We start from the raw sequence: 72089 nt of genomic DNA on the forward strand, positions 1-72089 counted from the left end.
CCTACTTATACCACAGATTGAGGCGGTTTGGAATATGTCAGGATCTGTCTCTGCTGTGACACTGCTCGTATCTGACAATCTGTTGAAAGACTATGAAGATGCTCTGAGGCCAATTGTAATTACCCCCAAACTCCTCAGAGAAAAACATAGGACCAGGGTGGACTGCATAGGCAGTACTACCACTGCCAGGGGGTGCTGGTTGCCAAGGAGGCTGCTGCCCCACTGCCTGTCTGTCCTGGCACTTTACCCTCAATATCCTTAGGCACTTGCTCTTGTGTTCTCTCTTGCTAGCTATTTCTTGCTCTTGCTTTCTTTCTCCGTCACTTCTCTTCCCTCTCTCACTCTCTCTTCTTCTTTCTCTTTCTTTCCCTCACGCCTCCTTTGCATGCTTGTGCCATTGCCTGTACTGTTTGGTTCTTTTATTGATTTCTATGGCACCAATCTCCATGGAATCTAACCACTCAGACAAACACATTAGGTTAAATATAGGCCTGTGTAGGAAGAGAAGAGACACATTTCTCTTGCTTCCTTTCCTTTAGGAAGATCTATGCTTGATTAAGTGACATTATTCCAAGGTAAAGAGCAGACATCCACGGGTGTTAAAAAGAGGAGAAAAATAGATTTGTACTTAGAAAATGTTACCTAGCTGCAATGTGGAAACCAAATGGGAGGTCACGATGGGAAACATGGAGACAAGTTAACAGGCTGTTTCAGTTGTCCAAGTTAGTGAAAATGGTGACCTGAAAAGGGGTAGTGGCAGTGACAATGGAGAAAATGAGTCTGGACATAGATTCAGTCACACTTAGAGACTGATTAATAGATGTAAATGATTGAGATAAAGGAAGAGATGATGACCACTACGAAGTTTCTTGGTGAGATGGCTGGCATTGCTATTAGGAACACAAAAGAACAATAGGTCTCAGACAGAAGATACTGAATTCCATTTCATTTGGGGGCAGGTTTGCAGCATGTCTGGCTACTTCTAAGTGGAGATGCCCAAGTAGTCGGATGTGTGAGTTGGAGGCCCAGCAGAAATGTCTGAGCTGCAATACACGTTCTTCGCTTACCAGCATAAATGTGACAATTGAAGCCATGAGAAAGGATGGTACAGCTCAGGAGAGTATAACGAGATCAGAGCTCTGAAAAGACTGAGCCAGATTGCCAGGGAATTAAGAGGAAAGTGATGAGAGGGTGGTGACATGGAAACCTATACAGGGAAAAAGCCTTTTTAGGAGGATGCAGGGGTCTCCAGTGTCAACTCAGTGACTGATAAATCAAATATGAATAAAAAAGAATGGAGGGAGGTGAGAAGGCAGCAAGTAGATGGAAAATGAAGAAATCACTGAGAGTTGAGAGGAGGCAGCAGATAACCAGGAAATCCAAATATCCTCTCAAAATATTCATGGTGACTCAGGACAAAAGTCTTCCCATGGGGCCTATTCCACAGATCCACATACTGTAGAGGCCCGCCAGTGTGGTGGGGTCAACAGCCTCAGCTCCACCAGCAGCCCTCCCAGTCAACTCTCTAGCACAGCAGGGGCCAGCCCTTCTGGTCAAGTCCCAAACACAGTACAGGGCTGACTCTCCTAGTCAAGCCCCTAGTACAGCAGGGACAGAGCACACAGCAGCCAGAGGTGGATCCTGGGCCTTGCTGGCCCAAAGAAGGATCACGAGAAATTCATACTTGACGGGCAAACCACGATCCCCTAATCCAAATACAGCAGCCAGCCCAATAATGTGATCAGACAGCCTTTGGTCCTGATGAGTCACAAGGCTTCAAATAGTGCAATTAAATGCAGGCAAGAAAGGGTGCAACCATCACTGCCTCCAAGGTCATCCTTCATAGGCTGCACTGACCTGGAAGACTGCTGGATTAGACCAGAAAGAACACCTAACTTACTTGTGCTGTGTTTCTCCTTGTTGCACCCATTGGGAACTTGAACCTCATATACTGTGCCCTCCTCCCTTTTCCCCTGCCCCCTGTGATTGGCACATCTACAAGGGCTGTTCTAAGTCAATGGAAAGGGAAAAAGTGGGAATCAGGGAAGGGCTGGGGGGACCCATCAAGGATTCAGGATAGAGAGTCAAACAGTGCCACTTGGCCACTTGGGGTAAAGCCAGTGCCACCAATAACAGTTTACATGCCCATTAATTTGGGATTTCAAAACACAAATATGAACTCCTGCCCACTCACATCCAAGTTGGTGTCTTAGTCACATAAAATGTTTCATTTCAAAACAGCTTTTCTTTTTTTTTCTTATTTTCATTTGTTTATACAAATATTTGATTTGTAAGAAAAAAATGTGTGGGTGGGATTTTAGCAGTTTAATGAATTTTTTAATCGAGAAAAGGTAGTTTAGTAGTTGACTTAAAAAATGTTTTGGGGGGCTGGGCACGGTGGCTCACGCCTGTAATCCCAGCACTTTGGGAGGCCGAGGTGGGTGGATCATGAGGTCAAGAGATGGAGATCATCCTGGTCAACATGGTGAAACCCCGTCTCTACTAAAAATACAAAAAATTAGCTGGGCATGGTGGTGCGTGCCTGTAATCCCAGCTACTCAAGAGGCTGAGGCAGGAGAATTGCCTGAACCCAGGAGGCGGAGGTTGTGGTGAGCACAGATCGCACCATTGCACTCCAGCCTGGGTAACAAGAGCGAAACTCCGTCTCAAAAAAAAAAATGTTTTTGGGAAATTCACGAGAACTATTAACTAACAGGATTTGAGTGACCTTAGCTTTAGTATTCCTACTGCCTCCCAGAAAAGGGGCAGGGCTCTGTAGCCCCAAGACAAATTCTCACACCAGGCCTAGATGTCCCTACTCCAGCTAAGTTCCAGAGTATCTTGGCCTTGCCTAGAGACCAGGCTAGTTCTATAGGCTCAGAGTGCCTGCAGAGATATTTTGGGAGATACAGAAAATGAACAGACTTCCTCCTCCCATACTACTCAGGGTGGTTCTCTACCAGCCAAGTTTACTGATTCTAGAAGAGAGCAGGGAGTGTCAGGGAGTGAGAATATACTCCTGGACCTAAAAGTAAAGTATGTGAGACTTGTTAAGTATTTTACTGTCAGCACAAGGAAGACCAGAAGATAGCCCGGTTCCAGGACTCTCAGCCATCTGCCTGGTATGGTTAGAGGGTGGTTAGATCTTCTGACTCCAGCAAGGCTTGAACTCTTAAGGGTCTGTGGTGCTCCATCTCCATTGATGGCCCCAGCTCAGTAACTATACCTGGTACATTGTCTCTGTGAAATCAGCACTTTGGGAGCAGAACATTCTGAATAAAACTGAGAAGATTAAAGCTTTGCACTGCCAATTGATGACAAACTGGTTCTCCAGAGGCCTAGACTACCCTTCATCCTTTTGTCAGAGTGATGCCCTGGAATTGAGGCTGTTTCTCTTCTTACCTGACTCCTGTAGATTTGCTTTGGTTCCTTCAGGTGTAAGAGGTTAGGAGGACAGCTGCCCAGAGTAGCTCTGGGTGTACAACCCAGCTTCTCTCAGGCTTTCTGATTCCTTCCCTTGCACTGTGCCTCATCACTCAGCTAGCCAGATGGCCTCCCCACTCATAATTGGCAAATACATTCTGGAGTGGTTGTGTGGTTTTGCAATTAGGGCAGCATTTAGGCTGTACAAGGTGGCAAGCTAGGTTTCACAGCTCACTCCACCTTTGATTCACCTGGCTCTCAGCATTGCTTTGGGAATGGCAGCTCAGCCAAAACCAGCAAGCCATGTTCTATAACATCTTCTCCTTAGGAGTAAAGGCCAGCTACCAGCTGAGTCAGTGACTAATCGATAGGACAGCCTTATAACTATGTGAAGCCAGGAACTGTTGGTGAGCAGAGCTGGAACAGAGCTTCAGTCAGTAAGAAGGGGAATGACCCTTCTTTATCTGCCTTCATGGTACTATCCCTTTTCCCCAGCTCCTCTCTGGCCCCACAAGCCAGGCCTCAGACCTTCCAGCTAACTGCTTCCCATGAGCCACTATTTCAATGTCAGCCAATAAGCAAAGGAGCTGGTGGTTCAGACTTGGTGACCAGTCCTCAGGATTGGTCAAGGAACAAAGTTGGCTGCTATCTTTACAGTTCTAGTGACCCAACCAAGTGTCCACATCTTAAATGCATAATGTCCATCCCTCATGTGACAGTGGTTTCCGACCCAAGATGAGACTGTTATTTCAATTGGAGAAGTATGCAAAAGTAGACCAGGTGGAAAGGCCAGCAGTGCTGAAGGTTTAGCAGTTGAGACCACTTGTTTTTGCCTTCCTCCTACCCCACTGGAGGGAGCCAAAGGGAAGGCTGGCTGGTGGGTGTCTGCAGATTGACAATGGGGCAGGGACTGGTGCACCCACTCCCCTTTGGCCAAATATGGGGTTTTGCCCACTGTAAGCCTGTCAACACCCACCAGCAATAATGCCCTCAACTTCCAAGATGGAGAGGTGACGGGCAAAAATTTTTAAAAAGAAAGAAGGAAAAGAGGAAACTATTGTTTTGGGAGGAGGTGGGAGGGGAGACGATAAAATAGTTTTGGTGTGTGTGTGTGTGTGTGTGTGTGTTTTGGTAGTAACTTTTTTCTTTTATAGTTTTATTTCTTTCTTCTTTTTTTTTTTCTTTTTCTTTTTTTTTAGTAGTAAGTTGCAGACTTTAGCTTGGAAAACCCCAAGGGGATTGGGGGCAGAAACCTAAGGCTACCACCCCTTTATCTGCCTTCATGGTACTATCCCTTTTCCCCTGCTCCTCTCTGGCCCCACAAGCCAGGCCTCAGACCTTCCAGCTAACTGCTTCCCATGAGCCACTATTTCAATGTCAGCCAATAAGCAAAGGAGCTGGTGGCTCAGACTTGGTGACTAGTCCTTCTCAGCCAACTCAATCAGGGTGATCTCCACCTACAGGTAGGAGAAAAAACTTTATCTGCTACCATAAGACCCTTCCAGAATCCACCTGCCATATCCTGCTCTGCCCCATCTAAGGATACCCTGCTCAGGAATGGGCTGGCAGGGCTATGCTCAGCTTTTCTGGTAAGCAGAGACTCAAGAAACCTCTGGGGTCCTGTTTCCTGGTTGCGTTATCCCAGAAGTGTACAAGGACCCCTTGGGGGTGTCTGAACAGAAGGGTATGGGAGGGAGGCTAGCAGTGCTGATGACTCACAACACACCCTTGCAGTCTTGCTCTCCTGCTGCAGTAGGCAGCTGCCCACACCATCTCACCCTGCACCATGAGCTCCTGAGTCAGCATATTAAGCATTTTATAAATTATATTTTAAATACATGTTTTAAACTTGAAAATGAGAGGATTATTTATTTATTTAGGAATAAATAAATTGGAAGACATTTTACAGTGAGTAGGAATAAGTAAGAAAAAGAATGTGGAAACAACAAAGGAGGATAATTCTTTCAAGAAGTTTAGCCAGATGCAGTGGGTGCACCTGTAGTCCCAGGTACTAGAGAGGTTGAAGAGAAAGAATTGCTGGAGCCCAGGAGTTCTGGGCTGTAGTATGCTATACCAATCGGGTGTTTGGCATCAATATAGTGACCTCTCCAGAGTGGAGAACCACCAGGTTGCCTGAGGAGAGGTGAACCGGCTCAGGTCAGAAATGAAGATAGTCAAAACTCTCTTGCTGATTAGTAGTAATAATGGGCCTGTGAATAGCCACTGCATTCCAGCCTCAGCAACATAGCAACATCCCATCTCTAAAAACTAGAAAAAGACAAAGACAAAGAAGAGGAGGAGGAAGAGGAGCAGAGGGATGACTAAGACTAAGGAATTCAATATTTGATGGAGGGTTGGAGCATCTCCTCATCTCCTCTTGAGATAAGAGCAGTTGAGCATGTTTAAATGTCAGTGGAAAGGAGGCATTAGAGAGCAAAATATGGAAGATACAAGGGAAAGGAGGTAGGTACCTGAAAGATCCATGTCCTCAAGAAAGTAAGAAGACAAAATGTAGGGCACTAGCACACTGTGCAGAATTAATGTTAGGTAGGGCAAGAGACTCATTTTCTCCTAAATGGAAGGAAATGTGGAAAGTGTGGGTGTGGATGCAGATGAATTTGCAGGTTTAGTCCAGAAGTTGAGAAAGATACATTCTGATGGGTTCCTATATTTTTCAGAATCAAATGAGATTGTCTGCTGTGAACAAGTGTAAAGTAGCAGAATTTGAGCTGTGAGACGTAAAGAAGATCTGAAATAGTTCCTTCAGTGAATGGAGGAGTAGTTGATTAGGGATTGATAGAAATTTTGACTGTGGCACAAATGGCTCTGATCAAGTAGGTCCTTGTGATTTTTGAGTGGAGCCCATCTAGGGAATTGTGTGATTTTTCTCCATCAGCCTACTGTAGATTCATAGACCTTGGTTTGTGGATTCATTGAGGGTTTGGTTTTTCCTAGATGAGTCAATGGAAAGAAAACAGGCAAAGGAGTTGGTAAGACAATAGTTGATGTGACAGAGCATGAAATCTGTCATGGAAAGAAAAGAGAGTAAAGAGAACCCTGCTGAGTGGAAGGGAAGCAATGAAGAGAAGGTGAAAGAAGAGCATCAGTGATGTCAGACAGAAGCTGTGATGAGAGAGCTGGGTGGAAAGCTAAACAGAGAAGGAGCTGTGGAAACAAACAATCCTACTGAGGAACTTAGCTGATTCCTTTGCTGAATTGTGCCTCTTTTCTTACTCAGTTTGGCTCATGCTATCTAATAATTATAGTTAGAGAATTTTATATGATCATAAGTGGAACTTTTTTTCACAATTTCATTTAAATGTTCAGAGAATGGTAAATGTAAATAGAGTGAGAAAAATAAACGCAGTGGCTAAGGGCTCAGGTTCTGGGGTTGGGCTACTAAACTAAAATCTTATCTCTCTTCTACTTATGCGTTGTATGGCTTTGAGTAAGTCATTTAACCTCTCTGAACCCTGTTTTTCCATGTATAAAATCATCATAAAATGGTATCTACTAAAAAATATTTGAATAAGTCAATACCCATATAGTATTTAGAATAGGCTGGGCACAGAAGTTTATACCTGTAATCCCAGCACTTTGAGAGGTCAAGGTGGGAGGATTGCTTGAGACCAGAGCATTGAGACCAGCCTGGGCAACATAGTGAGATCCCATCTCTACCAAAATAAAAATTAGTTTCTGGTACATAGTAATATTTAATAATTGTTAGCTTATTGTTACCATTATTGTGAATAATAGAACTCATATCATGGTAGGGCCAAGAAGAATCCTAATTATTTCATTTTATGAAAGCAGAACCTGATTGAAAAGTGTTGACATTCTCAAACTAGGCAGTATCTACTGCTTTCCCTTCCCTTCCCTCCCCTCCCCCTGCCTTCTCTCCCCTTTCCTTCCCTTAGGTCTAAGTAAATCCAGGTGTCTAGATTTCCTTTTCTGTGTCATGGTGTTTGGATCTCATCTACTTATAAGGAGCCAGCCCTGCCCATTGTAACGTGTAACATGGAAACAAAGCCCAGCAGAGACCTCCTTGGATTTCTCATGTGCTTTCACCATAGACAGTCATGCACAAGCAACAGCCCAAAGAGACCCAGAGAGCTGAGGCAAGGTCACCAACTCCCTCTTCACATACCTTGTGCCATCTTGTTTTCATAACAAAGAAAATTTCACTTTCACAGGCTTCAGTGCATTTTCTGTTGTCTATGAAATGCAGGCAGCAGCCATCCCCATCCAATTTACTGTCCTGTCCAGATGGTGGAAGAAAAGCCGTAATTGAAGTCATTGATAGTGTTTTAACATCAGGGCTGCACTGTCACTTTTCAGCCTTTGATCATTTACAAAGTCTTCCAGCCTAAATTGAATGCACACTGACCTGTTCTGCTCTGAAGTAATGGAGCTAACGCTAAGAAAAATTGATGATTACTTTCTCAATTCATATGCCTCCAAAGATTGTGTGTCTAAATTTTTCTGACTGATGGCCTCTAGGTCTGTTGAGATCAACCACTTAGGCAATTCTAGCTGAGATGTATATCACTTCTTACACTTTCCTAAGTTGATTATTGAAGAACTTAACCTGAAGCCTTTGAGATCATATTGGGTAAATTATGCTGAGAAGATTTGCAAATTGATTTTGGGTTCAGGTGGCCCAGTTTAGTTCAAATCCATGTGTGCTTCCAGTCAGAATCTTGAGTTGTATTTTTTTCAGCTGTGGCACCAGCCTTTTTACACAATAGGCAGGATTTTTGTTTTGTGGGTTTTTTTCCCTTTCTAAGTGAAATTAGAAATAAAGGCAATGTAAATTATTTACAGTTGCAATATTTGCTATCATGGTATGCATTTAGGTTTACAGCAGTAGTTCTTTTTTTTTTTTTTAATTGAGACAGAGTTTCACTCTTGTTACCCAGGCTGGAGTGCAATGGCATGATCTCGGCTCACCGCAACCTCCGCCTCCTGGGTTCAGGCAATTCTCCTGCTTCAGCCTCCTGAGTAGCTGGGATTACAGGCATGCGCCATCGTGCCCAGATAATTTTTTGTATTTTTAGTAGAGATGGGGTTTCACCATGTTGACCAGGATGGTCTCGATCTCTTGACCTCATGATCCACCTACCTCGGCCTCTTAAAGTGCTGGGATTACAGGCTTGAGCCACCACGCCCGGCCTACAGCAGTAGTTCTTAATCTTCTGATACACAGTGAAGATTAAGAACTGCTGTAAACCTAAATGCATAGCATTACCTGGTAAGCTTTTTAAAAACAGGGATCTCTGGGTGTTGTTTTTTAAGAATTTACTAGGTGGTTCAAATGTATAGGCAAGTTTGAGAATCAATGCTCTGGATCTGTGCTTCTCCCCTATCAAAAGAATGATGTGGCTTTCTCCCAGATATAAAGCCAGAGGGCTGCAGACTTAGGGAGCTTTATGATACATGTGAATTTCATTACCAACTGATCATTCTTATTTCTCAAAGTGTGATCTGCAGACTAGCACCACTGACCTATGAGCTTGTTAGAAATGCAGACTTTCAGGAAAATATTAGCAATAAGCCCAAGTAGATTCCCAATGGGTTGAAAGATGGAAGAAAATGTCAAATAATTTATTCATGGTTTAGAAATATATTCATTACTTTGCTTCATTTAACATTTCATCAATGATTTGGATGAAGATAGGACATATGTAACAAATTTGAAGATGTCTTCTAACTGGGGAATATAGAAAACATCAGATGAAAGATTCAGTATTCAAAAGAATGACATTCTTATTCTAATATAAAATATTAAATAGATTTAAATGAAAGGCCAGCATCTGAGTTAAGAACACCAACTGTCTGTATAATTGTAGGAGAAAGCTGACTGAATAATATCACTTACCTATAAGATTTCTTTTAATTTAAAAAGCCTGCGTAAATAAGCAGTCATGTGAAAACGCTGCCCCTCCCCAAACTAATGTGCTTTTTGTTGGAATTAGAATCAAAAGGTCCAGAAAAAGAGTGGAGGAGGTAATTGTCACCGTATTCTGTACTGAACAGACTGTAAAGATAAACTGAATTATGTGCATGAGACATGACCACAGTGGTGGATATTTAAGCTGGAGAATGAGGCTCTGTTCCAGAAAGGAGGTAGAGAAATAAATTCTGATGTATGTTTCAAATATCTAAAACTCTCCTAAAAACAGAGATGTGACCTTCATCCAGATCTAGGGCCAGAGGGCTGAAGGCACAGGGAGCAGAAGTCAGATTACATAAAGAATCAACATCTTAACAATCTGTGCCATTTGAAGATCAAATAAATATACTTGTGGGATGGTGAATTTTTTTTATCCCTAAAGGCATTCAAACAAAGGCTGAATGGTCACTTACCGGATCCACTGCTAAGGAGATCATGTACCATGGGAAAGGGTCGGACACAGTCACTGTCACAATAACTTCCACTTGCTCAGTTCTCTGAAGTCTTAAGATTTGTCCATGGCTTGGTTGTGGAGAACTGTGTTCTTACGTCAACTTGGAGCTGAGATCCCACCACACCTAGATTCTCAGGGTTATGGTATCTCCTGTTAATCCTGCTTTCTTCTCCATGTCCCTAACAACTCTAAATGTTGATGAATTTTTTACCTTCTGTCTCCCAGAGCCAAGCAGAAATGCTAATAGAAGCCTAAGCTGTGGAGGTTTGAGAAGGCCTTTGAAGCTAACGAGTTCCCAATTTTCATCAATTGCTTAAATCTTCTCAATAAACATTAAGACCTCTTCTGGTGTTTTATACCAGTCACTCCTTTAAAAAAATAAAATAGTTAAAATTTGAGTTAGGTCTTTTTTAGTCTTTAAATTTTTTGTTTATAAAAGTTTAAATAAAATTTTCTTAAAAGCTATAAAAATGAAGACAAAAATCTCTAGAAATGCTACCACCCAGAAATAATCACTATCAACACTTTGGTGAGCATTCTTCCAGACCTCTCTGTGCATACCACCATATGCCTTTCTAGATCCGTAGAAAGATAATTTTACATAGTCAGCTTTGCATTCTCCATGTTCCTTAGCCATCTGCTTTTTATATGCAACATCATGTTGTTGAACTACTTCCATGTTAGTGGATGCTTTTTAATGCTTTGTATGGATTTGCATATAACAGTTGTAAAGCCATTTAAATAGAATATAGTAAAAATTTTAAGATGCTGCTCTGGTCTGAACGTTTGTGCCGCCAGAATTTATATGTTGAATCCTAATCACCTATGTGATGAATTTAGGAGGTGGGGACTTTGGGAGGTAACTGAGTCATGAAGAGGAGCTGTCATGAATTAGATTACTATCCTTAAAAAAGAGGCACCAGAGAGCTGCCCTGCCACTTTTACTTTGTGAGGACAAGGCAAGAAGCTATTGTTCTGTGATCCAAAAAGTAGGCCCCATCAGGCACAACATCTTCCAGATCTTAAACTTACAGCCTTCAGACTGGAAAAATAAATTTCTATCATGTGTAAGATACCAAGTTTGCAGTATTTTGTTAAAGCTGCCTAAACAAACTGAGATAGATCTGTGGTCATAATTATCCCTAAATGACTAAACACAGTGAATATTTTTATTTTTATTTTTCAGACAATACAGATTTACTTAGCAATAAAAGTTGTATTAGAAGTAGTAATGATAATGGTATTAAGGATAAGAACAGTTGTATGACAAAGTTTATAAACTTCATTGATTTATAATTTCACATTTAGAGCTAGGTAGTCAGAAATGTGACTTTATCTTTCCATAACTGAATTCAACATAGCTCTAAATTTATTTTATTCATTTAAGAGTAGACAGCTCTTAATCTTGCATTTCAGCATGACTTAGTCACTTCAGGTAGCAAACAGTCTTTAGAGGGCAGTCAATTCAGAGGTCAAACTGCCTTAGGGCTGTTTTCCTCAGAAAGCTCTTGCTTTGCCTCCTATTCCTCTTTGGGGTGGTATTAGATTTAAGGAGGCAGCTGGGGAAACATTCTGGTGTGATCCCCCATTTCTCATTGGCTCTGATGACAGGTGGCTGGTCCTACTGGGTCTTTAGATGGCATAGTCTTTCTCTGCATCAGCTTCAGCTGGAGTCTTCAAGTTGGTACAACTTGTGTCCTTTCTCTTGGCACAGTCAGGGCTCCCAACCCTGATGTGGAACTTCCTTCATCCTTCACTGGCACTGCTCAGAAGCAACTGTCATCCTTGCTTCTTTATCTAACTCAGGTATCTTCATGAGGAGAAGGGGCTTGTTGGATTGAAGAAATATCCATAAAAGGCCTAAGGGCAATTACCAATTCCCTGCATATAAGATCTAATCCACAATTATGTTAATCTGACAACTTTTAAATTCAGTTTATCCTGGACTTTTCTTTCACATTTTTCTTTTCTAAAATTGATACATAGTAACTGTACATATTTGGGGGCATATGTGATATTTTGATACATGCATGCAGTGTGTAATAATCAAAGTCTAAACATATTTTTTCTTTATGTTGTGAACATTCAAATTCTTCTAGTTATTTTGAAATACATGATAAATTGTCTATTATAGTTTCCCTATGTACTATCAAACACCAGACCTTATCCTTCTATCTAACTATATTGTTGTACTCATTAATGAAACTCTCTTCATACCCCATCCTGCTTACCCTTCTCTGTCTCTGGCAACCGCTCCAGCTGAAGCTGATGGACAGAATACATCACCTAAAGACCCAGTAGGACCAGCCTCCAGTCATCAGAGCCAATAAGAACTTCCTATCTCCATGAAATTCACTTTTTGTTTAGCTCTCACATATGAATAAGAACATATGATATTTGTCTTTCTATGCCTGGCTTATTTCACTTACTGTAATAACTTTTGCTGCAAATGACAGGATTTCTGTTCTTTTCATGACTGAATAATATTCCATTGTGTATATATATACATTGTATACATATATATATTGGGTATATATATATATATATATATATATTGTATATTCAAATATATATACATTGTATACATATATTCTGAGTTCTGGTGACTGCCCTCTTGCCTGGCCCCTTCATTCCCAAGGGCACTCACCATGCTGCCATTGTGAGCAAATTAATGAGGCACATATTTTGTCCACTCATATGTCATTAGTTCTTTCAGTGAACTCTCCTCGATTATCTTATTCAAGGGTGCTATCTGTTTCATATCAGGACTGTACCAACATAGATAACCTAGTTCAAGCTTGGGTCAGATGTCCATTCACATACAAGTCGGTATCCTCAGTGTGATGGCTACTTAAAGCAGAGTCACTTTTGCAGGAGGGGAAGGTTTCTCAGAGGAAAGCAGCCATGGGTGGTCACTGAGGTTTTAGACCCCTCCTGCTTAAAGCTGAGTCTCAAAATATCTTCTGCTAATAATTAAAGAAGCTATGTATTACCACAATGAGAGGCAGTTTATTGCAGAGGAAAAGAGAATTTGTATAAGAACCTACAATGCTTGATTTATAGTCCTAGCTTTGCTACCAATCAGCTATATAAGCTCAGACACATCTCTTTTCCTTTTTGGGTCTCAATTTGTTCTGCATATTAGTATTTCTATATCAGATTTTTTCCAAGATCTCTTTTCTTTCTATGATTCTCCCTCCATATATATTATATACATACATATATTTCACATTCATTATGTAATATCGTACATATTTCCACTTGATTTTTGTTAGAATAATTGGAATATTGTACACAAAAATTAGGCAATAAATTTCAGGATTTCTTAAACATTTTTACTTATTATAAACTAATCATTAATGGTTTTGTTATTTTTATTATGTATATCAAAATGATTGAAATAAAAGCAAGAACTTAAAAACTCACAATAATCTAGACTCTATTAGAAAAAAACAAACTACTCTAAGGAAATTCTAGAAATGCCATTGAAAGGTATTACATCTTCTTTTGTAACCAAAACAAAATTTAAGTTACAATTATATATACCAGAATATAGAACATGTCTGGCTTCATAAATTAAATAAAAATTATACCCAATATTTAAATCATATCTGTTTCTAAATAATTAACATGGCTCCATATTTTTAAATGCTTTTTTTTTGTTTTTCTATTAGAAATAGAAATTAATCAATGGAGGACTCAAGATGACGCTGTGAGAACAACCCAGGATTGAAGCTCTCGCTGGATGCGTGGAGAGGGTGAGTCGGGGATGCATTTCCAGACGGATATTAGTTGCCCACAGAACGGGGAAATTCCCAGGTATAAAAGAGATGCGGGACACCAGGCAGAGGCCTAGCCCGGTGTAGCTGGCAGCCGGTGCAGCTGCGGCCCACGCTGGAGCACAGAGGCGCTCCACAGCACTCCATACAAAAGCGCACTGTTACAGGTACCCTGTTGAACTGGCAAACAGACCTGAGAGGGCTGAACTTGAGACTGAACGAGACTTGGACAGTGAGTCAGCCCAGGAAATCCCAGGGAAACAGCATTTGGGGTAACGCAGTGCGACAAACAAAACGGCGATTCCAAATGCTCTCGGTGAGGAGGTTTTCTTAAAGAGCAGCTCCGTGGGGGAGGGGCATCTGCCATAACCGAGGCAATCAGCCCCTACTGAGGTACACACCCAATGCTGATGCAGCCTGCCATTGCCAAGGCAACCCGGTACAACAGAGAGACTCCGCCGCAGGGCGTAGCCCGTGGCAGCAGGGCGGAGACTGCAACAGAAGGGCAGAGCCTGCAGCAACAGGGCAAACCTCACACCAGCAGGGTGGAGCCTCAGCAGGCAAAAAGTGACTAGACTGCCTCCCAGCTGGGCAGGACAGCGAGGTGGACACTCACAAGGAAAACCCCAACCCCCCCCCCAGACAGAGCATCTGAGCAAAAAAGGGTTTTTTTTATGAGTTCAGCTGCAGCAGAAATAAACGTAGCAGCCTAACAGCCCTGAATGAACAACAGAGCTCACAGCTCAGCACTTCAGCTCCTATAAACTACAGACTGTCTCCTCAAGCAGCTCCCTGACCCCTCTATATCCAAAAGACTGACATTTGGCAGGCATCACTCTGGGACAAAGATAGCAGAAAAAGAAACTCGTAGCATCCCTCGCTGTTCCGCAGCTGCTATAGGTGCACCCCAGACAAGCAGGGCCTGGAGTGGACCTCAGCAGTTGTACAGCGAAGGGGCTAGACTGGTAGAAGGAAAACCAAGTAACAGAAATAATTCATCATAAACAATTTGGGTGTCCACTCAGAGACCCAATCGAAAAGTCAGCAACTACACAGATGACAGGTGGATAAATCCACACAACATGCCAGAATCTCTGGGACACATTTAAAGCAGTCTCTAGAGGAAAGTATATAGCAATAAGTGCCCATATGAGAAGAATGGAGAGATCCAAAATTGACACCCTATCGTCAAAATTGAAAGAGCTAGAGGAACAAGATGAAAAAAATGCAAAACCCAGCAGAAGACAAGAAATAACTAAGATCAGAGCTGAGCTGAAGGAGATTGAGACACGAAAAATCCTCCAAAAAATTAATAAATCCAAGAGCTGGCTTTTTGAAAAGATCAACAAAATAGACAAACCACTAGCCAGATTGATTAAAAAGAAAAGAGAGAACAACCAAACAGATGCAATAAAAAATGATATAGGGAAAATCACCACAGAATCCACAGAAATTCAAACCATCATCAGAGAATATTACAAACAACTCTATGCACATAAACTAGTAAACCTGGAAGAAATGGATAAATTCCTGGACTCCTGTGTCCTCCCAAGCCTAAACCAGGAGAAAGCTGAAACTATGAATAGACCAATAACAAGGGCAGAAGTCGAGGCAGCAATTAAGAGCCTACCACACAAAAAAAGCCCAGGTCCAGACGGGTTCACAGCCGAATTCTACCAGACACACAAAGAGGAACTGGTACCATTTCTTCTGAAACTATTCCAAATAATCCAAAAAGAAAGAATCCTACCCAAATCATTCTATGAGACCAATATCATCCTGATACCAAAACCCTGAAGAAAACTTCAGGCCAATATCCATGATGAACATAGATGCAAAAATCTTCAATAAAATATTGGCAAGCCGATTGCAACAGCACATCAAAAAACTTATTCATCATGATCAAGTAGGATTCATCCCGGGGATGCAAGGCTGGTTCAACATACGCAAGTCTATCAATGTACTTCACCACATAAACAGAACCAAAAACAAAAACCACGTGATGATCTCAATTGATGCAGAGAAAGCATTTGACAAAATTCAACAGCCCTTTATGCTAAAAACCCTCAACAAACTCGGTATCAATGGAACGTAACTCAAAGTAATAAAAGCTATTTATGACAAACCAACAGCCAATATCATACTTAATGGGCAAAAACTGGAAGCATTCCCTTTGAAATCCGGCACTAGACAAGGATGCCCTCTGTCACCACTCCTATTCAATATAGTACTGGAAGTTCTAGCCAGAGCAATCAGGCAAGAAAAAGAAATAAAGGGTATTCAAATAGGAAAGGTGGAAGCCAAATTGTCTCTATTTGCAGATGACATGACCGTATACCTAGAAGACCCCATCGCCTCAGCCCAAAAACTCCTGAAACTGATAAGCAACTTCAGCAAAGTCTCAGGATATAAAATCAATGTGCAAAAATCACAAGCCTTCCTCTACACCAATAACAGACATAAAGAGAGCCAAATCAAGAATGAACTGCCATTCACAATTGCTACAAAAAGAATAAAATACCTTGGAATACAACTCACAAGGAATGTAAGGGACCTCTTCAAGGAAAACTACAAACCACTGCTCAACGAAATCAGAGAGGACAAAAACAGATGGAGAAACATTCCATGTTCATGGTTAGGAAGAATTAATATCATAAAAATGGCTATATTGCCCAAAGTAATTTACAGAATCAATGCTATCCCCATCAAGCTACCATTGACTTTCTTCACAGAACTGGAAAAAACCACCATGAACTTCATATGGAACCAAAAGAGAGCCCACATAGCCAAGTCAATTCTAAGCAAAAAGAACACAGCGGGGGGCATCACACTACCAGATTTCAAACTATACTACAAGGCTACAGTAATCAAAACAGCATGGTACTGGTACCAAAACAGAGATATAGACCAATGGAACAGAACAGAGGCATCAGAGGCAACACAACATAGCTACAACCATACAATCTTTGATAAACCTGACAAAAACAAGCAATGGGGAAAGGATTCCCTGTTCAACAAATGGTGCTAGAAAAACTGGCTAGCCATGTGCAGAAAGCAGAAACTGGACCCCTTCCTGACACCTTACACAAAAATTAACTCCAGATGGATTAAAGACTTAAACATAAGACCTGGTGCCATAAAAACCCTAAAAGGAAATCTAGGCAAAACCATCCAGGACATAGGAGTAGGCAAGGACTTCATGACCAAAACACCAAAAGCATTGGCAACAAAAGCCAAAATAGACAAATGGGACCTAATCAAACTCCACAGCTTCTGCATGGCAAAAGAAACAGTCTCTAGTGTGAATCGGCAACCAACAGAATGGGAAAAAATGTTTGCAGTTTACTTATTTGACAAAGGGCTGATATCCAGAATTTACAAAGAACTCAAACAGATTTACAGGAAAAAAACAAACAAGCCCATTCAAAAGTGGGGAAAGGATATGAACAGACACTTTACGAAAGAAGACATATATGAGGCCAACAATCATATGAAAAAGTGCTCGTCGTCACTGGTCATCAGAGAGATGCACATCAAAACCACATTGAGATACCATCTCACGCCAGTTAGAATGGCGATCATTAAAAAATCTGGAGACAACAGATGCTGGAGAGGATGTGGAGAAAAAGGAACACTTTTACACTGTTGGTGGGAGTGTAAATTAGTTCAACCATTGTGGAAGACAGTGTGGCGATTCCTCAAGGCCCTAGAAATAGAAATTCCATTTGACCCAGCAATCCCATTATTGGGTATATATCCAAAGGACTATAAATCGTTCTACTATAAGGACACATGCACACGAATGTTCATTGCAGCACTGTTTACAATAGCAAAGACCTGGAATCAACCCAAATGCCCATTGATGATAGACTGGATTGGGAAAATGTGGCACATATACACCATGGAATATTATGCAGCAATCAGAAATGATGAGTTTGTGTCGTTTGTAGGGACATGGATGAATCTGGAGAACATCATTCTCAGCAAACTGACACAAGAACAGAAAATGAAACACCGCATATTCTCACTCATAGGCGGGTGATGAAAAATGAGAACACATGGACACAGGAAGGGGAATACTAAACACTGGGGTCTATTGGGGGGAAAAGGGAAGGGCCAGTGGGAGGGGAAGTCGGGGAGGGATAGCCTGGGGAGAAATACCAAATGTGGGTGAAGGGGAGAAAGCAAACAAAACACACTGCCGTGTGTGTACCTATGCAACTGTATTGCATGCTATGCACATGTACTCCAAAACCTAAAATTCAATAAAAAAAAATTCAAATATTAAAAAACAAAAAAAGGAAGAAATAGAATTTAATCAATGTATTATTATCTCATTTGGCAGGTAATTAGAACTTTTTAATATCAGAGAGTAGATGCGATAGCTGAGAAGTTAAAGGTTGTTAATTCTCATATATTATCCTTTGATATTTTATGTGCCTGGAAGTGTTTTGGTGCTTGATTTTCCTCATCCTAAGAATATTTACAGAAAAAGGATATTTACTCAGAATACTTATATGTTTGTCCATATATCTATGGCAGAGTTTCTACTACTATTTAGAAAGTCCCTGGAGATGAAAATCCCTGGAGCTCATATGATTTAACTGTGTCACCACCCAAATCTCAACTTGAATTGTATCTCCCAGAATTCCCATCTCTTGTGGGAGGGATCCAGGGGGATGTAATTGAATCATAGGGGCCAGTCTTTGTCATGCTATTCTCATGATAGTGAATAAGTCTCAAGAGATCTGATGGGTTTATCAGGTATTTCCACTTTTGCTTCTTCCTTATTTTCTCTTGCTGTTACCATGTAAGAGGTACATTTCACCTCTTACTATGATTCAGAGGCCTCCCCAGCCACGTGGGACTGTAAGTCCAATTAAATCTCTTTTTCTTCCCAGTCTCGGGTATGGTTTTCATCAGCAGCCTGAAAATGGACTAATATAGCAAATTGGTACCAGCAGAGTGGGTTGTTGCTGTAAAGATACCCAAAAAAGTGGAAGTGACTTTGGAACTGGGTAACAGGCAGAGGATGTAACAGTTGGGAGGGCTCAGAAAAAGACAGAAAAATATGGGAAAGTTTGGAATTTCCTAGAGACTTGTTGAATGGCTTTGCCCAAAAGGCTGATAGCAATATGAAAAGTAATATCCAGACTGAGGTGGTCTCAGGTGGAGATGAGAAATTTTTGGCCATCTAAAGCAAAGATGACTCTTGTTATATTTTAGCAAAGAGACTGGTGGCCTTTTGCCCCTGCCCTAGAGATTTGTGGAACTCTGAACTTGAAAGAAATGACTTAGGGTATCTGGTAGAAGAAATTCTAAGCAGCAAAGCATTCAAGATGTTATTTGGGTGCTGTTAAAGGCACTCAGTTTTATAAGGGAAGCAGAGCATAAAAGTTTGAAAAATTTTCAGCTTGACTCTGTAATAGAAAAGGAAAAACCTATTTTCTGGGGATAAATTCCAGCTGGCTGCAGAAATTTGCATAGATAATGATGAGCCTAATAGTAATCGTGAAGACCATAGGGAGAATGTCTTCAGGCCATGTCAGAGGTATTTGCAGTATCCCCTCCCATCAAAGGCCTGGAAGCCCAGAAGGAAATAGTGGTTTTGTTGACCTGCCCAGGGTCCCAGTACTGTGTGCAGCCTAGGGACTGAGTGCCTATGTCCCAGCTACTCCAGCCATGGCTGAAAGGGATCAACCTACAGCTTTGGCTGTGGCTTGATAGGGTGGAACTCCAAGCCTTTGCAGCTTCTACATGGTATTGGGCCTGCAGGTACACAGAAATCAAGAATTGAGGTTTGGGAACCTCTGCCTGGATTTTATATGTATGGAAATGCCTGAATGCCCAGGCAAAAGCTTGCTGCAGAGGACCTCTGCTAGGGCAGCACAGAATGGAAACGTGGGATTGAAACCCCCACACAGAGTCTCTACTAGGGCACTGCCTAGTGGAGCTGTGAGAAGAGGGCCACCATCCTCTAGACCTCAGAATGGTAGATACACTGACAGCTTGCACTGTATGCCTGGAAAACCCACAGACACTAAAAATCAGCCCATGAAAGCAGCCAGGAGGGAGGCTGTACCTTGCCAAGCCACAGAGACAGAGCTGCCCAAGACCATGGGAACCCACCTCTCACATTAGCTTAACCTGCATGTGAGACCTGGAGTCAAATGAGATCATTTTGGGCTTTAAATTATGACTGTCCCACTGGATTTTGGACTTGCATGGACCCTGTAGCCCCTTTGTTTGGGTCAATTTATCCCATTTGGAATGGCTGTATTTACCAAATACCTATACCCTCATTGTATCTAGGGAGTAACTTGCTTGCTTTTGATTTTACAGGTTCATAGGCAGAAGGGACTTGCCTTATCTCAGATGAGACTTTGGACTATGGACATTTGGGTTAACATTGAAATGAGATAAGACTTTGGGGGACTGTTGGAAGGTATGATTGATTTTGAAATGTGAGGACATGAGATTTAGAAGGGCCAAGGGTGGAATGTTGTGGTTTGGCTCTGTCCCCACCCAAATCTCAACTTGAATTGTATCTCTCAGATGGTGATGGAGGCAGGTTAATTAAATCATGGGAACTGGTCTTTCCCATGCTATTCTTGTGGTAGTGAGTAAGTCTCATGAGATCTAATGGGTTTATCAGGGCTTTCCACTTTTGCTTCTTTGTCATCTTCTCCTGCTACCTCCATGTAAGAAGTACCATTCATTTCCTACCATGATTCTGAGACCTCCCCAACCATGTAGAACTGTAAGTCCAATTAAACCTCTTTTTCTTCCCAGTCTTAGGTATGTCTTTGTCAGAAGCATCAAAGTGGACTAATACACACCCTAACAATGAGAACAAGCATATCAGCCAAATAATTATAATTTAAAAAACAAAACAAAACAAAACAAAATCAATTCAGAGATCTAAGGACTTAAATCCAAATGAACTAATTTCTGGAAAGTGATGAGTCCTTCACTGTGATATTGTGAAATATATATTTGGTCTTCATCCAGTATCCTGGAACACAGCACCTCAAACCCTAGAGATCTCTGAAGAGATGTGTCTTTCTGTAGCCTAGTGAGATAGCTAGTATAGCCTGGGGCCCCTGCATATCCTTCGATGGAAGCACCTTGCCAGAGGATCCAATCCTGCAATTATAGGGCTGGAAATTTCAGCCTTTCCTGTCCCACCTCACCAGGGAGGAAATGTTGAAGATTGAGTCAATTACCAATGGCCAATGATTTAAACAATTATCCTTATGTAATAAAACGATTATGCCTATGTAATAAAACCTCTGTATAAACCTAAAGGGACATAGTTTAAGAAGCTTCTGAGTTGTTGAACACATGGAAGTAAGGGTGACACAGCCAAAAAGGGCATAAAATTTCTGCACATCTTCTCACTGACCTACTTCTGTATATCTCTTCTTCCAGGTATTTATTTGTATTCTTTAATATATCTTTTGTAACAATAAATCACTAACAATAAGTAAACTGTTTTCCTGGGTTCTATGAACCACTCTAGCAAGTGATCAAACCTAAAGAGAATTGTGAGAATGTTTGATTTGTAGCCAAGTCAGACAGAAGTTGTGGGTAAGGTGGAACTTACTACTTGCAATTGGCATCTGAGATAGGGTGCAGTCTTGTGGGACAGAGTCCTTCACCTGTGGAGTCTGTGTAATCTCCAGGAGAATTAAGTTGAATGGTAGGACATCCATCTGCTGTCAGAGAATTGGTTAGTGTGGAAGAAACTCCCATACATCTGGTGTCAACAGTGAGATATTAAGATTGCTGAGAGTAGAGTAATGAGAAGAAATGTTGGTTCCTACATTTCACCTTCCTAGGACAGAAGAGATCCATGGCTGTTTTCCTCCCTAGCACAAAAGCACCAGGAAGAGCACTCTCCCATATATACGTAAAGAAGAAACCAGTCAAACTTGGAAGAAATTAAATGTCTACATGTAGGCTTGCATGACAGATTAGAAGTTGTAGCCATGAAAGAATCTACAACTATCCATCAACTCTTTCCTATGGACCTTCATCAAATACAAAAAACTCAGGGTCAGAGTGGGATAGGAGAGAGAAGAGACATCTAAATGAGACACGTGAGGTCTTTCCCTCATGTGAAGCAACAGCTACTGAAAGCGGTGGCTGGGCAGGAGAGTAGAAAAATACCTCCAGGAGGCATTCAGATGCCCTTGCTAGTATGGATCTCATTATAGACTCCAGTATGAAAAAATCTGTGCCATGTTCAGCCTTTCAAGTCTACAGCTCTTTGTTTACAACATGCTCAGCCACAGTTACCAGAATTCCTTTAGGAGAACTTCACCAAATATGTTCTATTATTGTTCTGGCTGAGTTAGCAGGACAGAATCTGAAGTAGCTAAAGAAAACTTTTTGTGAACTTGTCGGTCATGCAGGTAATTTGCTGAAAGAGGTCATAGGAGGAGATTTTATGTTCATTTCATTCTTTAAGTGAAAAAATCCAAAGTGATATTTTATGTGAAGAATCTCTAGGGGAACTTGTCAAAACTTATATCAATGTGAATATCCATTTTTTAAATGATTTTGATAATATCTGTACAAAAGGACTTTCTATCTAAAGTTATCCCCCTCTTTTAAAAATATCAGATTAAATTTTCTACATTTTAATGTAAAAAAAGCGGGGGAGGAAGAAAAACTGCTTATAGCACAATGGACTGTGGAAGTGAGAAGCTCCACCTTCAGTCTGGTCTCTTTTAGGCCAGTAAGACCTCAAGCTCAAGGATCCACATATTTTAGGACAAAACCTACCTATATGGTAAACTGGCCAAGGTCAACAAACTCAATTGTCACATACGTTTTCATTCATTAAACCTGATGCCTACTATGTGCTAGACAAATCTCTAAGCACTGAGGAGTTACCAGTGGAAAAACAGTCCCTGACTTTATGGAGCTGCCATCTTAGTTTAAGAAAAATACAGTAAATGAACAAATAAATAATCTATAAATAATAAATGCTAATAAATACTATGGAGAAAAGTAAGACAGGAAAAAAGGATAGGGAGGCATAGAGGGAAGATTTAAAGAACTTATATTAATCAAAAGAAAATTATTAACAGCGCAGATACTCAGAAAGTAACTCAATAGAAATGCAGGCATAAATTAAATGGGCATTTCACAGAAGAAGAAACCTGAATGCCTAACAAACATAAAAATAAATCACTAATCTTCAGGAAAATAAAAATCAAATAGACACTATTTCCTAAGATTTTATCAGAAAAAAGTATTGTCTGAGAATACCAAGTATTGGCAAGGCTGTGAAATAACAGCAACTGTCATCCACTATTAGTCAGTAGTATAAAATTGGCTTCACCTCTTTAGATACAGCGTGGCATTATTTATTAAAATTGAATAGATGACTTCCAAGCAAATCCACTCAATAGTAATTTCTAAGGATAAGCTAGACAATGCTTTGAACAACATATCCAAAGTGGCTTAAAACAACAAAGGTTTTTGTGTCACTCATGCTGCAATGCCATTGTGGGTTGGCTGGAGACTCAGCTCCATGTCTTTGTCAGCCTTACTTGTGGATCCATGCTGATGAGGCAGCTGCTAGGCAGAACACTTCCAGACACTGTAGAAGAGAAAAAAGAACCTTGCATGTATTGCCTCTCAAAGCCTCTGCCCAGAAAGGTTACACATCACTTAGCTCACATTTCATTAGTCCAACATGGCCATACCTAAATTAAATGTGCAGTGAAGTACAATCCTAACAGGAACCTTGACAAGAAACAGCAGCAGAATATACAGGAAGAGCCTTGATGGCTCTTACAATATATTCCCTAGACAAACCCTTGTGCATGCATACCAGAACCACACACAGATTCAAAAGCAGCACTGGTTATTAAAGCACAAAATATCTGCTAACAGCAAGACAGATAAACAAATTATGTTATACTCACAAGCAAAATATGAACTAGGAATGAAAAAGCATGATCTATAGCCTTATACATTAGTATGTTTGAGTTTCAAAATGTTTAGTGAAAAGGCAAGTCACAGAAGCATACTGTGTGACTCATTACATAAAGTGCAAAATTATATAGAGAAAAATCAGACATATTGTGTTGGGATATATGCATATGTGGTAAAACTACACAGGAAAGCAAGAGAATGACTAACTAAAGTTACAAGCGTTTGGTTATCCCCGGGCTGGTAGGGGGTGATGGAGGCAGGAAGACATCGGTGATGAGCACACTCATGGGACTTCAAAGATACTGGCTATATTCTATGTTTTTAAGTTGGCTGGTGTACATGGGCATTTTATTTTATTTTTATTCTTTAAAAAAATGTAAGTATATATATATGTTTAAACATAGATGGAGTGTCTTAAACAATGTATAATTAAAAAAAATACTTTTCATAGTTGTGGAGCTTAGGAAGTCCAAGATCAAGAGGCCAGTAGATTCAGTGTCTGGTGGGGCCCTCTTCCTGCTTTGCAGACAACTGCCTTCTTACTGTATTCTTACGTGGTAGAGAAAGTTAAATCATCTCTCTCATGTCTCTTCTTGTAAGACACTCATTCTATTAATGAGGGCTCCACCATCATAATCTTGTTGGGGCACAGTAAATGATACTCCAAAATATGCAACTTTGGACTTCAAACTGATAGCACCTGGGGAACAGCAAATGCAGGGAGGACTTTCTCTGAAGCTCCCTCATCTGACTAAGAGAAGTTCTTCTAGAAGGAATGCAATGGTCTTGAGCCCTTTCCCTATAATCTCATGAAATTAGAAAGAGTAAATCGCAGGGGGAAAAAAAAGGTGAATATCACCTATTCTTCTGAAGACTGCTATCTGAGACATTTCTGCATAAGAAGACAGCCTTTTCTCATGAATTTTCTCCCTTCAATCTCACATAACCTGTCCACCTCTCCTGAGACCCCAAGCCACCACTTCTTTGTGAGGCTCAAAACCCTAAACCTTGATCATCTGATCCTTCTTTAAGTCATATTTTCTGGGGCTCCTGTGTGTATGTATGTAATAAATTTGTATGTCTTTTCTCCTCTTAATGTGTCTACTGTCAGGTTTCTTTCAGAAATTCAAGTCATTGAACCTTCACAGGTAGAAGAAAAGTTTACTTTACCCCTACAACCTTATCACTTTCCCAAGGCATCACCTATGAATGCAGTCAAATTGTAAATTAGGACTTCAACATATGAATTTTAGGGAAACAAAAACATTCAGTTCGTATCATGTGTGTTATGTACAATATGTTTCACAATAAAAAGTTTACAATAAAAAGGTGCCTTTTAGGTGACCTTTACTGAACAAATGACATAATTATATGCCTTTATTGAAAACTCCTTGAATTTTCACCTAAGCACATCTCCAGTGCCAATGTTAAAAAACTGACCTCCCTAGATGGTCACATTGAGGAGATAGGGACTGGGTGCTACTGTGAAGGCCTATGACTTATTGGACTGTCTAAGTTAACTGAGAAAAAATGTTATAGTATCCAGAAAAGATTCTTATCTGACCTATTCTGTGGTTCCATGTGGCCTAATGAATATCTCATGTTATAAACTGCCCAAGAAGCTAACAAGAGGACATTCAACATCTGCCCTCGAATGTAGAAGTTGAGAAAGAGAATGACTCTCATGTAGCACATAGCATTCCCCACTCCTTTCGGCTATTTGTAAAATGTTGCATGCTGATATAGTTTGGATTTGTGTCCCCACCCAAATCTCATGTTGAATTTGAGAAGGTTCCTGGTGGGAGGTGATTGGATCATGGAGGCAGACTTTCTCTTTGCTGTTCTCATGATACTGAGTGAGTTCTCATGATATCTGATGGTTTAAAAGTGTGTGGCACTTCCTCCTTCACTCTCTCTCCTGCCACCATGTGAAGAAGGTGCTTGCTTCCCCTTTGCCTTCTGCCGTGATTGTAAGTTTCCTGAGGCCCCCTGGCCATGCTTCCTGTTAAGCCTGTGGCACTGAGTCCATTTAGCCTCTTCAAAATTTACGCAGTCTCAGGTAGTTCTTTATATCAATGCAAAAACAGACTAATACACATGTAATTAGCAGACATGAAGAAGAGATTAGAGCAGAGTAGGAGCTGCGCAGGTAGCCAAACTCTACAGAATCCCAATAGTTCTTTGTGGAGCTGGGATCTGAAGAGCTAGCTTGCCAAAGCATGCCCTTGTGGAATAAAAATAAAATTTTAAGCCCCCTGACTGACTGAACCACTCTTGGCCACAGAGAGTTTGGTCATGCCTCAGTATATTCCCTTCTTCACTAACTGATACCAAATCATTTTCCTAAGAGTTAAACAGAAATCAGCCCTGAAAAACAAAAAAATGGGAGACTCTTCCACTTACTCCAACATCAACCAACTGCTTCCTGCTGCAGGAAGACTTCCCTCCTTTTTTTGCAGTTTGGATATGGCAGCTGACCAGTTTCACAAAGCATTCCTTCCTGATAAATGACCACCAACCATACACTAGTTCTGGCCAATTTACAGAGGCTGTGAACAAAGCACCTTTTGTCCTACATTTCATCTTTTGATGTATAGAGTCTAATTTTACTGCATTTCAATGTTGTCTCCACCCCAATATAAACATGGGATATATGTAGCATACATGTTTGCTTACCATGCATGCATAAAACCTCCCTTCATTAGTATTCATATTGCCTGTGTTAAATATGTATGTTTAACCAAATAATTTATCATAAAACTCTTGCTGTCCCATTGTTCTTCTGGTAAAGCATCTGCTTTCAGTCTCAGCTGAATGCTTTGCTTCTCAGCTACAGGTTTCAACCCTTCATAAGACATAAAGCTTTCCTTTCCATATTTATAAATCTCATGATCTTATTTTGACACCTTCAGTGAGCAACAGTGATCTTTTGCTGAAGTCACACAATATGCTGAATAACCTAGGCCAGCATTAGACAAATACTGAGTGTTTGTAAAAAAATAATAACAATCTGTGAACTCCTATGAGAAATCAAGTTTGTGAAAACACAAAGAAGTAGAATGGCTCAGTTTCTGTTCTTTAGTCCTGTAACTGGGAAAATATAGAACGAAAAAATTATAAACACTTTGACATGGCCCAGATTGATGACAAACATCTAACCTTCACCAACTGTGCTGTCTACAGAAGCAAAGAGGAATGGATGATTGGGGCAATTACAGGGGCAATCTAGGTAAATTCACCATTCTTAGTAAGAAAGAATCTTTTACAAAATCCAGAAATAGCATCTATCTATTTCATCTATGTTAATTAATTACATAAATCATAAGAAAGTGAGCATAAGGAAAAATAAACTTTAAATTTTCAACTTGAACACTGGCTAGCTTGTGCAACTGTCCCAGAATAATTTCAATTGCATATGATTAAAAAATAATAAGAGGCCAGGTATGGTGGTTTATATCTGTAATGCCAAAACCTTGGGAAGCCAAGTCAGGTGGATCACCTGAGGTCAGGAGTTCAAGACCAGCCTGGCCAACATGGTAAAACCCAATCTCTACTAAAACTACAATAATTAGCCTACAATAATTACAGGTGGTGCACACCTGTAATTCCAGCTGCTCTGGAGGCTGAGGAAGGAGAATTGCTCATACCTTGGAGGTAGAGATTGTAGTGAGCTGAGATCATGCCACTGCACTTCAACCTGGGTGGCACAGTGAAACACTACTTCCAAAAAAAACAGAAGAAGAAGAAGAGGTGGGGAGGAGGTGAAAAAGAAGGAGAAGAAGGAGAGGAAGTGGGAGAGGGAGGGGGAGAATAAGAAAAAGAAGGAGAAGAAGAAGGAGGAGGAGGAAAAGAGGAGGAGGAGAGTAGTAGCTTAATCCATTGCATCTCAAACATTAATGTGTATATGGACCAAATAGGCACTTATTAAAATGCAGATTCTGATTCAGCAGGTCTGGGATGGGGCTTAAAATTTTGTATTTCCAAAAAGATCAGAAGAAGACCACACATTGAATAGCAAGGGCTTAAATATTAAGTGTGTTTATTAAGTCAATAGCAAGAAGTACACAGGCAGGCAGTTTCAGGTTTGGCTAATTCGAAAACTCTAAGACACAATGAAGCTCTTGCCATCCTTAGCATGGCAGTGACTCCGTTTGGTTGCAGGATGGCTTTAGTAGTTTGTTTAATAACTTTGCAGTCTTTAGTTTCCAGGGGTGTTTTTTCCCTTGATCTTTACCTTATTTCCCTTCCCATCTTACAAACTGAATTGTATCACTTACCCATTCCTAAACTATCTGGCAAGAGGAATGTAGTTTCCTCTTGGTTTACAGACTAATCTATAGATTCCCTGCCTCTCCCCTGGGGAAGGAACTAGTTATCTCCAAGATATAGCAATCAGGTATTTGAACAAAATCTGTAACTAAATAAGAAGAGCTATTACATAGATAACCTGCAATGTCTGCTACAGGCCTTTAGCAATTTACACTAAATTAAATGCATAGCAAGGTGACATGCCTTACTGAGAAAGCACTCACTGTTCTGGAAGGAAAAAAAATCCCTCATAGATTATATCTATTGCTAGGCCTAGAAATTTTTGTTTGTAATTGTGGGGGTTTTAGTTTGGCCTGGACAGCTGAGAGAAGGAATTAGAATAATATAGGATATGAATGATATCTGATCTATCTAGTCATTTGCATTGGCTAGAGACCTTGTGAAATGTGGAGTTAAAAGCAGAAATTGAAGTGACTGCACAGCAGTTTTGTGACTCTAGGGCCCTGATAACCAATGTGGCCCAGAGTTTGAGAAGATGTCATTTTCCCTACCTCTGCTTGGCATCTGATGTTCTGAGTTGAGTAGGCTTGGAAGCCTATGGAAACAATAAATTTGTCGCAGCCATTGATATTCCTGTGGTGGGCAAAGGTCATTCCCAAATACCTTGAGGGAATTCATAAGAAGAAGGTATCAGAGTCCAAGGAAAAGAAAAATGTGGTTACTTCATAAAGACTCAGCTGGTTATAGGCACATATTAGATATTGCTAGGTATCCCTGGGCAGACACTGCAAATAACTGGGCAACAATTTGGGAGCTAATTTTCAATAGATGAGCTGGTTTGGGTTCCTGCTATTAGCATCCATGTATAGGAAGGAAATGTGACCTACTTTATTGTCACAGGCTGTGACAGGCACCTAATACAACACTATTTCTAAAACAAATACACGAAAAATTGTAATAGTACTCATAAACTTCCCATTTCTTGAGTCCTTAATATGAAACAGGTGTTTTTCAAGCACTTCACATACTGATTCATTCAGTAACCCAAAAAAGCTTATAAGATAAATGTTACCACTGGCCTTAGTTAAAACTAAAGGACCAAAACATTTATCAACTTGCTTGAGATGACATTGTGAGGAAAAATTGAACAAGGATTCAAACTCATGCTGTCTCAGACCTTAGGTCCTGAAGCAGCTAATATTACTGCCATTGTACTGAGAGTCAGTCACCTTACACATTTTATTTTATTTAATCTTTCTAATGGTCTTATTATTTTTTTCCTGATTTTACAGGTGAAGAAATGAAAGGGCAGAAATTTGTAATTTGTGAAGCCAGCATTTAAAACCAGGCTGTCTGACTCCTAACCACTATGTTCTACTCCTTTCCCTGCAATAGCAGTTACTGGCATTTATATTATTTCTGTGATTATTTTTTTTAACAAGGCAGTCTCTCCCCAACCCTTGAACTAAAGAATTGTGGCCTCTCTACAACTGATGTAAAAGGAAAAAGTTTGAATGATATTGTATTGACCTACTTTATTCAGTTTACTAAGAAAATTTCCTGGCATGCCTGGGGCATTACCATTCCAATGCCTTTGGTGCTTAAGAATTAACTTTACCCAAAGTAGATCCATACCAGGTATTGTGAAATCTGGTAAAGTGCTAAAATCTAGGCCCTTGACTTTTCATTCAGGCCTCCAGAATCTAAGCCCAAGGCAATTATTTCTTTACTCTTTATCTCTCCAGGAGAGTTGAGCAGAAGCATTGTTTCTATTCTATCAATTTCATTTCCAGGTCCTTCCTTTTACTTTCTAGCACTAACACTCTCAAACCTTTTGTCTTATATTACAAACCTGTTTTGCTTTCCTAAATAATATGGTTTGGCTGTCCCCACCCAAACATCACCTTTAATTGTAATAATCTCCCATGTGTTGAGAGTGTGGCCAGGTGGAGAATCATGGGGACAGGTTTCCTCAGACTGTTCTTGTGGTAGTAAATAAGTCTCATGAGATCTAATGGTTTTATAAATTGGAGTTCCCCTGTACAATTCCTCTCTTTCCTGCCATGATGTAAGATGTCCCTTTATGATTGTGATGCCTCCCCAGCCATGTGGAACTGTGAGACCACTAAACATCTTTTCTTTATAAATTACTCAGTCTGGAGTATGTCTTTATTAGCAGCATAAGACTAATATAGTAAACTGGTACCAGGTAGTGGGGTACTGCTATAAAGATACCCCAAAATGTGAAAGTAACTTTCGAACTCGGTAATAGGCAGAGGGTGGAATAGTTTGGAGTACTCCGAAAAAGACAGAAAAATGTGGAAAAGTTTGGAACTTCCTAGAGATTTGGAGGGCTCAGAAGGGAAAGTTTGGAACTTCCTAGAGACTTGTTAAATGACTTTGACCAAAATGCTGACAGTGAAATTGACAAGGTCCAGGTTGAGGTGGTCTCAGATGCAGATGAGGAACTTGTTGGAAACTGGAGTAAAGGTCACTCTTGCTATAGAGAAATGCAAATCAAAACCACATTGGGATACTATCTCATGTCAGTTAGAATGGTGATCATTAAAAAGTCAGGAAACAACAGAAGCTGGCAAGGATGTGGAGAAATAGAAACGCTTTTACACTGCTGGTGGGAGTGTAAATTACTTCAACCACTGTGGAAGATAGTGTGGTGATTTCTTAAGGATCTAGAACATTCTTTATTTGACCCAGCAATCCCATTACCTGGTATATAATCAAAGGATTATAAATCATTCTACTGTAAAGACACATGCACATGTATGTTTATTGCAGTACTATTCGCAATAGCAAAGACTTGGAACCCACGCAAATGCCCATCCATGATAGACTGGATAAAGAAAATGTGGCACATATATACCATAAAATACTATGCAGCCATAAAAAAAATGAATTCATGTTCTTTGCAGGGACATGGATGAAGCTGGAAACCATCATCCTGGAAGTTGGGGAAAGATGGCGCTATAGGAGCAGCTCAGGATTGCAGCTACCACTGAAAGCACAGAGGGTGAGTGGACGCCGCATTTCCAGATGGATCTTTATTGCCCACAGACCAGGAGATTCCCAGGTGGAGGACCCCCATGGATTGCCAGCATGGCTGTTTTGGCTGGTGGGGTTGTTTTAGCTGGCACGGCTGTTTCAGCCAGTGCTGCAGTGCAGCAGCTCTCTGTACAAAATGCACTGGTCTGGTTGCCCTGTTAATCTGGCCATTGGAGATCTGGGAAGGCAGATTAGCCAATTCATCTGTTTAAACAAGGCTGAAACATAAAACATAAAGCCATGCCAGGAGATTCCCGGGCAGCCACGTTGTTTCAGCCGGCACAGTGGGTCACCACACAGGAAATCACACAGATCCCAGCACCCTTTCAGCAGGCGACTGGAACACCTGGGAGAGAGTCAACCACTCAACTTAAAATAAAAGAAGGCGGGGCTCTGAGGCAGGGAGCCAGGTGATCAGGCTCAGTGGGTTCCATGCTGACAAAAAAAAACAGCAATTGTAAACGCTCAGGGTTGAGAGTTTCACGGCAAGTACAGCTAAAACCAGAATGGCCCAGCTCTGTGGGGGACGAGCATCTGCCATTACCAAGGCACTCCACCCCTATTAAGGTAGTCTGCCATTGCTGATGCACCTGGCCGTTGCCGAGGCAACCTGCCATAACAAAGAGAGTCCGCCATTACAGAGGTGGGCCAACATTGCCAAGGCAGTTCTAAACACATCCATATAAACAGGACTACAGGGAAATACACATAGCAGCAGGGCAGAGGCAGAAGCAGGGCAGAACCCACAGCAGCTAAGCAAAGCCTCTGCAGGCAGTGATTATGCTGCCTCCTTGCTGGGAAGGACAGCCCTGAAAAAAAAAAAAAAGAGAGAGAGAGGCATCAAGGCAATGGATACCCATAAATAAAGCCCTGACTCCCTGAGACAGAGCACCTGGGGAAAAAAGGGGGGTTTATGAGTTCTGCTGCAGCAGACTTAAATATACCTGCCTAGCAGCTCTGAATGAACAATGGCACTCACAGCTCAGCACTTGAGCTCCTATAAAGAACAGACTATCTCCTCAAGAAGCCCACTGACCCCCGTATATCCAAAGACTCACCTCACAAAAAACTGATCAGACTGACATTTGGCAGGCATCATTCTGGGACAAAGATAGCAGAAGAAGAAACTGGTAACAACCCTTACTGTTCTGCAGCTGCTGAAGGTGACCCCCAGGCAAGCAGGGACCTGGAATGGACCTCAGCAGTCCTAAAGTAGAGAAGCCAGACTGTTAGAAGGAAAACTAAATAACAGAAATAACTTCATCATCAACAATCTGGACATCCACTCAGAGACCCAATCTGAAAATCAGCAACTAAACAGATGACAGGTGGATAAATCCACAAAGATGTGAAGAAACCAGTGCAAAAAGGAGGAAAACACCCCAAACCAGAACACCTTACCTCCTACAAAGGATCAGAACTCCTCACCAGCAAGGGAACAAAGCTAGACAAAGAATGAGTGTGATGAAATGACAAAATCAGACTTTGGAAGGTGGGTAATGAAAAACTTCCATGGGCTAGAAGAACATGTTCTAACTCAATGCAAAGAAACTAAGAACCTTGAAAAAAGATTTGAGGAAATGATAACAAGAATGGACAACTTAGAGAGGATTATGAGTGAATTGATGGAGCTGAAAAACACAACACGAGAACTTTGAGAAGCATGCACAAGCTTAAACAGCCGAATTGACCAAGCAGAAGAAAGAATATCAGAGGCCGAAGATCAACTCAGTGAAATAAAATGAGAAGGCAAGATTAGAGAAAAAAAGCACAAAAAGGAATAAACAAAGTCTCCAAGAAATGTGGGACTATGTGAAGAGACCTAATCAATGTTTGATAGGGTGTACCTGAATGTGACGAAGAGAATGAATCCAAGCTGGAAAATAATCTTCAGGATATTATCCAGGAAAATTTCCCCAACCTATCAAGGCAGGCCAACATTAAAGTCCAGGAAATACAGAGAACACCACAGAGATATTCCTCAAGAAGAGCAATGCCAAGGCACATAATCCTCAGATTCACCAGAGTTGTAATGAAGGAGAAAATGCTACGGGCAGCCAGAGAGAAAGGTCGGGTTACCCACAAAGGGAAGCCCATCAGACTCACAGCAGATCTCTTGGCAGAAACCCTACAATCTAGAAGAGACTGGGGGCCAATATTCAACATTGTTAAAGAAAAGAACTTTCAACCCAGAATTTCATATCCAGCCAAACTGAGCTTCAGAAGTGAAGGAAAAATAAAATCCTTTGCTAACAAGCAACTGCTCAGAGATTTTGTCACCACCAGGCCTGCTTTACAAGAGCTCCTGAAAGAGGCACTATACATAGAAAGGAACACCCAGTACCAGCCATTCTAAAAACATACCAAATGCTAAACAGCATCAACAAAATGAAGAATCTGTATCAACTAATGAGCAAAACAACCAGCTAGCATCAAAATGGCAGTGTCAAATTCACACATAACAATGATAACCCTAAATGTAAATGGGCTAAATGCACCAATCAAAATACAGACTGGCAAATTGGAGAAAAAGCCAAAACCCATTGGTGTGCTGTATCCAGGAAACCCATCCCATATGCAAGGATACACAAAGGCTCAAAATAAAGGGATGGACGAAGATTTACCAAGCAAATGGACAGCAAAAAAAGCAGGAGTTGCAATTCTCATCTCTGATAAAGTAGACTTTAAAGCAACAAAGATCAAAAGAGACAAAGAAGGACATTACATAATGGTTAAAGGATCGATACAACAAGAAGAGCTAACGATCCTAAATATATAAGGACCCAATACAGGAACACCCAGATATATAAGGCAAGTTCTTAACGACTTACAAAGAGACTTAGATTCCCACACAATAATAGTCGGAGACTTTAACACTCCACTGTCAACATTAGACAGATCAACCAGACAGAAAATTAACAAGGATATCCAGGACTTGAACTCAGACCTGGAACAAGCAAACCTGATAGACATTTACAGAACTCTCCACCCCAAATCCACAGGATATACATTCTTCTCAGCACCACATCACACCTACTCTAAGATTGACCACATAATTGGAAGTAAATCACTCCTCAGCTAATGGAAAAGAACTGAAATCATAACAAACAGTCTCTCAGACCACAGTACAATGAATTTAGAACTCAGAATTCAGAAACTAAATCAGAACCGCACAGCTTCATGGAAACTAAACACTGGCTCTTGAATGTTGACTGGATAAATGATTAAATGAGGGCAGAAATAAAGAAGTTCTTCGTAATTAACAAGAACAAAGAAACAACATACCAGAATCTCTGGGACACATTTAAAGCAGTCTCTATAGGAAAATATATAGCAATAAGTGCCCATATAAGAAGCAAGGAGAGATCTAAAACTGACACCCTATCGTCAAAATTGAAAGAGCTAGAGGAGCAAGATCAAAAAAACTCAAAACCTAGCAGAAGACAAGAAATAACTAAGATCTGAGCAGAACTGTAAGAGATGGAGACACGAAAATCTCTTCAAAAAATCAATGAGTCCAAGAGCTGGTTTTTTGAAAAGATCAACAAAATAGACAGACCACTTGCCAGATTAATAAAAAAAAAAAAAGAGAGAATAACCAAATAGATGCAATAAAAAATGATAAAGGGGAAATCATAACAGATTCCACAGAAATTCAAACCATCATCAGAGAATATTACAAACAACTCTATGCACATAAACTAGTAAACCTGGAAGAAATGAATAAATTCCTGGACTCCTGTGTCCTCCCAAGCCTAAACCAGGAAGAAGTCTAAACCATGAATAGACCAATAACTAGATCTGAAGTTAAGGCAGCAATTAAGAGCCTACCACACACAAAAAGCCCAGGTCCAGATGGGTTCACAACCGAATTCTACCAGATACACAAAGAGGAACTGTTACCATTCCTTCTGAAAATATTCCAAATAATCCAAAAAAAGGGGACTCCTTCCCAAATCATTTTATGAGACCAACATCATCCTGATACCAAAACCCGGCAGAGACTCGACAAGAAAAAAAACTTCAGGCCAATATCCATGATGACATAGATGCAAAAATCTTCAATAAAATACTGGCAAACCAATTGCAACAGCACATCAAAAAGCTTATCCACCATGATCAAGTAGGATTCATCCCAGGGATGCAAGGCTTGTTCAACATATGCAAGTCTATAAACATAATTCACCACATAAACAGAACCAAAAACAAAAACCACATGATTATCTCAATTGATGCAGAGAAGGCCTTTGACAAAATTCAACAGCCCTTTATGCTAAAAACCCTCAATAAACTCAGTATTGATGAAATGTATCTCAAAATAATAAAAGCTATTTATGACAAACCAACAGCCAATATCATACTGAATGGGCAAAAACTGGAAGCATTCCCTTTGAAATCTGGCACTAGACAAGTTTGCCCTCTCTCTTCACTCCTATTCAATATAGTACTGGAAGTTCTAGCCAGAGCAATCAGGCAAGAAAAAGAAATAAAGGGTATTCAAATAAGAAAGGAGGAAGCCAAATTGCCTCTATTTGCAGATGACATGATAGTATATCTAGAAGACCCCATAGTCTCAGCCCCAAAACTCCTAAAACTGATAAGCAACTTCGGCAAAGTCTCAGGATACAAAATCAATGTGCAAAAATCACAAGCATTCCTATACACCAATAACAGACTTAAAGAGAGCCAAATTAAGAATAAGTTGCCATTCACAATTGCTACAAAGAGAATAAAATACCTAGGAATACAACTACCAAGGAATGCAAAGGACCTCTTCAAGGAGAACTACAAATCACTGCTCAGTAAAATAAGAGAGGACACAAACAGATAAAGAAACATTCCATGTTCATGGTTAGGAAGAATCAATATCATGAAAATGGCCATACTGCCCTAAGTAATTTATAGATTCAATGCTATCCCCATCAAGCTACCAATGACCTTCATCACAGATCTGGAAAAAACCACCTTAAACTTCATATGAAACCAAAAGAGAGCCTGCATAGCCAAGTCAATACTAAGCAAAAATAACCCATCAGGAGGCATCACACAACCGGACTTCAAACTATAGTACAAGGTACAGTAATCAAAACAGCATAGTACTGGTACCAAAACAGATATAGACCAATGGAACAGAACAGAGGCATCAGAGGCAACACAACTTATCTACAACCATACAATCTTGGATAAACCTGACAAAAACAAGCAATGGAGAAAGGATTTCCTGTTTAATAAACAGTGCTGGGAAAACTGGCTAGCCATGTGCAAAAAGCAGAAACTGGACCCCTTCCTGACACCTTAAACTAAAATTAACTCCAGATGAATTAAAGACTTAAACATAAGACCTAACACCATAAAAACCCTAGAAGAGAATCTAGGCAAAACCATTCAGGACATAGGATTAGGCAAGGACTTCATGACTAAAACACCAAAAGCATTGGCAACAAAAGCCAAAATAGACAAATGGGACCTAATCAAACTCCACAGCTTCTGCACGGCAAAAGAAACAGTCATTAGAGTGAATTGGCAACCAACAGAATGGGAAAAACTTTTTGCAGTTTACCCATCTGACAAAGGGCTGATATCCAGAATTTACAAAGAACTCAAACAGATTTACAAGAAAAAAACAAACAAGCCCTTTGAAAAATGGGAAAATATATGAACAAACCCTTTACAAAAGAAGACATACATGAGGCCAACAAAAATATGAAAAAATGCTCATCATTACTGGCCATTAGAGAAATGCAAATCAAAACTGCTTTGAGATACCATCTCACACAAGTTAGAATGGCGATCATTAAAAAATCTGGAGACAACAGATGCTGGAGAGGATATGGATAAATAGGAACACTTTTACACTGCTAGTGGAAGGGTAAATTAGTTCAACCATTGTGGAAGACAGTGTGGCAATTCCCCAAGGACCTAGAAAAAGAAATTCCATTTGATTCAGCAATCCCATTACTGGGTATATATCCAAAGGACTATAAATTGTTCTACTATAAGGACAGATGCACATGAATGTTCATGGCAGCACTGTTTACAATAGCAAAGACCTGGAACCAACCCAAATGCCCATTAATAGAATGGACAGGGAAAATGTGGCACATATACGCCATGGAATATTATGCAGCAATCAAAAACGATGAATTCGTGTCCTTTGTAGGGACATGGATGAATCTGGAGAACATAATTCTCAGCAAACTAACACAACAACAGAAAATGAAATACTGCATATTCTCGCTCATAGGCAGGTGATGAACAATGAGAACACATGGACACAAGGAGGGGAGCACTACACACTGGGGTCTATTGGGGGGAATAGGGGAGGGACAGCGGTGGGGGGGAGTTGGGGAGGAATACCATGGGTAGAAATGCCAGATGTGGGTGAAGGGGAGGAAGGCAGCAAATCACTCTGCCACATGTGTAACTATGCAACTATCTTGCATGTTCTGCACATGTACCCCAAAACCTATAATGCAATAAAAATTAAAAAGGAGTTTCCTCCTCAGCTGCGCTTGGGTCCAAAGACCAAGAAAATTAAAAATCACTAGTAACCCTAGGTTTTCTGGGCTCATTATAATCATGGTGACCTCCATAGGTAGGTCACCCTACAATATATGCTTCCCTTTATTGGATCAAATGTCAGTTAGGAATTACCACCATTATATAGTGTAGGGGCAGAGTACAACCTTCCTCTTTACCCACTGCAAGATTGACAATACATAGATTAAAAGGAGAAAAAGGCATACAACTTTTTTAATGTGCATATGAATATGAGAGTCCTACAAATATGTAACTCCAAAAGGAGCTAGATAGTTGAACCTTAACTACCCTAAACATAGGGAAGCGGAAAGTAGGGGCTATCAGTGTGTTAGAGGGGTAGTAAATAATTTTTAGGGAAAATTAATAAACCCAAAGAATGATGGCCTGGGACAATGTTCTGAGCTTGGCAGGGAGGTTGCACAAAAGTGAGGGATAAAACTTTACTTTGAATGAAGTTTGCCTTATTATGCAGTTAAAGTCTCCTAGGTAATCTCTCAAAGTTTTTTCAGAATAGGTGAGGAGCCTCTCTGAATCTATTCTGGTTCAGAAGCTGCCTGATTCTTGAATTATTCTTTGCTTAATTCAACTCTGTTAAATGTCATTCACCTAAGGTTTTTCTTTTAGTAGATGGCGTTAGAAATGGGATCTGAAGTAAAGCTTCTAGTGATCCCCAGGAGCATCAAGTTACCAAGCAACGTACCATGTGCCCACTGCTTCTCATAGCAATTGGAGATCATCAATAAGTTCTCTCTCAGATTCCAAAGCACCACAGATTTGTGTGTTGAGCTATCTGAGTTTGAACACATTTCTGATCCAAACTGGGTTTGGAAGTCATAATAGAAACCGGACTGAGTCCAGAATCAGATTGGATCCAATGATTAACTGGCTTAGATCCATTAGAGACCTCTGGGGCCCCTTTGCCCATTCTTTGGAGGGAAGAGAGGCCAAGGACCTCGAATTAGGGAATTGGGAGCATCTTCAGGATGCCCCCAAGTCCTCCAGTTACTTTATGTTTGACTGGGTCAGACAGAAACTGCTAGTCAACAGCAATGTTGCAGAGAGTGTAAAATCCAGGATTTAGAAATTCACAGGAATTTTTATGTTCTACTCCCTTTGTTTCTTTGTCTTGCATACTTAGATAGGGGAAAATCATTAGCTAATTTGATCAAGGGGTTGCGAAAGCCAAAGCCAAGATTCAAAGTAAAAATGAAATCCTTAAATTCTGAAGAACTGAGTACCAGCTTGCAGATGCACAAGTATTGAACCCTAGAAGCAGCAATCACAAAAATGGTAAAATCTTATTAAAGATAATTTAAAGTTATAGTGGAATGTTTAAAAGGAATGACACTGAACTTTAAGAAGTTCTGAAAATAAGGGCTCTGAAATTATTCTCATCCAAGGATGCCTATTGATGTGCAGAAGCTTCTAAAAACATTTCAGTGCTGTTAGTGCTTTTTATAAAAAGACTATGTAAGGTAAACAAAAGCTTAAGTGACTAATTGATAAGAAAAATTAAATCTGCTAATATTTCGACTTAGTTACCATCCTGCCTTGAAGGCAAAAAGAAAGCTCTTGTTAAGTGTTTATAAAAGTAAGGCCCTCAGGTACAGTATGATTACTTTTTTTTTTAGATCTATTCATGGTGAGTCCAGGAATGAAGAATGCTTTCTCTGCTCTGTTTCTTAAAGAACTTCACCTAAACTCAGTAATTTTAGTTAAAAAACAGCTACATTAATAAAATCCAGTAAACTAAAATGCACCTTTCTGGAGTTTACCTAGCTGTCTTGAAGCCCTTTAGTAAAAGAAATGGAGAAGCTTCTAAAAACATTTCAGTGCTGTTAGTGCTTTTTATAAAGACTATGAAAGGTAAACAAAAATCTTAAGTGACTAATTGATAAGAAAAGTTAAATCTGCTAATATTTTGGCTTAGTTACTATTCTACCCTGAAGGCAAAAACAAAGCTCTTGTAGGTTAAGTGTTTATAAAAGGAAAGCCCTCAGGTATAAAGCATGATATCTTTAAAGGAAATCTCCATTTGTTAGGGCCTCTTTCTGCATCTAACCCACTAGGAATTTCAACTATGGGGAAGACAATGGTTTAAAGTTTACAAGACAGACTTTGCCTTTGAAGTTCTGTGCCTTTGAGATGTCAATTTTCTACCTTGTTTACCTGCGTCCCATCTTTGGAGATGCAAATTTAGAGCTGCTTCCCTAACAATTATTTAGGGCAATAAAACACACAATTGGAAGAATGATAGTCTGAATGGGAAAAATAAAAAAGATTTTAAAGCCAGCAAATAAGAATCTTTTTATGAAAATTGTGAGATCCGCTTCTGTCTATGTGTCTCTATGTCTGTGTGTTATGTGTATATGACAATATTTGGCAAATGAAGCTAGTTTTTTTTTTTTTTTTTTGAGATGGAGTTTCGCTCTTGTTACCCAGGCTGGACTGCAATGGCGCGATCTCGGCTCACCGCAACCTCCGCCTCCTGGGTTCAGGCAATTCTCCTGCCTCAGCCTCCTGAGTAGCTGAGATTACAGGCACACGCCACCATGCCCTAATTTTTTGTATTTTTAGTAGAGATGGGGTTTCACCATGTTGACCAGGATGGTCTCAATCTCTTGACCTCATGATCCACCAGCCTCGACCTCCCAAAGTACTGGGATTACAGGCTTGAGCCACCGCACCCAGCCATGAAGCTAGTTTCTAAATTGCTGTTAAAATAGGAACGGCTTCAACATTTTCAGTTAAACATAATTCAGTACTTGTTGATTTGACTGTGTGCTTAAGTTTTTGTTTTGAGCCTCTGAATTCATGAGTGTAGATATTACAGGTAGTTAGACAGACATGAGTTGGGCAGGAGAGAGCTCTCTCCCACCCACTAGGAATGTTGAGTGATGGTTTGGCAATTATCACACTGCCTCCCAAAAAGTGATAACTCGGCAGCCTGCATCAGGGAAAGGTCATTTCCTAACAGTTCACATTTATTGCACTGAAGTGTTCATTGAACGCAGATGCCAGGGAGCATATTCCCAGGCATGTGTACTAAGGGACAAAATAGCAGAGTATGACCATCTAGGGACACTCCACCAGAATAGGGAAGAAAGCCTCAGATGGGCATTCATGCAACTTCCTAAACACACTGCACATGCTTACTTCTCAAACATATGAGGGCACTGCACATGCAGGCAGCCCACCCTAAGGGAAGAATTATGGGAGAGGGGTCAGCCTATAAAGTCCTAGGATCAAGGTTAAACACTGCACTTGACCTTCACATGCTCTCTTGAATTTCTTCCAAGCATACTTTCGCTCCTATTCTAAATCTTTTTAAAATAAACTTCCACTCCTATTCTGAAACTTGTCTCAGTCTCTTTTTCTGCTTTATGCCCTTCAGACATTCATTCTTTCTTCTGAGGAGGCAAGAACTGAGATTACTGCAGACCTGTAAAGATTCACCAGTAGTAACTCAGATACCTTCCACTGGTAACATGAATAGGTGGCCATGGTGAGAAGAGCTGTAAGGCAGACTCAAATCCTATATGGTCCCTTCTCTGCCTCAGCTTCACCTCCTAGCTCTTCTGGGAGGGGTTTGATCTTCCAAGCTTCATCTTCACAGCTCTGCTGTCTGTCCTGAGCTTTACATCTGTTATGTAAATTCAGGACTCAGAGAGGCCCTGCCCTTCATAGCCATCTCTGGTGCCACACAGCTACTTGAGACCCAAGATGACTGGGTAAAACTCTAGGGAGGGTACTTGCATCATAGTTTCAAAATTCTTTTATTTTAAATTAAATAATAGATAATCATGAAATTTCTCATTTTAAGTTAGAATACTAAAACATAAATTATTAAGTTTAGATACTTATATAGGTTTATATAGTTTGACATCCTTTTTATATAATATAAACCTAGGCAAAACCATTCAGGACATAGGCATAGGCAAGGACTTCATGATCAAAACACCAAAAGCATTAGCAACAAAAGCCAAAATAGACAAAAGGGACCCAGTCAAACTCCACAGCTTCTGCACAGCAAAAGAAAAAGTCATTAGAGTGAATTGGCAGCCAACAAAATGGGAAAAAATTTTTGCAATCTACCCATCTGACAAAGGGCGAATATCCAGAATCTACAAAGAACTAAAACAAATTTATAAGAAAAAAACAAGGCCATTTAAAAGTGGGCAAAGGATATGAACAGACACTTTACAAAAGAAGACATACATGAGGCCAACAAATATATGAAAAAATGCTCAACATCACTGGTCATTAGAGAAATGCAAATCAAAACTACATTGAGATACCATCTCACACCAGTTAGAATGGTTATCATTAAAAAATCTGGAGACAACAGATGTTAGAGAGGATATGGAGAAATAGGAACACTTTTACACTGTTGGTGGGAGTGCAAATTAGTTCAACCATTGTGGAAGCCAGTGTGGCGATTGCTCAAGGACCTAGAAATAGAAATTCCATTTGACCCAGCAATCCCATTACTGGGTATATATCCAAAGGATTATAAATCATTCCACTATAAGAACGCATGCACATGAATGTTCACTGCAGCACTGTTTACAATAGCAAAGATCTGGAACCAACCCAAATGCCCATCGATGTTAGACTGGACAGGGAAAATATGGCACATATACACCATGGAATAAATATGCTGCCATAAAAAATGATGACTTCATGTCCTTCGTAGGGACATGGATGAACCTGGAAACCATCACTCAGCAAACTGATACAAGAACAGAAAATCAAACACCACATGTTCTCACTCATAGGTGGGTGTTGAACAATGAGGACACATGGACACAGGGAGGGGAGCATCACATACTGGGGTCTGTTGTGGGGAAACATGGGAGGGACATTGAGGGGTGGGGAGTTGGGGAGAGATAGCATGGGGAGAAATGCCAGATATAGGTGATGGGGAGGAAGGCAGCAAATCACACTGCCATGTGTGTACCTATGCAACAATCTTGCATGTTCTTCACATGTACCCCAAAACCTATAATCCAATTTAAAAAAATACATATAGCTTAAACAATTTATTAGATACATAATATAAAAATGTAAAGTGTGATATAAATCATGTATTGAAGAGAGTTATACTATTGTTTCTATTTAAAAAAAGAAAATATATTTATATATTTATAGCTGTTAATAAACAATTTAAGCAAATACTTTTCTAAATAATTATAATATGGTTTTCATCTACAAATACTGATGTAAAACAGTTCAAAATGTCTTACTAGGGTTTTCACTATATATTAGGGTTCCTAAGAGTTACTGTTCTCATTAAATATAATCAAAATTACTAGAAATGAGAGAATTCTTTACAGAGTGTATAAATACAAGCAAGAGATGCTTTTAGTGAAGAAAGTTGTAAAGACATGAACTTGCATGTTGAGGAAAAACTGGGCCAGGTGGGTGGCTCACGACTCTAATGCCAGCACTTTGGGAGGCCAAGCTGGGTGGATCATAAGGTCAGGAGTTTGAGACCAGCCTGTCCAAGATGGTGAAAACCCATCTCTACTAAAAATACAAAAATTAGCCAGGTGCAGTGGCAGGTGCCTGTAATCCCAGATACTTAGGAGGCTGAGGTAGTAGAATCACTTGAACCCGGGACACAGAGGTTGTGGTGAGCTGAGATTGCACCACTGCACTCCAGCCTGGGTGACAGAGCAAGACAGTCTCAAAAAAAAAATAGATAGATAGATAGATAGATAGATAGATAGATAGATGATAGATAGATAGATAGATAGATGATAGACAGATAGATAGAACTGAATATAGAAAGATGGGAAGAGAAGAAAACCTAAACAATTATAAGGGATGTATAGAAATCTTGTATGGTCAAAAGATAATATATTTATTTATAACATTTTATTAAAATTAGCTTTAGTATTGATAATACACTAATACAAAAGTAAAATTTGGGCCTGAGCATGGTGGTTCTCACCTGTAATCCCAGCACTTTGGGAGGCCACAGCAGGAGGATCACTTGAACCCAGGAGTTTGAGACCAGCCTGGGCAACATAGCAAGACCCTGTTAAAAATAAACAAATTTAAAAATAATAAAATAAACAAATTAATTAAAATTTTTAAAGAATAAAATTTGGTTTTCTCTTTTGAACAAAAATATCATGTAGTATTAATAAGACACTAAAATATTTTTGTTCACTTTTTGAGTAAACTGGAAGAGAAAAGATCAAGAGCAAGGAGAGAAGAAGACACAGATTCTATCTCACGGTATTTTTCTCAGGTCTTTTGATTATTTAGAAAACTCTCAAAGAATAAAGGTTTTTGTTTTTTAAAAATATGTTAATAATCACTTTGGTTAAATTCATGGCTGCCATTTTACAGCGACTTGTGATCTTACTTTTGTCAAGTGTTTTAAATCTTTGACATATTTGATGGGCTTCCCCAAATCAAATTTTACCTTCAAAATTAAGTCTTGTTTTCAAGCCTTTAACCTGGGAATGCTACATAGCGCCCCTGAATAAAAAAAAAATAGACAAACAGGATTATATGATATGTTAAATTAAATGAGAAACATTGTCAAATAACAGCTAATGTTTAAACTTCAAGTTATATTTTTATGAATATGCTATTAATATATGTTTCAATATTGTATGGGAGTCCTAAAATTCTGATATATCTGGGTATATGCTATCACTTACAATTATTGTTATTATGTTAAATTATTGTAGGCCATAGAAATAATCAAATTTCTTTGTAAGTTGTCTTTATGCTCATTTTAAGTCATTTCCATAGTTAATTGCTTAATTCTGATGCTGTTTCTAAAAGTGTGACAAGAAAGTAAAGTCCTAGAGTATGGTGTCTTCAAGGAGATTTATGAAAGAACTCTAACAAGCATTTTTTTTTAATTTTTTTTAAGACAGAGTGTCACTCTGTCACCCAGACTTAAGTGAAGTGGCATGATCTCTGTTCACTGATACCTCTGCCTCTCTGGTTCAAGCAATTCTTGTGCCTCAGCTCCAACTGGGATTACAGGCATGTACCACCACACCCGGTTATTTTTTTAATTTTTTAGTGGAGATGGGGATTTGCCATGTTGGCCAGACTGGTTTCAAACTCTAAGCCTCAAGTGATCCACCTGCCTTATGTCCCAAATTGCTGGGATTACAGTCTTGGGTCACCACACACAGCCTGACAAGCACTCTTGAATATAAGTTTCTGATAACTTTAAGATCATATAATTTCAACTGGGTAAGAATTCTCAGAACTGTAATGAAGAGACTGGTTTATAAAACTGCTAAACCAAACAGGACAAAAATTAATTTAATACTAAGAAAGTTCTTTACCAGATTTTTGTGCTAAATCAGCCAGTACTGAAATTTTTACATATGCAATCGGAATTAACTCCATGGTTCAAGTCAAATTCCCCATGACAACCAATCAATAAACAGTCCTATACACCTAAATTGAAGAAACAAAATTGGTATTTAAGAGGCCGAAGACAAAATTTCCAGGCTCATGGAAAGCCTGGAAAGCTGCTAGCCCTTCAAAAGTTCTGCATTCCATGTCTTATAATGGAAGAGATAAAACAATTCAAATTAAATATTTAAGTATGTGAGTGTGGGGGTGGTGGTGGTGACTGTTATGATCAAAATTTTGTTTTTCAAACCCATAATCCTAGGAAGACAACAAATAGGTACATTTCTGCTATCTGATGGACCATTTTAATATTTATAGAGAAATTACATTCAAATGTCATTTTCAATGCATGTTTTCTGATTGTATAACAGCTTTCCCACACAAAAGGGCTGATGTTATAACGGTATCTAAATGGTTATTAGAAAATGCATTTTTCCTCATGGGGCATTCCTGGAGAAATCTTCAGTGATGGAAGTATCTGTTTCACTAGACAAATTGTAGAACAGTTAAATAAATTATTCCACATACAATAGCATTAGGAAAAGTTAACTGAATTGACTGGATTTCCCTGATCAAAGGTGTTACAGATAGATTACAATCAGATCCACTTAGAGTGGACAACATAAGTTGACCTCTTATAAAAGTCACTGGAAGGCCTCCACACCTAAAAATAAAACCTCATGTATCTTTCATTTCTAAACTCTGATATGAGCAAATGCTACAAGGCTTTAATGCATTATGCCAAAGTGCAGTTTCACTAGGTAAAGAAAGATTTTCATTGTTTACTGAGTGAGGACAATCAAGCCCTTCACTGCCTAGAACATAGAAACTGGACATTCTGAGACTAACACTGCAGAAAGACTGCCCTTGCAACCCAGACTGCAGCTAAACTTTGGGACCTTGAACCTTGGGTTTATAATCTCATAACTCAGAAGGGCATCTCCAAATTCCCCATTGGAAACCATAAGGTCAAGCTAACCAAGGAAGTTTCTCCCCAGAATAAGACAGCATCCTAGATGTGGACAGCTTTTTCCCCAAGATAATAGATCAACACATTTCTGCAATATGAGACTCTTATCCCTAAATTATTTCCCTAGCTTATGCCTCTATGAACAACTGAAAAGGGAGTTTCTTATGTGCACTCATGGGTATACTTTTATTTGTGAAGGATTTTGCAGCCAATCTTACTCATGGACAAACTTATGCCTTGACATATAGAAGATGAAAGGTAATGTGGGTAAGAAATTTTAATGGTAACTTTGTTGCTTTATAGTCAGTCTGAAACAGAACATTGGTATACTCCTCTTAGCCCACATCATAGGTTAAAGAGAAAATTGCCAGTAGGCCTTCATTTTCCTGGATAAGTATCATTTATTAGGTCTCTTTCTTCATGGTTTGGAGTAAATGAGGCAATAATTAGAAATTTATCTCTCATAATAGGCTCTGTAGCAGATTCTACTGTAAATGCTATGGCTATACAACAGACTATCTCTACAGTTGTGGCAAATAATGTAATAGAATGTTTAGATTACTTTCTGGCTAAACAAAAGTTTCTGTGCAGTTGCTGATACTTCCTATTAAATATGCAGGAATACAGTGGGTATAACAGAGATGCAGTTGTAATGAATTAATGAACAGGCTACTTGTTTAAAATGAGTAGACTTTATCTGGCTCATTCTTTGATTTATTTTCATTGGTTTTGGTTTATGGGAACCCTGGTAGGAGCATACTCCAAATTCCTAGTATTATCCACCTGAGATTCATAAAAGTAGTCTCCCTGGTGTGTTGTATCCTCTTGAAAGTTTTAAATTTTTGAATGCCGTTATCTTTAGAATTTCAGAAGGTCTCTTGTCAACTGGAATGAAAAAAACTCAAAGAAATGTGTGACCATGAAAACACCATGACCTATGAATGATGTGATGAAGGCAAAAACTCAAAATGATGGTAACTGAGAATAGCAGTAAGGCCCTACGTTTTTGACATATTCTCACCTAAGTGAGAAACTGACTACAAGTGGGGAATTTTAAAACAAAATTATGTGAGGTCATTGTTTTGCACTGAGCTCATGAGCAAGGCTCCTGCATATGAGATCAAACCAAAGCAGTGTCATTAATGCTAAATGCAACATAACAGAACTGAAACTTTAAAGAAACAGATTCTAAAACAGACCAGGTTTTGTTTTTCTCCTGTAAAAAGGAGATTCTAATATGGGGAAGGGGTCCCCTCTAATCTAACCCTTTTAAAAAGTAATAATCTGAAGTCCTTGTTGCCACTTCACAAAACCCACCATTCTGTTGTTTCCCCATGAGATTTAAGACCAAATAAGAACATTTATGATGGTGACAGAGTGATATCAATGTCTAAAGTCTTGGTCTATCTCTCAAGGATGAAAGGATGACCAAAAGAAGAGAATTATTAAATGAGTTTGGTCTAAAGCTACTTTCTTACATATTTTAAGTTCAATCTAAAGGTTTCTCCAGACATAGTGAACTGTAACCTAACTAGATTTGTAAACAGACTGTAAGCTACTCTTGTGCCAATCACCAAGTTTTGACCAATCAAGAGTGGCCAACTGTTCAAACCATGTTTAAATAAGGCAAACACTGAGCTGCAACCAATCCAGCTGTTTCTCTACATCATGCCCATTTTTTTGTATGTCACTTTCTTTTTTCTCTCCATAAATCTTCTTCCACCATATGGCTATGCTGGAGTATCTCTGAAACTACTGTAATTCAGGGGTTGCAAGATTCATGAATTGCTTTTTGCTCAATTAAACCCTGCTAAAATTTTTTAAAAGAAAAAGAATAGTAGATCAAAAGTCTATCTTGGCATGTTGATGGGCTTTCAGTCTCTTCTCTGGTTGTTAGTCTTTTCTAGTTTTTTGATAAAGTTTCCTAAGGAAAGGATTTTAAGACAATTGCACTTCTTTTGGTAAGTTTTTTTAGTCAGATAAGGAATTTCCAGGGAAAAAACAAGAGGAGGTTAGAAAGTCTTTGGTTTTGTGGTAGCTTCTCTGGCTTTCTTTCCTGTTTTACTTCAAAGTCTCCAGCACGGCAAAGCGCCAAACTTTTGGGGCATTTTTTTTCTGAGCCCTAACAATAGTCACAGTTCAAATATCAGTGCTGTACTAATTCCAAGCTGTTCACACATATGCCAGCTGCAAATCTCTATTCACACTGCAGATACAAATATTTGCCCAATATCATTATGAGGAAATCCTTTGATTCCCTTGGAAAAACTTTAGGATAATTTTCAAACAAAACAGAAGCAGGACTCTCAGCAAACTAAAGAATAGTCACTTTGCATTGTAAAGTAAAATTCATTTTATTCTAGATCCAAGACACCCAGACTCTGTATTTTTTAATAGACATCTATAGTTTTGACACATGGCATCCATTTTCCTTTCTTATACAAGAACTGCCTGATTCCTTGGAGGGGAACCACTTCTCCACCACTCTCAACTTTAGGTAAAGATGTGACCTCAGCTAAGCAAATCAAGTATTTTATCCCCTTGGCCATGGTTATTGGTTCATGTGACTTAATTAGGCTGAACAGGTTCAAAATGAGATTGGGATTTTTGTTTGCACTACATGGGAAGTAATTTCTCCTTAGTACTCTCAGGGTACAAAGACCAAAAGAATTCAGAGCCATTAGAAACCCAAAGACAATCCAGGCTGATTTTAACAAACAAAGTATAAATAAGCCCAAAATACATATTGTAAAATACTGGTTGAATAACCGTCTCATGAACCAATATATGGTATTTAGTGAAATTGAGTAAGTGGATAGTTCATGGCCTAATACTTCTAGGTATGTACCCCAGAGAAATTATCACACCAGAAGACATACACAAAGATATGCACTATATTGTTTGTAGTAACAAGAAATGGAGGCAATCTATGTAGCATCAATAAGAAAGTGGATAAATAAAATAGCAAGTGACTGGAACCAACCCAAATGCCTATCAACGATAGACTGGACAAAGAAAATGTGGCACATATACTTCATGGAATACTATGCAGCCATAAAAAAGGATGAGTTCTTGGAGCGAGATCCAAGATGGCTGATTACTAGCAGCTCAGGATTGTAGCTCCCAGTGAAAGCGCAGAGAATGAGAGGACACCTCACTTTCAGATAAATTTTTATTGCTCACGGATAAGGAGATTCCCAGCAGAGGAGCCCCACGAGTCACCAGCGTGACTCTTGTGGCCAGCATGGTGGTTCTTGGTACAGAGTAAATGGGACTGGGTCCCCTTTTGTTCGACATTTGGAGCTCTGGGAAGGCAGAGTCGCCTATTCAGCTGATTGAAAAAGGGACTCAAGAAGGAAGCCAGACTGGAGATTCCCAGGCAGAAAAGTACCATGAATCAACTCCACTGTGTTAGCTGGTGCAGTGGGTTGCTCAGATTCCAGCACTGGGAATCAATAAGTTGGACATCCACTCAGAGACCTAATTTGAAAGTCAGTAATTACAAAGACAACAGGTGGATAAATTTACAATGATGGGAAGAAACCAGCATAAAAAGGCTGAAAATCAGAATGCCTCTCCCTCTACAGGGGATCACAGTTCCTCATCAACAAGAGAACAAAGCCTGATGGAGAATGAGTGCATTCCATTAACAGAATTAGGCTTCAGAAGGTGGATAATAAGAAACTTCTGTGAGTTAAAAGAACACATTCTAGCCCAAGTTCTTGGTTCTTAGAAACTAAGAACCTTGAAAAAAGGTTTGATGAAATCCTAATGAGAATAGACAATTTAGAGAGGAATATAAGTGAATTAATAGAACCAAAGAATACAAAATGAGAACTCCACAAAGTATGCACAGGTTTTAACAGTCAAATTGATCAAGGAGAAGAAAGGATATCACAAGTTGAAGACCAACTTAATGAAATAAAACAAGAAGACAAGATTAGAGAAGAAATAGTAAAAAGGAATGAGCAAAGTCTCCAAGAAATGTGGGACTATGTGAAAAGACCTAATTTACGTTTGATAGGTATACCTGAATGTCATGAAGAGAAAGAATCCAAGCTGGAAAATATTCTTCAGGATATTATTCAGGAAAACTTTCCTAACCTAGTAAGGCAGGACAATACTCAACTCCAGGTAATACAGAGAACACAACAGAGATATTCCTCAAGTAGAGCAATCCCAAGATACATAATCGTTAGATTCACCTGGGTTGTAATAAAGGAGAAAGTTCTAAGGGCAGCTAGAGAGAAAGGTCAGGTTACCCATAAAGGGAAGCCTATTAGACTCACAGCAGATCTCTCAGCTGAAACCCTACAAACTAGGAGAGAGTGGGGGTCAATATTCAATATCTTCAAAGAAAAGAATTTTCAACCCAGAATCTCATATCCAGCCAAACTAAGCTTCATAAATGAAGAAAAAATAAATTTTTTTGCAAAAAAGCAAGCACTCAAGAGATTTCATCACCACGAGGCCTGCTTTACAAGAGTTTCTGAAAGGAGCACTAGACACAGAAAGGAACAACCAGTATCGGTCATCCTAAAAACTAACCAAAATGTATACAGTATCTCCATAATGAAGAATCTATATCAACTAATGGGCAAAATAGCCAGCTAACATTAAACAACAATATTAAACTCACAAATATCAATATTAATTCTAAATTTAAATGGATTAAATGCCCCAATCAAAGACATAGACAGGCAATTTGAATAAAAAGTCAAAACTGATCAGTACGCTGTATCCAGATCCATCTCATAAGCAAGGACACACAAAGACTCAAAACAAAGGGTTGATGGAAGGCTCACCAATCAAATGGAGAGCAAAGAAAAGAAAAAACAGGAGTTGTAACTTTCGTCTCTGACAAAATAGACTTTAATAGTAACAAAGACTAAAAGAAACAAAGAAGGACATTACATAATGGTAAAAGGATCAATGCAACAACAGAACAAGAGTCAATGATCATAAATATATATGCACCCAATATAGGAACACCCAGATATATAAGACAAGTTCTTAATGACTTATAAAGAGACTTGGACTACCAAACAATAATAGCCAGAGACTTTGACACCATATTGTTAATATTTGATGGATCAACAAGATAGAAAATTAACAGGGACATCTATGATTTGAACTCAGACCTGAAACAAGTAAACTCAGTGAATATTTATAGAATTCTTCACCCCAGGTCCACAGAATATACATTTTTCTCAGTATCACATTACACCTATTTTGACAGTGACCACATAATTGGAAGTAAGTCACTCTTCAGCATTTTTGCATAGCATTTCACAGACTTAAATGAAATATTGATTGGCTGTTTGCTTGTTATTTTTTTTCCTTATTCTTCCCTGTCTCTGCCGTTAAGCACAATTATCAGCATAAAAGAGGATTTTAATACTTATTTTCAGATTGCATTCCAGCCTGGGCAATAGAGCAAGACTCCTGTTCTCTCCCCCACCTTTCTCTTTCTCTTTCTCTTTCTTTCTTTCTAAAAAATAAAAACAAAAATAAAAATTAAAATGACTGAGTTTCTGTGGAGGCTTTCTTTTCCTTTCCCTTTAAGGTCAGAAATATATATTTTAAAAAGTGGGTCAAACAATATGTCTGCCTCAAGATAATGAAAATGGAAAAAAATTTCTTTGGCAGTTAAGTAATTATATCAGTTAATGCTTCCTTTCCTGACAAAAAGTCTATACCATGAAGGAAGTTTCTTTCTCTCTCTTTTTTTTTAATTTTTGAGAAGGAGTCTCACTCTTTCTCCAGGTTAGAAGACTGGAGTACAGTGGAAAAAAAAAAGGATGAGTTCTTGTCCTTTGCAGGGACATGGATGAAACTGGAAACCATCATTCCCAGCAAACTGACACAAGAACAGAAAACCAAACACTGCATGTTCTCACTCATAAGAGGGTTTTGAACAATGAGAACACATGGACACAGGGAGGGGAACATCACACACTGGGGCCTGGGGGATGGGGTACTAGGGGAGGTATAGCAGGGGGTGAGAAATTGTGGAGGGATAATATTAGGAGAAATACCTAATGTAGATGACAGGGCAATGGATGCAGGAAACCACCATGGCACGTGTATATCTATGTAACAAACCTGCAAGATCTGCACATGTACCCCAGAACTTAAAGTAAATATATATATATTTACTTTATAGTCACTAGATATATATATATATATATATATCTCAATCCAATGCTATCTTGGAAAAGTCATGAAAGTAATGTTAAATAAAAAGACTCAGAATTTATATATAGTATATCACTTAATGTAAAAAACTGAAAGGAATTTTGTGGCAATTATGGAGGTATATTACATGGATCTCCCTTTAAGAAAAAAATCTTCCATTCAGTTTCTGGAGTACAACTAGCTGAGAGCCTTCAGGTATTATAAATTTCAGGATGTCCTCACCTTTCAAACTCAGATTATGTTCTTCTGTGGAAGACTCTGGCAATGTCTGAGCATGATGGGAACACTAAGGACACAGTCATTTCTGCCCAGTGTGGGAGTCCACTAACGGGAACACTTTTCTCTGAAGCTCCCTGTAAGGATTTTACAGAACATTATTGCCTGATACTCTCTCTTCCCTAATCCTATTCCTGCCTTCTTTTTTTTCATTAGTGTCAGGGGTAGAAAAATGTTCAGAATGAAGTTTATAAAAAGTCACAATGGGAGAATCACAATGCCAAACCTTGAGTCTGAGGACTAAGACAATATCATTTGCAGGTGAGTGTTATAAGCCTTTTGAAAAATACTTCTTGGTGTGCTATTGGGCCATGGTAGAGATGAAACACTTGACTGTGGGACATCAAGTGGCCATGCACCATAAACTGTGTATCATGAGTTGAATTCTACAGACGCCACTGTTATAAAGTTAGGTGGGTTTCTATCTATGGCAATCTATTGTGACATGGGAAAGGAACATCTAAAAATTAAACCTGAGTAATGTCAGGTTTAATTTGAGTAACTACTTCAGCAGATGGTTCAGAAAGCTCTGTTACCCACCATGTTTGCACAAGCTCTCTACCATAGTTCACACCTATGTCTATATGAGGGAATTTCCCCATGTATTCAGAAAGAAGAAAAAAAAAAAACCACTTTGGTTTATGGATGCATAGGCTTTCCATGTGGATGTACACCAAAAATGAAAGATCAGCTGAATCACAGTCACACTCAACTGTGGCCTTAAAAGACGGTAGTGAGGGAAAATCTTACAAACAACTGTTCATTCACTTTTGCTGTAGAGGCAGAAAAGTGTGATACCTTTATTCATCTATCGTAAGAGTCATGGCCCACACTCCTATAACAAGACAGGTTAACAAGAGAAAAGCATAACAAATGTATTTAACCTGGATTTTTATATGGCATGGGAACCTTTTAGAAATGAAGACCTAAACACTCAGGAAAAACTGTCCATTTTTATGCTCAGGTTCAATGAAGAATATACAGCCACATAAAAATGGAATTGTACAAAAGAGTATGATGGTAATAGACCAATGGGGAAATCTGAACAGAAAGACCTGTTTGTTCTAATTATTCTTGCCCTCTCAGTGTAGCATTCCTTCCACCCAGGAATGGGGTGGGACCCTTTTGGATTGAGAGTGTTACAACTTACTATCAGACAAGATAGGCAACAGGATTTCTTTATGAACAGCTCTAAGACAGAAAAACAGGGAAAGGTTAGAGCAATATTTCTGGGTTTTATGGCTTGCTTTGGGGGAGAGGAATTCTAGTTTCTATGACCCACCTTGGAGAAGAGGAATTCTACTTTAATGACTTGTCCTAGAGGAAGAAGAAGGGCAAAAAAAACAGAACAGAAGAAGATCAGAGAGAACTTACTCATGATGCTGCTTCTGAGGTCCTCCAATCTCTTTTAATTTAAAGTACTCAGCATGCCAAAATTCCATATTTTGGGATATAATTTTCTGAGTCCCAATGGTACACAAGGAGAAATGTCCCAAGGTAAGAATATATATGAGTTCATGGGCAAAGTTGAATAAATTGTTTGACTTGTTGTGGACTCTGGAGGGAAAATATTGGAAGACCAGAGACATGAAGGCATGGGTAAGAGCTGTGGCAAGTGTATGCAGGGGTTTGTGAGGTGGATGGATATGGGGAAATAAACATAAAGGGTGAAGATCTTTGTATCACATATAAATACACATTAGAAGTTATCCATCTACGAAGAAGAACTAAACAAGCTAGAAGAGGAAATGATTTGGCCAGTAGACATTTGACAATATTGTGGTTGGCTATACCAGCACCGGAATGATGGGTCCATAAACAGAGGAGCCTCCATGACAGGGGAGGGGGTAATGCATGGTGGAATTCCCCCTTAGCAAGGCTGGTTAGCAATTACTGCTTCTGAGTTCTATACTTGTCTACAGCAAAGACTAACACTAACTCCCTAAATTTCAAAGACAACTGGCCACTTTTTGGTAAGTTGGCTTCATTGAACCCATTACAGCTTCCCCTTCTTTTCCTTTCATGGTCATAAAATCTGCATCACACTTTGAAGGCTTCCCCTGACTAGTTCTGTTTCCTCCCCTTTTAACTTTTACAGGTATTACTCCCAACTAAAGTTTAACGTTCCAATCTTCATGTTAACATTTTCCAGACAATCTAACTGCCACAACTTCCAAAACAATAATATATATGTTTCATCGATACATCTTCATGTAAATAATTTTTTAAAGACATTAAATACCCTAGAATAAGTGCCTACAGGGAGAGGAGGGAAGTGTGATGAATAATAGGAGGGGAAAAAATAATAGGAAATAAGGCAAAGATAAAAAATTAGAGGACAAGATTGGATGGAGAATTGTATGCCAAAAACTGACACATATGATTTGTTGTGTCAATCCAGTTACCTGCATCTGAGGAATAAAAGGAAAACATTTACAATTTCTGTTATTTGTTTTTCTCTTGAGAACCTGAGTGTTTCAGCTCCTACTGTAATTTTGATTAGACAGAGATGAACTCAGTAACAGGAGCTGACTTTAGAGTGGGCTTTTTTTTCAAGAAACCTCTTACTTTTTACTGAAGGAAGAATTATTCTTAGTCCAATTACCATAATGCTCCCAAATGGGTTTCAAGACTCCTGAGTGCAGGATGTATTCTAAAATACTTCCCAATTTTTTTCTTTCTGAGTAAATGGTCAACAGACCTAAACATGGGGCTAAGCACTAGAGTTTCTTGGGAAACCCATGCCCAGCTCCCAACTACCACCTCACCTCATGTCCCTCCCTGAACAGCAACTTCCCTCCCCTTTCCTTCCTACTTTTGGCTACTTCTGTTTGTCCCAAGCTGGATGATCTCTCTTCTTGCATCTGGAGAATATCCCTTTCTCACACATTTAATTGGCTTACCGTAATTTACAAGGAGTTAAATATTCTACAGAAATCGTCAAGGATTATCACTTTCACATTCAAAAGATTAAGATTTCCTTTTTTTAATCACCAACAGATCGAGCACAATATGATTTCAGGTCACAAGTTTCCTTCAGATCACTCTTTTTAATGCTTGCTTCATTAAGGGGAACCAAGAATTATAAAACTTAAGATAATTATTAAAACTTACCTGCCAACCAAAGGCTCTCCCTGAGGTATTTGTGTTCCCTGTGGTCAAGAAGTTATGATGCCCCTCACAAAGTAGAACATTGATTGGAAGCCAGTGGATTCTATTCTGGGGTAGCTGTGGCTACAAAGGCTATTGTTGACTTTATGTTTTAGAACAATGACATTGACCTGTAAGTAGTTATGGCCTCTGTTAGACAATTCTGGAGGAAGAGCTTTGGTTAATCTTATATTAACCTTATATTAACACTCTTAACTCAGAAACATAGAGGAAAAGCATTGTAACTATCAGAGTTACAACACCTTATTTGCACTCTACATAATTTCTCATTACACAAGGACATGCAGAATGTGTGAAGGCCACATAGCTAGATGTGTACCTCAGAAATGCACTCAAAACATTCATATTTGTCTTACATTTTATTTTCTTTTTGAAGTGCCAGTTACAAAACTATTTTCTGTCAATCATCTGAGCTCTATTCTCTGAGTACTTAACTCCTTGAGAATAAAAAATTACTATATCCTAAGACACAATCTTATAGCATTTCAATTTTTCTGAAATGTCTTGCAATGGATGTGTATATTCACTGTAGTAGTGTTAGTTTTCTTTCCCCAATCTGTGATGTAACATAATTGTTAGCATTTAGGGATGCCAAAAACATTGATGCCCTCATTTCCATGAATCCCATGTAAGAAAGTCACCAGATTAGAAATGCAACCATCTCGGTCGGGCATGGTGGCTCACACCTATAATCCTAGCACTTTGGGAGGATGAGACAGGTAGATCACTTGAGGTCAGGAATTTGAGACCAGCCTGGCCAGTATGGTAAAACTCCATCTCTACTAAAAATACCAAAACTAGCTGGGCTTGGTGGCAAGTGCCTGTAATCCCAGACACTTAGGAAGCTGAGGCAAGAGAATCACTTGAACCCAGGAGGAAGAGGTTTCGGTGAACTGAGGTTGCACCATTGCACTCTAGTGTGGGTGACAAGAGTGAAACTCCACCAGAAAGAAAGAGAGAAAGACAGAGAGAGAGAGAAAGACAGAGAGAGAAAGAAAAGAAAGAAAAAAAGAGGAAGGAAGGAAGGAAGGAAGGAAGGAAGGAAGGAAGGAAGGAAGGAAGGAAGGAAGGAAGGAAGGGAAAGAAAAAGGCAACCATCGCAAAAGTCCAGAGAAAGCCATCCCAGAAAGAAATGATCCCTAAGACTTGTGGCAGAAGGTAGAGACACAGAGGGCCTTTAGAGACCAGAGCAGTCTTTTATTCCAAACCAGCACCTATGCTATTCTTTAGGATTATGATATTTCCCAGGTAGACACTGAGACAGTGGCTTATACTCCTTACTGTGCTTAAAAATATCTAGGGAACTCACTAAAAGCCTCAGGTACCACAGTTACAGATATGGTTTGAATTAGTCTGAAGTTCTTCAGGTGATTCTAATCTGCAGCCAAGTTGCAAACTAAGGTGCTGACACCTTAATTTTCAACTAATTCCTTCTCTAACAGATATTTATTCACACCAGAAAAATGTGACTCAGGATGGTATTTAGTAGGTCCTTGCTCTAGAACATAGATTTGCTAGTAGGACGGAAGAGGGACTAAAAGTAGAGTTGGAAAGTACTAAAGATGTATTTCTACTCCAAAATTGTACTGAGGGTCCCTGACTGTATTTCTTGGCTTGATGACAGTGAGATGTGTCAAGTCAATATTAACAAATTACAGCTTTTCTGAGGATTGGAGATTTTATGTTAATTGCACCAATAAAGCCATTTATAATTGATTTTAGAATACAAAAATATAATGATTTATCTGGTTTTTAGAGTGGACATGTTCATTGATGGTGTGAAAAAAAACTCAAAAGACCATCAACATGTGTCACCCACTCAATGATGTCCTGGTGGGATTCTCAATCCCTGTATCCTGTCTATCAAGTATAGAAGTAGGCATGTGACCCAGGCTGGGCACGTGTGACTATTTCTGTAGAATAAAGAAGTGTAATTACTGTTTTCTAAGATATTCCTATTTTCCATTTGGGATATGCCTAGTGATCTCAAAAATGGGTGCATTGACTTGTGCTTTCCTGAGAAGTGGGAAAAACTATCTTTTATCTTCAACAACACTGAATATTATCAAACTTAAAAACTTTTTATCTCTGTAAACATTTATCCTAAAAAGCATGTGAACTGGTATTTTGTGATTGTTTTGTTTTGCATATTTTGATTACTCATGAGATAAACATATTTTTTATGTTTGTTGAACATTTTATATACTTTTCTGTGAAATATTTATTACTATTCTTTGATTATCTAAATTATGGTTTAGAATTTAAATCAGTTTTTGTGGTAGACAATTTGATTTCATTTTTATTTATTAAATTTTTTATTATTTTGTGGGCACATGACATACCTGTATATATGGCATGTTTTGATAGACAAATAACGGATAATAATCATATCAGAGTAAATGGAGTATTCATTATGTCAAGCCTATATCCTTTCTCTGTGTTACAAACAATCCAATTACATTCTTTTAGTTATTTTTAAATGTAAAATATTGTCATCTGTAGTCATCCTGTTGTGCTATCAAATACTAGTTGTTATTCACTTTATCCAACTATATTTTGTACTCATTACATCCCCACTTTCCCATCACAATACCCTTCTCAGTCTATGGTAACCCTCATTTCACTCTCTATCACTATGAGTTCCACTATTTTAATTGTTTTAGTTGCCACAAATAAGTTAAAACATTTAAAGTTTATCTTTCTGTGCCTGGCACATTTCAGTTAACATAATGACCTCCACTTCCATCCATGTTGCTGCAAATGACAAGATCTCATTAGTTTTTATGACTGAATAGTATTTTGTTGTGTATAAGTAACACTTTTTTTTATTCATTCGTCTGTTGATGGACACTTAGGCTGCTTTCAAATCTTGGTTACTGTAAATAGTGCTGCAATAAACATGAGAGTGCAGATAGTTTTTTTTCTTCTGCATTTAAATATCAAGTTTTCCCAGCACTATCTATTGAGGAAATTGTCCTTTCCCCAAAGTGTGTTCTTGGCACCTTTGTTAGAAATAAGTTAACTGTAGATGTACGCATTTGTTTCTGGGCCCTCTGTTCGGTTTCACTGACTTACATGTCTTTTTTTTAATGCCAGTACCATGCTGCTTTGGATATTATACCTCTGTAGTATAATTTGAAGTCAGATAATGTGATACTTTCACTCTTGTTATTCTGGCTCCCTTGTAATCCACATAAATTTTAGGATTTTTCTTTTATTTCTGTGAAGAATGTCACTGGTATTTTGATAAGAATTGTACTAGATTTGTAGATTGGATTGTGTAGTATAGACATTTAAACAATACTGAATCTTCCAATCCATGAACATGGAATTTCTTCCTTTTTTGTATTCCTTTCAACTTTTTACATCAATGTTTTATAGCTTTCCTTTTAGAGATCTTTTACTTCTTTACATTTATTCCTAGGTATTTTATTTGCAGCTATTGTAAACGAGAATACTTTTTTATTTCTTTTTCAGAATGTTCACTGTTGGCAATAAAAATGCTACTGATTGTTGTATATTATTTTGTATCTTACGACTTTACTGAATTTGTTTATCAGTTCTAATAGTTTTTTGGTAGAGTCTTCAGACTTTTCCAAATATAAAATTATATCATCTGCAAACATGGATAATTTGACTTTTCCTTTTCAATTTGGATACCATTTATTTTTCTTGTTTGATGGCTCCACCTAGGACTTCAAGTACTATGTCAAATAATAGTGGTAAAAATGGACATCATTGTCTTGTTCCAGATCTCACAAAAAAGGGGTTTCACTTTTTCCCCATTTGGTATACCCCATTGGGTCTGTCATATATGCCTTTTATTATATTGAGGTATGTTTCTTCTATATCCGGTTTTTTAGGGAAAAGAATGTTGAATTGTGTCCAATGCTTTTATAGCATCAATTGAAATGTCATATTGTTTTTGTCCTTCATTCTGTTAATAGGATGTATCACACTGATTGATTTGCATATCCTGAACCATTCTTAGAACCCTGGGATAAATCCCTATTGGTCATGTTGATTTATCTTTTAATGTGTTATTGAATTCAGTTTGCCAATATTTTGTTGAGGACATTTACATCAATATTCATTACAGCCGGTGGTTTTCTTTTGTTTGATGTATCTTTATCTGCTTAGTGTTGGTATCAAGGTAATAATGGCCTTGTGTTATAGAATGAGTTTGGAAGTATTTCTTCCTGTATTTTTCAGAATAGTTTGAGTGGAATTGATATTAATTATTCTTTAAATTATAGGTAAAGTGTAGCAGTGAAGCAATTGGGTGCTGGGTTTTCCTTTGCTGAGAGACTTTATTACAGTTTTGGTCTCATTCCCTGTTCAGGTCTGTTATTGGTTGCAATTGATCTGCTCAGATTTTGGATTTCTTTGTGATTTACTCTTGGTAGGTTATATGTGTCTAGTATTTTATCCATTTCTTCTCAATTATCAAATTTATTGACAGTTTATCATAGTAGCCTCTAATAATTCTTTGAATTTCTGTGGCATTGGTAGTAATGTCTCCTTTTTCATCTCCAAAAAAGTCTGTGGATTTGTTTATGCTTTTTTAAAAAACCAACTTAGCATTTTATTGATCTTTGGTATTTTTTTCTTCATTTCAGTTTCATTTATTTCTGCTCTGATAGTAATCATTTTCTTTCTTCTAAATTTGGGTTTGACTTGTTCTTGCTTTTCTAGCTTCTTTGGAGGCATCATTAGGTTATTTATTTGAAGTTTTTCTATTTGTTTACTGTAAGCACTTATTCCGATAAAAATTCATTTTATTACTGTTTTTGCTGCATCCCATAGATTTTGGAATGTTGGGTTTACATTTTTATTTGTTTGAAAAATTTTAATTTTCTTCTTAACTTCTTTATTGACCCACTGTTCATTCAGAGGAATATTGTTTAATTTCCATGTGTCTGTATGGTTTCTAAAATTTCTCTTTTAATTGATTTCTAGTTTTTATCCTTTGTCATCAGAGAAGATACTTGATATAATTTTATTTTTTTAAATGTTTTAAGACTTGTGTTGTGTCCTTGACATGGCACATGTTATATTTTTATGAATGATTCATGTGCTGAGAAGAAGGATATGTATTCTTCAGCCATTGATTAAAATATTCTGTAAATATCTGTTAGGTCAATTTAGCCTATAGTGCATATTAAGTCTGTTGCTTCTTTATTGAATTTATGTCTAGATTATATGTACAATACTGAAAGTGGAGTATTGAAGTCACCAGCTAATATTGGAGTCTCTCTCTCTCTCTCTGTGTGTGTGTGTGTGTGTGTGTGTGTGTGTGTGTGTGTCTAATAATAATTGCTTTGTATATTTGGGTGCTCCAGTGCTGATTGCATAGATATTTATAATAGTTGTATCTTCTTGCTGAATTGATTCCTTTCTCATTATATAATGACGTTCTTTGTATCTTTTTAATAGTTCTGGTCTTAATATCCATTTAGTTTGATGTAAGTATAGCTCCTTCTGCTCTTGTTTGCTTTCCATTTGCATTGAATATCTTTTTCCATCTCTTTATTTTCAGTCTATATGTGTCTTTACAGGTGAAGGGTTTCTTGTGGGCAACAGATCATTGGGTCTTGTTTTTTTCTTCATTCAACGACTGTATGTCTTTTGATTCAAGAGTTTAGTTCATTTACACTCAATGTTGTTATTGATGAGTCAGAACTTACTCCTGCCACTTTTTATTTGTTTTTTTGGTTGCTTTGCAGTCTTCTTTCTTTCCTATATTCCTTTTAATGGAGGTCATTTTCTCAGGTAATATATTTTAATTTCTTGCTTTTTGGTGTATCTGTGCTATGCTTTTTGATTTGCAGTAAACATGACACATGAAAATAATATCTTATAACCCATTATTTTAAACTGATAACTCTGATTGCATAAGCAACCAAACAAACATGCAAAGAAAAACTCTACACTTTAACTTCATCCTCTGCTTTTTACTTTTTGTTGTATCTACTTATTTCTTAATATATTGTCTATGTCTTGAAAAATTGTTGTAGTTGTTATATTTCATAGGTTCACTTTTTAGGTATTCTACTCAAGATATGAGAAGTTTACATACTACAATTACAGTCTTATATTATGCTCTGTTTTTCTCCATACTTACTATTACCAGTGAGTTTTTTTCCTTCAGATGATTTGTTATTGCTTATTAACATTCTTTTCTTTTATATTGAAGAGCTCTCTTTACCATCTCTTGTAGGACCAGTCTGGTGTTGGTAAAATTCCTCAGCTTTTGTTTCTCTGGAAAAGTCTTTATTTCTCCTTCAAGTTTGAAGAGTATATTTTACGGGTTATACTATTCTAGGATTAAAAAATTTTTCTTCAACACTTTTAATATGCCATGCCATTCTCTGCTGGCCTGTGGGATTTCTATGAAGACATCTGCTCTCAGATGTATTGTATGTGATTTCTTTCTTATTTTCTTGCGGCTTGTGGAATCCTTTATTTTAATCCTTGACTTTTGGGAGTTTGGTTATAAAATGTCTTGAGGTCATCTTCTTCAATTTAAATCTGCTTTGATTATATACCCTCTTGTATAATCTGCTTTGATTATATACCCTCTTGTCAATAATCTTGAATATTGACATCTTTCTCTGGGTTTGAAACATTCTGTTATTATCTCTTTTAATAAATTTTATACCCCATTTTCTCTTTCTCTACTTTCTCGTTAGATTCAATAAAGATTTGCATTTTTGAGGCTGTTTTCTAGGTATACATTATTTTTTTCCTTTTTTTCATCTCTGACTCTGTGTTTTTAAATAGACTGTCTTGAAGCTAACTAATTCTTTTTCCTCTTGATTAACTCTGCTGTTAAGAGACTCCTGATGCATTCTTTAGTATTTTAATTGCACTTTTCAGCTCCAGAATTCTTACTTGATTCTTTTTAATTATTCCTTTTTGTTAATCTGATAGGATTCTGAATTCTTTCTCTATGTTATCTTGGATTTTATTGAGCTTCCTCCAACAGCTATTTTGAATTATCTGTCTGAAAGGTCATATATCTCTGTCTCTCTGGGATTAGTCACTAGTGCCTTATTTAATTCATTTGATATGGTCATGTTTTCCTGGATGCTTTCTTGATGCTTGTGGATGTTCATCCTTGCCTAAGTGCTTCAAAGTTAAGCATTTATTTAATCTTCACAGTCTTACCTTCTTGTTTCTCTCCTTCTTGGAAACGTTTTTCAGTTATTCAAAGGATCTTTATAAACATTTTCCAGTTATTCAAAGGATCTTGCAGACTTATAGGTACTGTCTTAGTGGTCTTGTGTAAGTTCCAAAAAAAGAATTCCCTGGATTACAAGGCAGAGACTCTTGTTCTTTTTTTTTTTAAACTTTTTCCCAAACAATTGGAGACTCTCTGTGCTGAACTGCCTGGAGCTGAGAAAAAGGTTACACAAGCACCCCTGTAGTCACCACCACTGAGACTGCACTGCGTTAGACCCAAAGGCATCATAGCACTGAATTTCACCCAAGAGCTACAGTGACCACTACCTTGAAACTGCCTGTGTTCACTCAAGAAGACCCAAGGACTCTACAATCAGCAAGTAGCAAATCCAGCCATGCTAGTATTCTTCCTTTCAGCTATTGGGTTCCTGCTGGCTGGGCCCAGACAGGTTCAGAAGTATCATCTGGAAGCCAGGGCCTAGAGTCATGAACCTTAGAAATCTACCTGGTGCTCCAGTCTACTGTGGCTGAGCTGGTACTCATGCTGCACGACAAAGTCCTTCCCACTCTACCCTCCCCTTTCCTCAAACAGAGAAGTCTTTCTATATTTCCACCATCACCTCAGGTCTATGGCAAGTATTGCCTCTCTACCACCAATGTTCATGCAAGGCCCAATGACTCTTCAGTCAAATTGTGGTGAATGCTGCCAGTTCTGAATCTCTTCCTTTGGGCAGTGGGCCCCCATCTGGCCCAGGGCAGGTCCAGAAATTCTGTCCAAGGTCTGGAATTGGTAACCCTGGAGCCTGCTAGGTAACCAACCTGTGACTAAGTTGGTATCCAAACTTCAAGACAAAGTTCCCTTAATCTTCCCTCTCCTTTCCTCAAGGAGATAGGGTATCTCTCCATCACCACCATAGTTAGGAATATGCTGGGTTACTCCTAAAGGCAGCAAGGTTCTGAGTCTCACTCAAGGTTGCAGCAAATACTGCCTGGCTACCAGTCCTGATTATTTAGGACCCAAAGGCTCTTCAGTTAATAGGTCCTTCTTTATAAGAGAGCAGGATTGGGTCCTTCTTTATAAGAGAGCAGGTTCCCTTCTTGCCCAGGGTGTGTCTAGAAATGTCATCTGGAAGACAGGGCTTGAAATGGGGGCCTCAGGACTTGCCTGGTGCCCTATGCTACTGTGGATATTGTGTATCCAATTTAGTATCCAATTAGCTCAAGAGCACTTTAGCCCCCTGTAGCAAGACTTACCAGAACCTTAGTTCAGACCAACAATTTCCTTCTGGCTAGGGCTAGTCTAAATGCTTCCTCCATGGGCACTGGCTAAGTTCTGCCCTGTGTTGCTTTCCACTGACAAGACAGCACTGAGTCCCCATAATTACTGTTCTCCCCCTCCCAAAGCCCACAGATTCTTTCTCCACTCCACACCATAGGGCTGCTGCCTGGGGATTCGGGAAGGGTGCTATAGGTGACTCAAGTCTGTTTTTCCTACTACCTTCAGTGCCTCTTTCCTTAATATGATGTTGAAACCAGGTACTGTGATCATTCACCTGATTTCTGGTTCTTATAAAGATGCTTTTTTTTTAGTGTGGATAATTGTTCAATTTCGTGTTGCTATCATGCAGACAGTCACTGGAGGATTTATTCAGCCATCTCGCTCTACCTCCCTCCAGCAATTTGATTTCAAAATCTTTCTTATTTCAAAAGGTAACAATAAATTGCAAAAATGTATTCCAAGAACCTATAAGTATTATTAGACCTTGTGTCTTTATCACAGCACTGCTTATAGTTGCTATATTAGGGTGCTTCAGGAAAATAGAATTGGTGGTATATAGAGAGATATAGAAGAAGGGATTTATTATAAAAATTAGCTTACACAATTATGGACATAAATAAGTTCCATGATAGGCCATTTGCAAGCTGGAGAACCCCAAATCTCATAGTGCAGTTAGGCTAAGTCCAAAGGCTGGAGAACCAGTAGTGCCAATGTCCAAGGTCAGGAAAAGATAGGTGTTCCTGTGCTGGAGAAAGAGAGACAGAGGGAGGGAGAGAGAGAGAGAGAGAGAATTCACTCTTCATCCTTTTTGTTCTATATGGTCCCTCCAAGGTGTGGAGGATGACTGACCACATTGGGGAAAATGGTCTTCTTTTCTCAGTCTTCTTATTCAAATGCTAATTACTTCTGGAAACACCCTTGCAGCAGGCCAGTTCTCACTACCACGGGTCTCCATAACAGCTGTTTCACTACTGACTAATTGGTTAAGTTAAATATTAAAAGCCAATGCCCTTCTACAAAGGCTGGGATGTAGCAGAAGCCAACCAAGAGTTTTGTCTAGGCCTTTCCTGGACCTTAAAGCATGACAAAATAACAAAGGAATTTTTAACAGGACTTTTACTGTGGGTCTGAAGAAACTCCCTAGGCCTCCACAAACAAGTTTATTCGGGGTCTGAAGAAATTCCCCAATCCTCTGTGATTTAGCAGGAGAAAAGATAAGAGTAATCCCCACAGCACCTGGACCTATTTAGATTAAGTAAATTTACTGAGGCTCCAGAGGAAGGTCTTCATGTCTCAGATTTTAGTTATATATTAAAAGAAGTTAATCACTTATGTCTTAGGTGAATGCATACTGACACATAGTCATATAGCTTAGAAGGTTTATAAGCTCTGAAAAACTTTATAATTTTGAGTTTGCCTGGCAATAATTCCCAGGCCTTCTTCCTGTAACTAGTTGCAGAAATAAAAACTCTCTTCCCCCCCAGTTCCTCTGAATCTCATTATTGGGCCACAAGAAATAGGAGCTTGACCCTCAATTTTGTCTGAGAACACCCTCACATACACACTCAGAAATAGTATTTTACCTGCTATCTGGGTACTCCTTAACCTAGTCAAGTTAACATATAAGATTAACCATCACAATTACAAAGAAAAAATGGAAGCAAAATTAATGTTTAATAATATGGGATTGATTACATAATTTGTGATAAACATGAATAATAATGCATTATAGACTGTGATAATATGACAGAAGATATAGTTACAAAATATATAGGTAATTGAAAATAGAATATATATTATGATCTCTTCTTTGTAAAAGTAAATTGTGTATGTGCTTATGTTTATACATTTTCTTTTTTTTTTTTTGGTGGGGGGGGATGGAGTTTCGCTGTTGTTACCCAGACTGGAGTGCAATGGCATTATCACAGCTAACTGCAACCTCCGCCTCCTGGGTTCAAGCAATTCTCCTGCCTCAACCTCCCGAGTAGCTGGGACTACAGGTGCACACCACCATGCCCAGCTAATTTTTGTATTTTTAGTAGAGACAGGGTTTCACCTTGTTGACCAAGATGGTCTCGATCTCTTGACCTTGTGATCCACCCTCCTCAGCCTCCCAAAGTGCTGGGATTATAGGCATAAGCCACTGTACCCAGCTGTTTATACATTTTCAAAAGCATGGAAGGAAATTTAAAAATCTGCTACAGTGACTTTTTCAGAAGCGATCTTAGGGATGATTTTCTTTTTCTTCTTGTTAATGAACTATGTTTTCTAAATTTCTGTTAAAAAAACTGTAACTTTGTAATAAGACAAAGCAACATTTACTTTAAGCTGTTGGTCAAGGGCTGGGCATGGTGGCTTACAGCTGTAACCCCAGCAATTTGGAATACCAACACAGGTGGATCACCGGAGGTCAGGAGTTTGATACCAGCCTGGCCAACATGACAAAATTCTGTTTCTACTAAAAATACAAAAATTTGTCAGACTTGGTGGCACATGTGTGAAGTCCCAGCTACTCGGGAGGCAGAGGTACAAGTATCACTTTATTCTGGGAGGCAGAGTTTGCAGTGAGCAGAGATTGTGCCACTGCACTCCAGCCTGGGTGACACAGTGAGACTCCATCTCAAAAAAACAAACAAAAAAAAACAAACAACAACAAAAAAGACACCTGCTGATCAAGTTGAACCTTTTGCTTGATCAAAAAAAATCTATTTTAATTTTTCTCTTCAGTGTTTGTCATTATAAATGCAATAATTATGGCTTTGTACCCCAATTTGCATTGAAATTTTGCCTAAAGTCCACTGGCATTATGATGCTGTAATCTATGCATATGGTAATCTAACAATTTGTAGAAATTATATACTTTAAGAAAATCAATAATATTAAGTTCTTCTGCAGCTGCTTCAATTATATCCTAGGAGAAGTAAACAATATTGGACTTAACCCTTTCCATGAAGCTTTTGAAAACATGGTACAGTTGATTATGAGTATTTTGACAAATCGAATTAAGATGTTGTGCATCTTAATGCACAACAACATACATTTAAAAACAACATACTTTTTTTTATTGATGATAACTTTCTCAAGCTCTGATTCCTGCTGTAGAATCCTTAACTATGTCCTGAAATGGGGTAATTTATAACCATGCTCTGAAAGGAGAACCTTCCATTTAATGCTCTTGGTAATCTCTTACCATAACTGGGTCATTTCTGGCTGCTTCCCAATGAATGAATATTGTTGCCAATAGAATTATCTTATTAACAGAATTTTATTAAGTTATTAATGGCCATTTTTATTAAGGCAATAGATACTTATCTGTTTCTTTTTTACATGTTGCTTCTCCTGGGAGATATTACTACATAAAATGTAATTAGCTGTATCCAAAAGTCCAAGGAGTTGTTCTGTGAGTGCCAGATGTGTTATTTACTGCTCTCTGGAGATAGAAATGAAATTCTGATTAACACATGTAAAGCAACTTCTTTACATGTATCAGATTAACTTCTGGCACATAATATGTTTTCAATGTCATGGATATGTTTGTCTCTTTTGCAGAGGGTGACAGGCAAATAAGAAATGATTGGCATGAAACTCATTCTTTTCCATTGTCTGAATCACAATCACAAATTTAAGTTTCTAGACAGTGGAAATAAAGACACAATATATAGTCATGTATCACTTAATGAGGGGGATACATTCTGAGAAATACATCATTAGATGATTTCATCATTATGCAAAGATCACAGAGTGTGCTTACACAAATCTAGATGGTACAGCCTGCCACTCAACTAGGCTATATGGTACCATCTATTGCTCCTAGTCCAAAAACCCACACAACATGTTACTGTACTGAATCCTACAGCCATTTGCAACACAAAGTAAATATTCATGCTATCTAGACATATCCAAATATAGAAGAGGTGGTTAACTGTGTTATGATGTTATGTTACTAGGTAACAGGAATTTTTCTTTTTTTTAATGAGCTTTATTTTTTATTTTATTTATTTATTTATTTATTTTTAACTGTTTTCTTTAATTTTTACTTTAAGTTCAGGGATACATGTGCAGGATGTGAAGGTTTGTTACACTGGTAAACGTGCCATTGTGGTTTGCTGCATGGGAGTTTTTCAACTCCATTATAATCTTTTGGGACCACTGTTGTATATGTGGTCTGTCATTGACAGAAATGTTATAGAGCAAATAACATTTCACCAGTGTATATTCTTTTTAAAAATATTGTTTGGCAAGCACCTTGTGTTTATCTCTTTGAATGTAATCCCATCACTTTGAAATGAACTCTTCAGAGTGCTTGAATACATATAGAGCAGGAGCTGAGCACATTGAGAGAAAAGCTGAACACATTTAGTTCTAGGGTGTATTTGAGACATATTTACCAGTGTTTTATATTTTGAGCTCGTTCACATACTACCACCTTTAATAATTCTTCCCCATACTCCTTTTTTCTTATTAGAAATATTTAATTATATATACGGTATTGAGCTTCTGTGCCTGATTGGGAGTTAGATTAGTGATTCTTAGAAAAGAATAAAAAAGCTAGAAATCTCTGCTGGTAAAGCCATTATATACCTAATACTCAGGTGCCTCTGAATGTGCAACCAGATGAAGCCTGATGGAGTTTATCACAGCTTCTTCTAGAAAATGTACAAATGGGGGAGCTAGGAAATTATCCAAAGCACAGAACTCCATATTCAAAATGGAGAAGAAAAGATCCATCATGGGCAAGCAGCCACCAGTTGCATCTTCTAAATCAGCTAAAACAAAGATGGGACCAGTTCTAGCCTCCACCTTTTGGAATCCATGCCACTCACACACCAGTAGGATCTGAGAAATGTAGAAAGTGGCTAAATGAGTCCAGTGGCCCTGCCTGTTTCCCACTCTGGCACACTGGAAAATTCATAGGGAATGTGGTCTCCTTTATAGGTCCCAGACTGGCTTCCAAGCTTCCCCAAGCTGAATAGGGAGCCCTCTGAGACTGGCCTGGGAGTCAGCCTTCAAGATGTGAAGCTATCCCTGCTCACCTCTGCCCACTATGTCAGACTCGAAGGTCTTCAGATGTCTTTAATCTTTCTGGCTTCAAGGTTTGTTTCCTTTCCTCTCCATGCTTTGATGAAATGGACAAAGGAGAATATCTAGGTGTCTCCTGAGAGAGGAAATGACATCTGTTCTGTTTTTATTAATTCCTGATTCTTTGTCTTTCTTGGCAAGTATGGCTTGGACATACTTCTTAGCTTGTAAGGCCCATTTTAGAGCTCCTTGTAGATGCTCTATAGTATTTTTCTACTGAGGACATGAAGTTAGAAGCACACTGCTCACTAATGCATGGTTTTAAGGTGGCACATGCCTTCCAATTCCTTCCCCATAACAGATGCCAGGACAGGGGTGCCAATGAGCTGAGTCACTGAAATTGCATCTCTACCTTTGAATATGGTCATTCCTGCAGTGGCTGAGGCAAGTCCTAACCATTATCCAAAGTCTCTTTTAGTCCATTAGCAAAACATGCCTAAATATATCTCCAGTTTATGACAGAAGTTGGTTTCCATACCTCAGCACTCCTACTCCCAAAACATCAATTAGGGGCAAGGATCAAGTACCCAAGCAGAGAAAAAAATACAGAATGGAGCTAGTCTTCATTTCCACCAGCAATCCTCTGGTCCCATGTAGACAGAACTCCCAATTCATGAGCAATTGGGAGTCTATTAAAGGTTGCATTAAAATGGCAATTTCCATGTAGTAATTTGGCAAGAACTTTTTTTCTTAGACTTCTTTAATTTAATGTCATAAAACATTTTTCCAATATCTTGCTTTTGTCTCAGTGCTGCTTATGTTAGGTCTTCATTATCCCTTTAATATGAACATTCAGTATTTTGACATTCACAGTGAAAAAGCATGTTGACTCATATTTAGGGCAATTATTTTTATGTCAAGTACAGATAAAGTCCCACCTTAGCTTTGAAATTATTCGGAATAGCAATCTCCTTAACAAGCATTCTCCCTTTCCTGCATGGTCCTCATTTTAAAGAGGCATAGTCCAAAGAGGACTCCTCACTCTCACTGCTATCCCAAACATTTAAAGTATACACAGAAATTCTAATTAAAATCCTATCTGCTCTACTTGTTAAAATCTTTTTGCTTATTGATATCCTCTGTGCTCTATGGAACAGAATATGGTAGGTCAATAAATCTATTCTAACTTGCAATAAGAGTTGTTTTGGTTATGTTATCAGTTATTTATTGCTGGATAACAAATTTAAACCAACATAGTGGCTTACAATAATAAAGCATATCCCCAAACTCCCAATATACTCTAAATTTATTATTCTAAGAGAGACTTCTTTTCATCCACATGTGTCTTTCCAGCATGCTATTTGTTTATAAACCACTCTGGACCATCCCTTCCTCACAATGTATCCCTTTCCTTATTACATCTCTCCCTCCATGTGCAACCACCTGGGGTTTTTTTTTCATAAGCTCTGACAGCTTTCCTTCCATTGTATTTTTGTCTTTTTGTCCTCAGAGAGCAGGGGAGGTAGGAAAACTGTAAATACTGAATGTTAGTAATATATATTCTCTCATATACTTTTATTTCTAATACTTATAATACTTTCATTATTATTTTTATCCCCCTTGCAGGTAACAAACTGATTTGGGAAAGCAAGGCCACATAGTGTATAAATCTGAGGAGCTTGGATTTGAATCCATGTCTGCCTGGCTCACGCTTTCATCAGCTCTGACTGCTTTCCTTCCATTGTATTTTTGTATCCCCCCAAAAGAGCAGGTCAGTGGTGCTGCCTAATTTCCATTTCAGTTATCTTTTCAAAGATTCTATCTGTTCTACAAAATAGAATTGGAAAATGCAAAATAATGTACACAGATTTGTCTATAAAGATCTTTATGAGATAGTCAAATGGTTGTACTTAATAATCATTTGTATTTTTGTTTAATTGAAAGGGAGAATTGTTTTTCTGCAAAAATTTCTGTTAGTGCGAAACAGTAATACAAACAGAACAAGACAGTTCCTTGCTCATTCAAGTTCAAAATTGCTAGGGGATTTTCAATCCTAGAATTGTACATACCATCCTTTGAAAAACACTGACATTCCATTTTCTAACCCTAGCACCTAGAAATGAGACATGGTAAGAATTCAACAACTGCTTTTTGAGTAAAAAAATGTGCATTAAGACTTCTTTTCCGATACCATAATTTCAGTATTATGCTTGCACATTTATTACTATTTTAATTTTTCAAAAACTAGCCTGAATTCATTATTGTGTCTAATTTCACTCCAAAACTCAGGACTTTCCTTGTCTTTGATTTTGGTATTATAGCAATCATAAATAAATTTTTTGCTCTACACACAGGCAATATGAGGAGAGAAGACAAGATCTTCCTTAAGAATAAGTTGGAAGAGCAAAGCTAAATGCTAAAGAAAGTATTAAGGTTTCCATGGCTGAGGAAGCAAGATTTAATTAAGAACTGAAAAAAAAAAGAAAGAAAAAGAAAATGGGAGGGTCCAGCATAGGTAAAATCAGTTTAAGCAGGAAGAAAAAGGGTGCTACAGAAAATGCTGGGTCAAGAAGGTTCTTGGGCAGAACTCCCTCAGAGGTGCTGTTCCCTAAGAACAATTTGGTTATTGGAAAAATCAAGGGGAGATGATCCAAGACGGTCACATAGGAACAGCTCTGGAGTGCAGTTCCCAGAGAGAATGCAGAGGGTTAGTGATCACCACATTTCCAAATGAGTTTTACTGCCCACAGACCAGGAGATTCCTGGGCAGAAAAGCACCACGAGTCTCCAGCATGGCTGTATCAGCAAGCACAGTGGGTCTCGACACAAAAACTCACACAAATCTGGGCAGTCATTTTGCCTTGAATGCCTGGGAGACAGAGTCACCCATTCAACTGAATAAAAGGGGGCTGAAATGGAGCCAGGTGATCTGGCTTGGTGGGTCCCACCCCCACAAAGACCAGCAATCTGAAATGCTCTGGATTGAGAGTTTCACAGCAAGCACAGCCAGACCCGGGACAATCCAGCTCTGTGGGGGTAAGGGCATCTGCCATTACCGAGGCAGCCCACCACTATTGAAACAGTCTGCCGTTACTGAGGAAATCCACCATTACCAAGGCAGTCTGCCATTACACAGTCAGTTCACCATCACTAAGGCAGACTGCCAT

At 38.8% G+C, this 72089-nt stretch overlaps 1 long non-coding RNA gene across 1 annotated transcript; it reads right to left on the reverse strand.

Moving 5' to 3' along the window:
- Positions 1-22885: 22885 nt before the first annotated feature.
- On the reverse strand, positions 22886-43924 carry LOC144582270 (uncharacterized). Its single transcript, XR_013534706.1, has 3 exons — positions 43866-43924; positions 43386-43472; positions 22886-23222 (listed from the first exon to the last, which is right to left on the reverse strand). It is a non-coding gene; the product is annotated as an uncharacterized LOC144582270 (long non-coding RNA).
- Between the last annotated feature and the right edge of the window lie 28165 nt (positions 43925-72089).

Source organism: Callithrix jacchus, chromosome 4 (assembly GCF_049354715.1).
Source record: "Callithrix jacchus isolate 240 chromosome 4, calJac240_pri, whole genome shotgun sequence".
NCBI lineage: Eukaryota > Metazoa > Chordata > Mammalia > Primates > Cebidae > Callithrix > Callithrix jacchus.